Below are 72089 nucleotides of genomic sequence, written 5' to 3'. Positions count from 1 at the left end.
GGTTGATTTAGCCTAAATATTAAAACTAAAACTATAGTGCACAATAGTAGGTCAATGTAGTATAGTATGGTTAAAAATAATTTTGAAAAGTGTAGCATACTATAGTACATAGCCTATAGTGGGGATTTGTTAATGCTGCCACCGAGGTGGTTTTTAAAAAAGTAACTTACACCCTATTTGTGCGTGGTATTAGTATAATTAAATGTACTTATTAGATCTCTACCACAATGGTACATGGTCCAACATGTATTCATATCTGTACCTAGTGACAGCTTTTCATCTGAGACTGCAGTTTACTAAAATAACTAGTATTTTTTCACATGGTTTATTATATTATTATGATTATAGTGAGACAATGATACATTTGTGGTTAATATGGTTTAACTACAAAACCATAGTTAATTGTTATGAAAGCTAGATAATGTTGGTGAGTTTTTTTAAGCTTGCAATAGAAAAACTAATGACACAGAAGAGCTTTTCACTCTGGAAATAGTTAACACCGTGTTATTCTAAACACAGGGTTAACGGATTCCTGGGTTATCTTCACTTCACACTATTAATACTTAGCCAGGGGTTAAGAGATAACCCTGGGTATTCATAATCTGACATTTCACACTGTGCATTCCTAAACCCTACCCTTACGATCACTAACCATGGTTTTACTACAGTTAAAACCAAAAACCATGCTCCTGTAGTAAAACCATGGTTCTCTCTAAACCCCACTTTTAACCCTAGGTTAAGAGGCATTTCACACTTGTATTTTAGAAGCAGGGTTATCCCTGAAATTAACCCAGGGTTATGAAACACTGCTCGGAAGCACGATTAGCCCTGTTTTTGTGGGATTAACCCCACATTGCGGTGCCAAATGCATGCAGTGTGAAATTAGGCAGGGTTATAATGTTATGACCCTAATAATGGTTAACAATATATTTAAAGACCTATAGGCTATGTTGTTTTAGACATCTAGACATAAAACATATTGATATCATATGGTTGGGGCATACAGTACCATGTAAAAATCCATCTTATATGGTTGTAAAATACAAACCCATTTAAGAATTCATACATATACATATTTTAAATATATGCATTTAAATACATTTTAATATGAGTATTCCATAAAGGTTTAAAACATATATCTTCATATATCAAGAGTATCTATGTATGTGACATTCATATATGTATTTATATACATTTTAATATGAGTATTTCATATAGCAGGGGTACTCAATAGGCAGACTCCGGTCCGTGTGGGGACCCGAACACGGGTAAATCTGGACCGATGCCAAAACCAAATTGCTATTTAAATCATAATCCAAATTAGTTTTCCATGCAGTGCGCAATCGTGATTCCGCGCTATATATCTTTGAGGCTTCTATTCGGTTTGATTTATCTATGTCCAATAACAGAAGCTTTAACAGCATCGCTATAGCAACGTCGCTTGCTCGCTCAAGCAGATTTATCCACCGGTCACATGCTCTGGGCCAGGCAAGTCAACAGGCAGAGTCATCGTTTGTGAGCAGTGCAAATATCGGTAATTGACTTTTTTATTTTTTTTATTTTGCCGACTAAAAGTGAAAATGGCATGCTCAAAGCTGCCCGTTGATAAGAAAAGAAAAGTTGATCTTGAAAACCGCGAGTTTAAAAGTGAGTGGACAGAAAAATATGCATTCGTGCTCCCCAGTGGAAGCACAAAACCAATGTGTTTAATCTGCAACGACACGGTAGCAATCATCAAAAGTGGTAATGTAAAACGTCACTATGAAACCAAGCATGCATATTTTGAACAAAATTATCCTCAGAACTCAGAGTTAAGGACAACAAAAATAAACCAGCTGAAATCATCCTATGAAGCTACAAGCAGTGTAATAGTTAGATCAGCCACACAACAGGAACGGGCAACAGAAGCCTCACTAAGAGTAGCATGGGTCCTGGGAAAATACAAGAAACCCTTCTCTGATGCTGAAATAGTCAAGGAGTGTATGAGTGAAGTGGTGACTGCTCTCTTTGAAGGGACTCAATGGTGACTGCTCTCTTTGAAGGGACTCAAAAGGATGAAATAATCAAGAAAATAAGCGAAATACCCTGTTCTGATTCCACTGCTGCGAGACGAACTGAAATACTTGCTGATGATTTGCTTGAACAACTTAGCTCTGCTATAAAAAAGCCAAATTCATTTCATTGGCTGTGGATGAATCCACAGACAACACAGACAATGCACAACTCATGGTCTTTGTCAGATTTTTTGATGAAGAAAAGGGAGAATTTCATGAAGATGTTTTGGGTCTCACAAACCTCCATGGACACACAAGGGGGGATGATATTTATGAAGCAGTGACACAGATGCTTCGAGACAGAGAGATAGACCTGAAGAATGTTGTTTCCATTGCTACTGATGGAGCACCATGTATGATTGGGAGAGAGAGGGGATTAGTGTCACGCTTGAGAGCTCACCACCCTGAACTCATGGCATACCACTGCATAATTCACCTGATGGTTTTGTGTGCCAACCTTGGAGAAAGGTACTCCGAAGTCATGACAACAGTCATGAAACTTGTCAACTATCTGAGAGCATCCTCTGCTCTGCAACATCGTTTGTTGCGCTCATTTCTAATAGAGGTGAATGCAACATTTGATGATTTGCTTCTTCACAACAATGTCCGGTGGCTTAGTAAAGGCAGGGTGCTGGAGCGGTTTTGGGCCCTGCGAAAAGAGCTGGAGATATTTCTGTTGGATCAGAAGAGTGCAAAAGCCAAACCGTTTTGGATTTCATGCAGAATGAAGAGGAAATGGAAATTGTTGCTTTTCTAACTGACATTACTTCTCATCTCAATGACCTTAATATAAAGCTCCAAGGCAAAAACAGCACAGTGTGTGGCCTCATGTCAGCTGTCCGTGCTTTCCAGAGGAAGCTGGAGGTGTTCAAATGTGACTTACGACAGGACCTGCTTCACTTCCCAAGACTTTTGGATCAGACTGCAGGAAAAAATTACCATCACAGTTATGCTGAATTCCTGGACAAGCTGATTCAAAATTTCCAAACTCGCTTTGAAGATTTCCCTCTGGGAAAACAAGTCTTGCTGTGCATCGAAAATCCATTTCTTGTAAAAAATATTGCAGAATTCTCAATTGAAGCCACAAAAGTCTTCACATGGGCCAGTGCTGCTTCTCTCCAAACAGAGCTAATTGAGCTCCAAGAAAACCTAGCACTGCAGGAATCTCACTGTGACCCTGTCACCTTCTGGACGAAGATGGTTACTGCAGCAGGTGTTCCTCTCCTGCAGAAGATGGCCCTTCAAATTCTCACAATTTTTCCCTCAACATACTGCTGTGAATCTGCCTTTTCAACCATGAACATGGTGAAAAATGCATATCGCACCACACTAACCAATGAACACTTACATCAGTGCCTCCGCCTGGCCCTCACACCTTTTATGCCCAAGTTTAAACAACTGGTGGCACAAAGAAGGTGTCACCTTTCACACTAAAAGACATAACATGTTGTTTTTGTGTATAGTTCGAAAGTTTTGGGGATTGCCCTTTTTTGTAAGAGTTCTCTATTTGGAATTTGACCATCACTTTTCCGGACCTCGGACTGAATGGAAATTTGGTAAGTGGACCTTTCAAGTTCATATTTGAGTACCCCTGTCATATAGGTTTAAAACATATATCTCATATATCAAGAGTATCTATATATGTTATATTCATATATGTATTTATATACATTTTAATATGAGTATGACATATAGGTTTAAAACATATGTATTCATATATCAAGAGTATCTATATATGTGATATTAATATATGTATTTTTATAACAGTTCTTTCTGGTTCTCGAATCTGATTGGCTAAGAGGCGTGCAATATTCTACTGATAACGGCACAGTAACCGCTTCACCTTTCATATCATTCCGCCACCTAGTGAATGGAGGTCCTCTAAACAGGCTCATCTCTGAATGGAAAAACTGCACACACACACAACCGCGCTGTTTTGAATCACTCTCCGTGTGTCTCATTAGTTCACTAGCTCATAAATCAGTCTGTGAATCCCCAATCGGAAGTTATTATTCTGTCAAAGATCAGCGCTCTTGAATGTTACGTTAAAGTTAATGGGAGTAATGTCTTGTCACATCATGTGTACGATTAACACTTGGAAAGAGGAATGTAAACACTAATTTTTTTCTGGAGCTATATCTCTTATCAGAACGCGAAAACACTGTGGAACTGCAGGTAAGCACCGCGGCTTTTAAATGTGGACATTGATCATTTATTTTATTGTGACGTGACTATTAAAACATGTTATGAGATATCGCCACTGGTATATTTATAAGTAGCATGCAAAAACATCTCTCTGACACTTATAAAAAACAGTTTTATATAGTACTGACAAGAACGAAGTCTAATTATAACCGAGTGCTCGTATCGGGTTAAGATGAAATGGTAAACCAATAGTAACATTATAGAAGTATAGTTTTATTCACTTTTACCTCGCGCCAAAACAATAACAACACAAAAGACACTAAATATGAATAAGAAAACAAGTAATAGTTTCATCATGACACCAAATACTGGTGATTTGATCTAATTTTTGACCATCAGGCCAACATGAGAGCCAGGGAATCCCTGTCAGAGATGTAGCACAGAGAGGGTGGTGGTCAGCGGGGCGAGTGAACACTGACGTCCGCTCATGCTTTGGTTCTTATACGTACCGAATCTCACTAAGCAAACGTTCAAACAGGCGCTATCTTTACTAATCGACTGTAGATTTAAAGGGATACTTCACCGATTTAGCATTCAGCTTTGTATCTGTAGAAACCCGGCAGTATTACTGAATGACCATGTTTCCCTCCATCATTTCCCCCTGAGAGGAGAGATATCTGCATTTTGGTTCTGCAAAAAAGTCCTCCGATGATGCAAAAATCGTCATATTACATCATCGGAGGACTTTTTTGCAGAACCAAAATGCAGATATCTCTCCTCTCAGGGGGAAATGAGGGAGGGAAACATGGTCATTCAGTAATACTGCCGGGTTTCTACAGATACAAAGCTGAATGCTAAATCGGTGAAGTATCCCTTTAAATATAATACATATATATTCTCGACTGAACTAATCTTAAAACTACACTTTGTGACCAAGAAATTGTAATATTTAAAAACGGCAAATCCGTCTATTGAGTTAATATGAGATTCAAAGCAGACGAAAATGTTACCTGTCATTCTGGCCGCCCTCACACTGCAAAAAATGACTTTCTTACTTAGTATTTTTGTCTTGTTTTTAGTAGAAATATCTAAAAATTCTTAAATTAAGATGATTTTTCTTGATGAGCAAAATGACCTAAGTAAATAAGTCTAGGTTTTAAGACAAATAATATACAATTTAAGTGAAATTGTCCTTAAAACAAACAAAATTATCTGCCAATGGGGTGAGAAAAAAGATAAGATTATAAGATTTCGTTTTTCTTAAACACTTAATTCAAGTAAAATTTGCTCACCCCATTGGCAGATATTTTTGCTTGTTTAAAGCACAAATTCACTTAAATTGTATATTTTTTGTCTAAAAACTAGTATTATTTTCTTATGTCATTTTGCTCATCAAGAAAATACATCTTGATTTAAGAATTTTTTAGATATTTCTACTGAAAACAAGACAAAAATACTAAGTAAGAAAGTCCTTTTTTGCAGTGCAAATCCTTGGCGTTAGAAGTAGTTCTCAAACAAAGAGGCTTTTAAAATTACTCCGTTGTTGTTTTCTAGTTTTCGTTTTTCAAACGTGTGCCGTTGAACTGTTGTATAAAAGCAATATCGTTCACATGTAATGCAAGTGTCACACAGTGATGTGGTTTAATCAGCTTAGTTTCAGACAGACTAACTATTGCGGCATAATTATATTATCCACAGTTGAGGATTTTGCATATTGGGGGCCCACTGCGACGGTATATATGGTAACTAAGGGTCACCTTCCGATCTTTAAGAGAAAATGAAACCTGTCGACCCGTTTGACTAAGGCCTGTAACCCCACTGTCGTCGTTAATGCAGGTTCAGTGGCAAACGGGTCTATATTGCATACTATTTACAAGATCACGAGAAAATGCCAACATCGCAACCTGACCATACGTGTCAACCCGTTTGACTAAGGCTGGAGGCCACACTGTCGTCGTTAATGCAGATTCAGTGGCAAACGGGTCTGTATGGCATACTATTCACAAGACACATGAAAGCGCCAAAATCGCAACCCGACCATACGTGCCAACCAGTTTGACTAAGGCTGGAAGCCCCACTGTTGTTGTTAATGCAGGTACAGTGGCAAACGGGTCTGTATGGCATACTATTACAAGACAAACGAAAATGCCAAAATCACAACCCAACCATACATGCCAACCCGTTTGACTAAGGCTGGAGGCCCCACTGTCGTCGTTAATGCAGGTTCAGTGGCAAACGGATTTTATGGCATACTATTCACAAGACACACGAAAGTTCCAAAATCGCAATCCAACCATACGTTAAGATAAGGTTTTTATTTATTTATTTGGTTGGTCTGTGTTATAACCGCGAGTGCTTTGTTCCGTACAAATAACTATTTTGAGTTAAGTACCTTTACTAGACAAATTATGTGAATGCTTTGTTGAAGAGAAAAGTTTTAAGTCTAGATTTAAAATTATCGACTGTGTCTGATTCTCGGACATCGGTTGGTAAATCATTCCAGAGCTTAGGGGCTAAGTAAGAAAAGGATCTTCCACTTTTAGACACTTTTGATAGTCTAGGGATAATCAAGAGACCAGAATTTTGCGACCGTAGTGTGCGTGATGGATTGTATTCTGATAGTAATTCTCTAAGATATGAGGGTGCTAGGCCATTTAAAGCTTTGTAGGTGATTAGTGATATTTTAAATTGTATGCGATATTTAACTGGTAGCCAGTGTAAAGATGCCAGAATTGGGCTTATGTGGTCATACTTTTTAGATCGAGTAAGTACCCTTGCAGGAGCGTTTTGAACTAGTTGAAGCTTGTTTACTTGATTTGCATGGCATCCCCCGAGTAGCGAGTAACAATAGTCTATTCTAGAGGTCAGAAAAGCATGGATAAGCTTCTCTGCGTCAGATGTAGACAGTACATGACGTATTTTCGAGATATTTCTAAGATGGAAGAATGCTGTGCGGCATACGTTGGCCCTATGACTATCGAAGGATAAGTTGCTGTCGAACATCACACCTAAGTTCCTAACCGTGGAAGATGGCGCCACAGGGTAACTTGTAATCTGACATATTATGTTTGTAGCGATTCGGTTCAATAATAAGTATCTCAGTCTTATTGGAGTTGAGCTTAAGAAAGTTATGTGCCATCCAGTCACTAACATCGCTAAGGCAATCTGTTAGCTTAGAAAACGTGTGTGTTTCGCTGGGATGTGAGGAGATGTAAAGCTGGGTATCATCCGCATAGCAGTGAAAACTTATGTTATGTTTCCTGATAATGTCTCCTAGGGGTAACATGTATAACGAGAACAGGATAGGACCTAAAACCGATCCCTGCGGTACACCGTATTTAACCAGGGAGTGATATGACTCTTCCTCGTTAACATAAACAAAGTGATAGCGATTGGTTAGATACGACCTAAACCAGGCTAGCGCCTGACCACTGATACCAACATAGTTTTCTAGTCTATTGAGTAAGATTGTGTGATCTATTGTGTCAAAGGCTGCACTAAGGTCTAATAATATAAGAATTGAGATTTCACCACGATCGGATGTTAATAAGAGGTCATTTGTAACTCTAAGCAACGCTGTCTCTGTGCTATGGTGGGGCCTGAATCCTGATTGGAACTTTTCATATGTACTATTATTTGTCAAGAATGTGCGTAACTGGCTTGCAACTACCTTTTCTAATATTTTCGAAAGAAAAGGGAGATTTGAGATTGGTCTAAAGTTATTAAACTCTCCCTGATCAAGCTGTGGTTTTTTAATCAGCCGTTTAATAACTGCTAGTTTGAAAGCTGTTGGAACGTATCCTATTTCTAGCGATTAGTTAAAGATATTTAAAACCGGGGTTGACACTACAGGGAATACCTCTTTAAGTAGTTTTGTGGGAACGGGGTCTAATATACAGGACGATGATTTGGATGATGTAACTAGTCTAGAGAGCTCATCTATTATAGTAGGTTTAAATGAATCAAGATGTTCGTATGGTAGTCTAGTGTTAAGTGAACTAATGGGTAGAGTGGTGGCTGCCTGGGTAGCTACGATGTTTTCCCTTATAGCCATAATTTTGTTAGAAAAGAAGTTCATGAAGTCGTTACTATTGTGTTGAAGTTTACTATTGGTTTCTGTTGGTTTTGCAACTGTGCTAAAGAGGAAACGAGGGTTATTATGATTCTCATTTATAAGCTTGCTAAGATAGGTAGATCTGGCGGTTTTAATAGCCTGTCTGTAGTGTTTAACACTCTCTTTCCATGCTGCACGCCATACCTCTAACTTTGTGCTTCTATAATTTCTTTCCATTTTCCTAGTTGCCTTTTTGAGGGCTGCGGTGTGATGGTCATACCATGGAGCTGGCGGTTTTTCTTTGATTCTCTTTTTTCGAATGGGAGCAACGCCATCCAATCTGTTAGAACAGAAATTGTTTAGGTTTTCTATTACAATATCTAGATCGTCACAGTTATCTGCTACATGTTTAATTTGGGACAGGTCTGGAAGAGTGCTTATAAAGCTATCTTTAGTGGTGGAAATTATTGTTCTGGCTAATCTGTAGCATGTTGTGGATTGAGTGATCCTATTTAGAGGTACAGTGTATGACACAAGGTAATGGTCAGAAACTGCATCACTCTGAGGTGATATTTTGATGTCATTAATATTGAGTCTGAGTGACAGAATTAAGTCTAATGTGTGCTTACGAGTATGCGTTGGCCCTGTCACGTTTTGTCTAATATTGAGAGAATTTAGAACATCCATAAATGCACGTCCTAATGCAGAGAGAGATTCCTGTGTGCTCGTAAGAGGCGTTCTTCCTCTTCTTTAACTCTTGTGGAGCGTCAAATACACACGCGCGTGTATGCTGCCCCCATCAGTCCCGGAAGAGTATTGCAGCCTCGGTACCTCTGGTACCAGAGAAAGCAGGTACCGTCATGTAAAAAAAAAATGGTATCGACTTGTTACCGAAGTATCGGTTCTCGTGACATCCCTACTATATATATATATATATATATATATATATATATATATATATTAATTCGTCCCAAGGGTTTTTGTCCTTCTAGGAGTTTTTCACATTGGGTTTTCTCCTACTTTCCCTTTTCCCTTTTAAAGGCGGAGTCCACGATGTTTGAAAAACGTGTTGGAAAAGGAGACGGGCCGACTACCAAAACACACTTATAGCCAATCAAATCAAATCAAATGCTGGGTTGCGTATGTGTGGAGCGGGTCTATCAACAGAAGGTCCAGATTCTATTGGGGTAGGGGCGTGTTTGTTTAGGTGATTTCAAATATCAACATTGGCTTTCAAACATCATGGACTCCGCCTTTAATGTGTTTCGCTTCACAGAATATCCACCAGGTGGCGCATAAAAACATTGTCATTGCCGTTGTTTCCAGAAGTTAATAAGGGCATTGCTGAATATTTTACATTTCTATTAAAACAGCAAAGTGAAACTATTAAGATGACTGTATGTGCAATGCGCATTTATAGTAAGTGCAACAGAGAATTTTGTGTGAGCCTAATAAATGTGACTCTATTTAAAATGAATATCTTAATTATTTGTGTTTGAATTTTGACACGGTTTCATTGTTTGTTCATAATATTTATAATTGTCAGTTTTTCTAAAAGTATCAATATTTTAAAGAGATTAATGTGGTATAAAAAAGACATGTTTTAAAGTTAAAAATGTTGTAAAAATATAGTAGTATTCTTATATGTTAAGAATAACAATATGATACATTTATACACTTGCAATATGTACTTTGTGAAATGTGTGTGTAAAATAATCAATTTAATAACATGTGGCTGTAGAGACAAACACGCCGCGTCGCCTTCCAGATATCTTCGCATTCAACACTTTTCAAAACGTATTTATATTAAATCTAATTAATAATTATAAATTATGACATGAGAAAATTAGAAGTGTGCAAAAAAGCACAGTTCAGATATTGTTAATTAAAGCGGTTTTATACACCTTTCTGCCTTGTTTAAATTAACAAGCATTTTATTTGCCACTGTCAACACGTTTTGTGATTAATTTAATGATTTATTACAGAAACTTCTATGAAGCAAAGCTATTGTACTAAGCATCTTTATATATATAAATATATATATATGTTATAAATGTTGTAAAAAATATATTCTTATATATTAAGAATAACAATATGATACATTTATATTGCGCTAAAAGGCGTTACATATGGAAAGAGGAATTCTTAACCACCACCAATAAAGTTTAAACATTATTCTTTAGAAAAACGCCTCCGAAGTGTTTGTTGAATATTTACACTTACTAGGGGTGTCCATGATTAACCGATTAACCGTTAAAAATTGTTTAACCGAGTGAAACATTTTGCTCGGTTAAGTGGCATCAGGTGACAGAATTTTCCCACCTGTTAATGCATGCAGACATGCGCATTTTACTTTCACTTTTGAATTGCAAAACTGTTTAAATGCAGGGCTTGCATAAGCTGCGTTAAATAGCGTATGGATTTGCGTGCAATGCGAGTGCAACAGCTGGTTTAATTAAGTGCTTGAGTCAATGTGGGCAGGTAATTCTCGCAGAACTCGCCAGTTCCAAGCAGTGCAACCGGCTACTCCTCCATAAAGCGCTGCTTAAATGATGGGTTTATTATTTTTCTTGATAAAAAATACAACAAAATGATCTCGCTTATATTAAACATCATATATGTACATTATAACAAAAACGAGAAAGCACGCGGCTTCTGCTATCGTCTGGTCATTCAGCTCGCCTCGCAAACTCTGACAGAAATAAATGAAATCTGACACCTGCGGCTGCTCTGTGACGCGCGTTCAGCTCCGCTTCAGGCATCAGACACATTCAGTTGTAAGTGTTTGCTCTCTCTAACGAATCTAGATGATTTAATTACAAGAAAATATCAAAACGACGGTGAAAGACGTGTCGGGGTGGGCAAGTGATCTAACCGGTGAGAGGCTGAAGCACTTGTAATCACCGTTTCACGGACTATCGCGACAAACCCAGCCAACACCCGGGCGTCATAGAGAGGCGGCCGCGGAGCCTGCGAGTACCTTCGCCCACCCTACCATCCCCGCGAACGCAAAAGTCAGTGACATACTTAAACTGCTCTGTCCTTACCACTGCGTTTTATTACTACAAATTAATTTCGTTTTAAATGTGGTCCAACCAGTTATTAAAGGTGTTAAAAATTAACAACCCCTTTGTCGTGTGTCTGTATCTCTGGGTTGCGGAGCGCATAATATGGTTAACCGAGAATTAACCACTAAGGGTGTCGGTTAACGGTTAATGAAAAACTTGAAAACGTGCAGCCCTAACACTTACAATATATCCTTTGTGAAATGTGTGTTTAAAATAATAAATTTCATAACATGTGTATGTAAAGTAGACCTGTTTGAGTCGTGACTCACTCGGATCTTTCACCCGGATCTTTAAATTAACTCATGAGTCGCGAGTCTCTAGTATCATTAACCTGGATCAGTTGAGTCCTACTACAATTCAATGTAAAACCATATACAGTACAGCACCATCCCTCACACACAAACCTCTTTCAACATTATTAATGAGACTTCGCTCGCTCTACAGATCCACTCGTAACCGGCTGATCTGCGCGAGAACTGACCCAAGATTATCACTCAGAGCCGGGAAACATTGCAAACTCGAGAGACCTGCTGATCCGCGCGAGTCGCGAACTGACCTGAGATTCTCACTCGGAGCCGGAAACAACGCGGACTCGAGAGACATGTGGATCTGCTCTGACTCGAGAATCTCTCAACTCGTAACCGGCTGATCCGTAACCGCTGATCCGCGCGAACCGTCTCTCGAATCAGAGCCGGAAGCACTGCAGATTCGCAGATCTGCCGGAAACAATGCAGACTCGGACTCTCCGGCTCTCAGGACATTTTCTCTAGATTATTTTGCTGTTATTATTAGGCGTATTTTTTTAAATGGTCGACCATTTACACCAAATCTAAAACCTATAAGCATGTTTTTCAGAAGTGAAAGGTTTTTTTATGTGGATTTGCTTTTGAGGAGACTTCAGTCGCTCTGTAGATCCACTAACTGGCTGTTTCGCGCGGATCAGCAGTAGCCGGTTAGTGGATCTGTAGAGCGAGTGAAGTCTCATGAGTCCCATGGTCTGCGAGTCTGCAATGTTTCCGGCTCTGAGAATCTCGAGTCGCGTTTATCAGCCGGTTACAAGTGGGTCTGTACTGAGTTTCCTTGGCGATTTAGCAATACTGACTCAAATGACTCAAGTGACTCACACAACCCGGATCACTTTAGTGAGTGACTCACAGTAATCCGGATCCTTAAAAGGAGTCGAGTTTGCCAGGCCTAATATAAAGACAAACACGTTGCATTGAATAATTTTATAAATACAGAGGTCCATATAAGTATTTTCAAGGGCATGCACCCCAGGAAAAAAAGCTTCTTATTTCCCTGCTCTACATATATGATTTTTAATACATTAGAAAACCAAAGAATCAAATACCTATAGATTTCAAACCATGTCAGTATGCAGAAGACTTTTGTTGGTCATTAGGAATACATTGTAATAATATTTTACCATCCTGGGCACACTGCTGCACACTTTCTCTTCTTTTGTTATTTAATTAACTTTAAAGACTTTAAACTTTAAAGTCGAACAGCCTTCTCAACACGGACTACCGTGTTGGTGTTGATAAAACATTCAGTTTATGTGTTTATGAGTACACTTTCAGAATGCTCTCAGTTACATGAAGATCCATACTGTATGCATCTGTGAGTGTGGTGGTGCTTATGGGGTGTTGCGCTGGGACGAGTGAGCATAAGGGTAAGAGGGAAAACAAAAATCTAGACTATACCACTGCAGCTAAGTCACTACATTGACATTGCAGAAGGACAGAATGCCCTATTGTTCTGGGCACTCTTCCTTCACTCTTTCAAGTAGCCTTGGCAGTGCCTGCTTCTAGTGCTCCAGTGGAGTGAGTTTTCAGCCATGGTGGCATCATGGCCAATTTGATCTTTTGCAAATGCAATGCAGTATAGGGGCCTCCCCCCACCTGTCCACAGCACGCATTTTATTTCTGTGGTAAGAGGACTTGACGTGATTCGAAACTAAAATCGTAGGACTTTGGACTCGACTTGAGACTTGTTGGCTTTGACTTTTGACTCGACTTGGGACTTGCCTCATCTTTGACTCGACTTGACCCGGGACTCGAGGGCAAAGACTTACTTGTGACTTGCATAACAATGACTTTGTCCCACCTCTGCTAAGACGTCACATGCCGATCGGTCTGCGTGGTGCAGCAAGAAGCCACACGAGCGCTGAGCGTTGAGTCAAATTATAAGACGAGCGTAAGAAAATGACCGAGGTCTGGTCAGGGAATTAACCCAACACAAAAGTGAAAATGATAGCAATGACTGTATAGATAAGATCTATGCACATCAGTGTTTTATTTGTCTGGAGAAAAGAACAATTTGATATCCAAAATAGTGTCCAACACAATACTTACTCTATCATTATACTCAAATAAGTAGGGCCTACATGCACTGCTCTCAAACGTGATGTGTTTTTGGTGTTTGTTGTAATCTGGAACTTGGTGTATTTCAAATGTGTTTGTTAAGTGTCTCCACATGAAAATGGAATGCCCTCTCCCCGCACAGTCCTGCAATGAGAACCAGAAAAAAACGGTTTCTAACCATTTTATTTACATGTGAATAGTGAGAGCACCCCCCCAGGAGCTGTAGCAGGGTTTTTTATAAGCTTAAGTCAGGACTAAGCCTTAGTTTAAATAGGAAATATAACTAGTTTTAACAAACATGTCTTACTAAAAACATAATTTGTCTGCATTTTGAGGCAAAACAAAGGGCATGGCCGTCCGGACCTCTGTAATTTTCTGATGCTTGTTTTATTTGACTCAATGCTCAGCGCTCGTTTGACTTCTTGCAGCGCCACGCAGACCGATTGGACGGCATGTGACGTCTTAGCACCGCGAGACAGAAGGCCTACAGTATGCTTTTGAATAGATCTTGCGGTAGTGTGATGTCACAGGCCAACGGGTTTAGTACGCCCCATTAAGTAAGATAAAGTGAAAATTATTCCTAGATGACCAATAAAATCATACCAGGCAGACAGCAAAGGAGGACGGATACCTCAGTTAGTGGAAGTACAAGAAAGATAGGTTAAAGGGGGGGTTTAATGGTATTTCAAGCATTCTGACTTATTAACACAGTTATAGAGTTGTTTCCTCATGCTAAACGCAGGCAAAGTGTCAAAAATGCAGTTGGGCGTGTTTCAGAGTATTTCTGTGCCGAATGCACTTCGCCAGGGTTCGTACAAGTTTCGGCTAATTTTTTTCGATTACGGTTCTAACTGACGTTTCAGGGGTTTTCGATACGTATCACTTCTTTATATGGGCTTCTGCCGGAAAACTTCCCCCGGAAAACCCCGCCCAGCCGTCAGTCAGCGGGAGACGCTAGAGCTTGCTAACAGCTTATCACGCCACTCAGCTTTGTTTAATTTCAAAAGTCAACAATGGCACAACAAGAAGTGTGTTTTTGGATGTTAAGGAGAAGACATCCAGCCTTATGGAAACAATGGATATAGTTTATTATCCGGATTAGCAGCGGAGTTTTGCGTGTGTGTTTGATGCGGTGGATTTTCAGAACCGGGTCATGACGAGTTACACGTGGTAAGTAAGACTTCTGTCTTATGTTGGAAATAGGCGCGTGTATATTTTATAAATGACACGAACATGTAGTGAACCATACGTTATAAGTGTTGTATAGTGTTGCATGACTCGTACTCGCTCCTCCCGTGTTATAACTCCTCCTTCTTCATTTTTTCGTACGTTATCGGAAAGATTCGGTAAAGCTAATCTTTCTTTTATAAATCTGATTAAACTAAAGACTCTTCAGAGATATAAAGGATGTCATACTACTCTATAGGTACTCCAGATTGATATCAGAAATGCAGAAACAGCGTGTGTTACGTGAGCTTTAAATTGGGCCGGAGCACAGCTCCGCCTCCTCGGGTAAACAACACACCTTGCCAGGGCTCCGGTCTGTCTCCTTCAACAACAGGGTTTGGCTGAAGGTCTCGCTCTGCTCCACGCCAGTGTACGCGCTGCGCTGGTGCGTGTGAAATGACGCAAAGTGAATAATAACATTTTCATTCATAGGCTTCACATTCGTGCTTGCGGGGCACCCTCAACAAAAATCATTTTGAGAAATTTATTCCTCTCAGAGGTCCACTGTGTTTTTAATCCCGTCTGAATCGTTTTTCCTGAAGATGCGTAAATAGCACAAAGTTTAAAACTCGTGCAATACATACGCCAACTTTTTGCTATAAACTCAGCAAAAAAAGAAACGTCCCTTTTTCAACTTTGTGTATTTCAACAGTAATGTTGTAAAAATCCAAATAACTTTACAGATCTTCATTGTAAAGGGTTTAAACATTGTTTTCCATGCATGTTCAATTAACCATAATCATTTAAATAACATGCACCTGTGGAATGGTCGTTAAGACCTTAACAGCTTACAGAGAGTAGGCATTTAATGTCACAGTTCTAAAAACGCAGGACACCAAAGAGACTTGTCTACTGACTGTGAAAAACACCCAAAGAAAGATGCCCAGGGTCCCTGCTCATCTGCGTGAACGTGCATTAGGCATGCTGCAGGGAGGCATGAGGACTGCTGATGTGGCTAGGGCAATAAATTGCCATGTCCGTACTGTGAGACGCCTAAGACAGCGCTACAGGGAGACAGGAAGGACAGATGATCATCCTCGCAGTGGAAGACCACGTGTAACAACACCTGCACAGGATCGGTACATCCGAATATCACACCTGCGTGACAGGTTTAGGATGGCCACAACAACTGCCCGAGTCACACCAGGAACACACAATCCCTCCATCAGTGCTCAGACTGTCAGCAATAGGCTGAGAGAGGCTGGACTGAGGGCTTGTAGGCCTGTTGTAAGGCAGGTTCTTACCAGACATCACCAGCAACAACGCCCCCTATGGGCATAAACCCACCTTCGCTGGACCAGACAGGAGTGGCAAAAAGTGCTCTTCACTGATGAGTCACGGTTTTGTCTCACCAGGGGTGATGGACGGATTCGTGTTTATCGTCGAAGGAATGAGCGTTACACTGAGGCCTGTACCTTGGAGCGGGATCGATTTGGAGGTGGGGGGTACGTCATGGTCTGGGGCGGTATATCACATCACCACTGGACTGAGCTTGTTGTCATTGCAGGCAATCTCAATGCCTTTCGATACAGGGAAGACATCCTCCTACCTCATGTGGTACCCTTCATGCATGCTCATCCGGACATGATCCTCCAGCAGGACAATGCCACCAGCCATACTGCTCGTTCTGTGTGTGAGTTTCTGCATGACAGCAATATCAGTGTTCTGCCATGGCCAGCAAAAAGCCCGGATCTTAATCCCATTGAGCACGTCTGGGACCTGTTGGATCGCAGGGTGAGGGCTAGGGCCATTCCCCCCAGAAATGTCCAGGAACTTGCAAGGGCCTTGGTGGAAGAGTGGGGTAACATCTCACAGCAAGAACTGACAAATCTGGTCCAGTCCATGAGGAGGAGATGCACTGCAGTACTTCAAGCAGCTGGTGGCCACACCAGATACTGACTGGTACTTTTGATTTTGAGCCTCCCTTCATTCAGGGACACATTATTCTTTTTCTGTTAGTCACATGTCTGTGTAACATTTTTAGTTTATGTCTTATGGTGTTGACTCTTTTAGTGTTCATACAAATATTTATACACATTAAGTTTACTGAAAGTAAAAACAGTTGAAAGTCAGGGGGCGTTTCTTTTTTTGCTGAGTTTATAAAAATGACATCCTAACCCAAACCCCAACTCTAACCCTAACTCCAAGCGACCATGGCTTATATGGACAAAAACATGGAGAAACCTGTATATTAAATAACCTCATTAAGCAAATCTAAAATCAGAGGCGGCCTTAGCTATGTTTCAACTGTTTCAATTGAAACGGGCCCGCCCTAAAGGAGGCGCAAGAATGTTTGAACGGGGGACTATGATTTCTGCACGGGGGAGCTCACATTATCAGTGCCAGTGGATGTTAAGCAATCACATATCTTTCATTTTAAATCAATTAATTTCTGCTCTTTATTTTCTCTCGGACGTTCATACGTGCTTTAGCCTATAGAAATCAGATTATTAATATGAAATGAATGTATTTCATAAAAAATTGTAGAACTGCATTAATATTTATTATATGTCATTTAAATTATTTTTAAAAGTCAATTCTTTCATTTTTATAAATCAATGTAGAATCGTTTATAGCAGCATCACAGTGCTTCATAAAAACTCTCAGAAAACGTGCACATGTGGATAATTCTATAGGTTTAATTATTCTTTAGCATCGGGATCACTAGACGAAAGCTTAATAGCCTTCTTTTTGTGAAAACCGACATTTCTTAATTGTGCTGTCGTAGTTAGCCCGTGTGCATTCATTCCGACAAATTTTACGTCACAAGGAGAGAATATCAATTGGAAGTACTCATCGCTATATGCCCTATTTATTCCCTTCAAATATCAGAGCTGTGCAGAGAGTTGCGCAATTGTGTCTCATTGCGTGACTGTGACCGCTAAAATACACTTGGAGAATAGAGCAATAAAAACATTGTAATTTTAATTTGATCTGGAGTGAAAGTTTAATTCAATTCAATTCAATTTTATTTATATAGCGCTTTTCACAATTGGTGATTGTTTCAAAGCAGCTTTACATTAATAGAAGCAGTGGAAAGCACAGAAAAACGACAGATAGCACAACATAATACACGATAGCACAACCAGCTTAATTTGATGCGGCTATGAATCAACATTATAAGCGTGCGTATTGCTAATGTAACGTAAAGAAGAGGGTGCTAAGTTAAGCCCAAGAGGGCTGCCTCCCCGGGTTGAAAAACCCCCTAGGAGAAAAAAAACCCAGGCTCAGCCGGGGAAGTAAAAAAAAGTCATAGGAGGGAAAAACCCTTGGGAGATATATTATATACATTGAAACGATTAAGGATATATTTATTTATACATTGAAACGATTAAGGAGATTAAGGAGATTAGGCGGAGGTTAAGCGGGTTCTGCCGGTGGTTGTTGGTCATGCATCAGCTGGGCATCACGTTGAAGGTCTGCCGGTGGGTCAGAGGTGTGCCGACTTTCACATTTACCGGAACTGGGTCTGTTTGTCTCATTGTCCTCGGAGAGAAGGACGAGACATAAAGAAAGAAAAACAAAACCCAATTAGCGTAGGGGCCATTCATATGTATACACATGTACATATACACAAACATATATCCATATATATCTATATATATCCACACATATCTATACATACATATATACACATATATATACATACACACACATATACATATATATATATATATATATATATATATATATATATATATATATATATACATATACATATATATACATATACATATACATACATATACATACACATACATACACATACATACACACACATGTACACATACGTATTGAAGATACAACGTCATCCTAGTGAAAGACTCTGCACAGTTTGGTTTAGGGAGAACGAGAAAAATGCACGGGACGGCGAATGTTTTGGAAATGGGTGCAGTGACACCCTTTTAAGGACTGAAGTCCCGCCCCCGACTAGTGGGCTTAACACCACAAATCTATACCCATCGTGCTTTATTGAAATCCGGACGGGCAAGGGAGCAAAGGGGAGATGGGGACGTGACTGCGCCAGCCATCTCCCTGATGCCTGTCTGGGCTTCACAGTGCTCCCTTCCCGAAGTGCCCTTCAAGGGCGCAAAAACGCAGTTTTGAATTCGACCATGCTCTCTCATCAGGCTTGGCTGTGCAAGTGCGATTCTATGTTTTAAATAATAGTTTTTTAGGGGCTGATTTCAATGGTGTTTTTTTTTTTGAATAATATGATTGGATTTTATACTAACCTTAATGCAGTATTTAATTGTATTAAAAAAATATGTGTATAACATCTGTTTGCATTTACTGACTGCCTTTAATATATTTTGTGCATGACTGCATTTTCCTCTAATGCAACATCCACACAATGTTCCATTAAATGAACATACTGACCAAGAACTTTAGATAAATGAGGGGTGATTTTTTTAGTGTGGCTTGGAAATCTTTTTTTTTTTTGCTCCCGCATAACACTATGTAAACTGTTTTTATAATAGCCCATTGAACATAGATGCCGTCAGCTCTCCTTCAGATTTTTTTTGTCCAGCACAAAATCGCTGGACAAAGATGAACTTATCAGGGCATTCTCAGCTAGGGCTGCGCGATTAATCATTTTTAAACTGAAATCGCGATGTGAATGGATGCGATTTTCGAATCGCAAGAGCTGCGATTATTTCGATTCAAAACTATCAAATATAACAATCATCTAGTACGCAGTTTTTGACAGTTCGCTTCATGCGCATTTTACGTTTGATGCAGTTTAAACCAATAGAGGGCATTAATACTGAGGTGCTGACTACACGTCAGATAACACCATTTGGAAAACATGAGCGAGCAGCAGTTCAACTCCCCAACAAAGTGTACGGCCATATGATTTACGCGATGCGGAAAACACGGACAGAATCGCGAAATGCATACAAATGGAATTAACTGCACAACGCGTAATGTCATGAAGTTGGCAGATTTTGGATTCAGTTATTTTAAAAACCCAACTCATTAACCGGCAAATGAGAGGACAGAAATGCGCGAAAACATTTCCCTTTTGTGTAATGTTGGACTTAAAGAAAGGTGTATATACGTCCGTTTTTGTGTCATGCATCGCAAATGACACGCGCCTCATCAGACTATAAGCAGGTTTCATTAAGGAGTTAAAGCCCGGAACACAGCAGGCGAAAGAGGTAGGGGCCAGTCACCCCAAAAGCGTTTATGGCAGTTGCAGGCGCCTTTTTTGAACGATATTCTATGGGCAGGGCGCGTTTGCGCGCTGTTTATGCGCGCCGAGCGCCTTGCGTTTTTTTGCCGCCTGCCGCGCACACGTTTTTTTGAAGGAGCGCTGAGAGCGGAGAAGCGCCCGACGTCATTTGCGTCTTTGCATTGTCCAATCGAATGAGGGGAGAGGCGGGCCTTACGTTGTGGTGAGGGAAGTTTACAGCTGCTTCGAAGAACCGGACTCCACTCGCTCACTCTCTCCTGCGTGTTTGTGCACATCTCACCCTCAAACAAGGTCAGAGCAAGGTCCTCTTCTTAAACAGCACCAATTATGCTAATAAATTGGCATGTTAGCACGTTATTGCAATATCCCATAGTACATAAATGTTATTAAAACTTGAACTAATGCATTGTGAGTCTTGTAAATTGCTTACATACCTCACCGATTTCCCACTGTATGGAAAACGCTCGGTTTAGTTCCTGTCTCCGCCTCCCAAAATGTCTAGTGTAATCGGATTGGTCAGATGACTACTCAACTGTTATTGGTCAGCTGGGTTCGGCGTGTGTTTGAAAGGTTACGCCCCTGACTACGCGTGGGTTGACACCGGTTCTGACTGAGAGTCACAGCCTCAGAGGCAACGTAAACAAGCATTATATTTCTCTATAAACGATGGTGTCTGTACTGGCTTACCACTTCGAGCTCGATCCAGAGAGTTCAGAAGGCCGTTACGATATAAACAATCTCCGTCAATGAATGCGATTGGATTTAACTTTTTTAGGTGTCCTTAGCTCTGCCAGAATGCTAAACGAAGACGAAAATGTGTTGCAAAGACATCCAAAAGATAATTATAACGTACTACACAACTATATGGAAACACCAAATGTAGCACATAGAAAGTATTTGTTGAAATGATTATAAAACGATTTCACTTGGTAATTTCTACATTATTTTACTATAGTAAACTTTATTATAAGACTGCTTACATACTATTTTACTGTGCAAACTATATGGAAACACCAAATGTAGCACAAAAAAGTATTAATTGCAATGAATGTTAGTTCTACATTATTTTACTATGGTAAACTTTATTATGAAAGAGCTTACTTATAAGTGCTATGTTTTTACTTATTAGGTTTTAAGGAGAATGCAACAGGTTCCAGGGCCTCTTACCTACGTGATTCATCATCCAGGTTTTGCACAAATTGTCTAAATCCCTACACACAGAACATTTATTGTACAGACTATAAGCCTTTGAGGCGCAGGACTAGAGTAAGTTTTATTACATTTTTAAACCAATAACACTAAAGTATTATTATAGTAACAAAGTACCCAAAAGAACAAAAGATGTAACTTTAAAGAAAATATAGTAGTCAGTCAAAAGTTTATTTATTACAAATATATATTTAAATGTTAAACAATATACAAATAAACATACTTTAGTAACCATATTGTGCTCTTCTTTCAAAAATTGTTCAATTCACTTCTTACAGCTATCTATTCAGATAAATGGCATATCAAAGCTTTGTCAGCTGGTGCTATCTAAGACGACAGTTAAGGGTTATCATCCTGTCGTGTGTTGTTCTCCAGATATGCTTGGAGCTTCCTGATCGGAATGTTGGCTTCCGACGACCCCTGCACTGAAGATGGCATGCAATCACGTCCTCCTTTGAAGGTTTCTCAAACTGTGATGCCAGGTCCATTGGATTCGGGGTTTCCTTCAGCTTATCTTCAAATACCTCAGCAAACACAAGCCTGATCACATCATCCACATAACTGTACAAATATTGCAGTCAATAAATCTTTTGTTTTGATCATTTATTTCCCTGCTTCATACATTAAGTTTTTAATTATGAATGTATTTGAAATAAAACATTACTGCTTACAGTATGTCGCTTGTGTGTTTTGGGAACTTAGCCTTGTACTTTCCCTCTCCTGCTTTTGTTACGTCTTGGTGACATTGTAATGGATGGCTGCAACGTACAACCTGTAAAAATATAAACAAGCAATACATTTATTGTAAAAGTAAATACTACTTTATTTAACACAGTTACTAAAATACTTAAATACCTGCACAGCATTCCAATAAATGGGAAAGTCAAATTTTTTGCTGCAAATCTGAAATCTCAGGCTACGGACGGCAAAGGCATCCACTGATGATGGTGATTGAAACATTGTGAAACGATGCTACTGCCTGGGTTCCTATGATTATGCAGAGAAAAAAAACTTTGTCATCATCAGTTATACATTTAAGACTGGTAGTGGTTTCACTAGCTAAATACATCATATGTGTTACACACCTTTGCTCCTCATATGCCAGTCTGAATCCTTGTACTGTGTGTAATGATGTTGCATGTTTGCATACAGTGTAGAAGGATGTGTCCAGCTGCGAATCTAGGATATAGACAAATAAAACAAACATGTATTCAGTCAAAAAGACATATTATAACAATAGAGTACAACGATTATAAATCGTTAGACTATTCATTAAAACGTTAATGTATGCCCAACATTAACAACACACATTACGTGTTTACTTCGTTTCAAAATCTAAGAAAGCTTCAATTAAAAACAACAGTAAAATACATATAACGTTAAACAAATCATCTGTAACGTTACTTAGAGTTTCTTGAGTTTGATCATGAGAACAAACTTTACCGGTAACAGTTTAGCTGGAACAGCTTAGCAAGTTTATAAACACGTCTAAATAAACATCGATAAAAACCGATAGTCTGCATAATTCAACATACACTTGTGTAAATATGGTACGTTGTTTATGAAATACATTATTACAACACAAAACAATTAGCTTGCAAGCTTAGCTCTACACATAGATCTATATCTGAGCTCTACAAGCACATAATGTTAAGCTCCGGTTACCGGTAAAGTAACTTACAGTAAAGGCAAATAATAAACATGAATACTTACAGCCTGTGATCCAGAAGTGCACGGTAATCCAACTTTCAGTAGGAGACGTCGCGCAGCTTCGGTTCATGAGAAGCAGTTATTGTGAAAACTCTGTGAACAACTTCTGACTGGATTTTTCCGGAACCGTATCAAACATGATGTCCTCTGTGTAAGTCCATAAAGTGCTATTTTGCCCTTGCATCTAAAGAGACAGCGTGTACTCGAGAGATTTAATCGCTTAATAGATGAAACAAGAGTTTGCAAACAGGGTAAGGCAGGGACTCCCAACCTCCGCCATTTTAGCTCTCTTCTGACTCAGCGCTCTCCACCCCGTCTTTGAGGGCGTACCCAAGCAAAGCAGAGAGGGCTGAACTATGATAATGTTGGTCTTCTCTACGTCACCAATCCCAGGAAGTAAACTGTTGCCTACAATCTGAGTGGTTTTTGTAGTCCTTGAACGTTAGAGACGATAACTCGCGTCATCGTTTTCTTTGAGGTATGTACTTTTTGAATATCGTTAGCATGTACTAATACACACTTACACACAAAAGGATGTTTAAAAACGTGGGACGAAACCATCCTCCCTGAGGGGCGGGTGGTGGGTGCCCTGCGCTGGGGAATAGAACAACGGGTGAGACGGGCCGGCCGGGAGGGGGAAGTGCCAGAGGGGTGCCCAGCGGGTCGATTGTGGGTGCCGAATACGCTTCGCTCCGAGGTCATCCGGTGGGGTCACGAGTCCAAGTTTGTTTGCCATCCGGGGGTTCGGAGAACGTTGGCTACCGTACGTCAGCGTTTCTGGTGGCCCTCTATGGGTCCCGATGTCAGACAGTTTGTGTTAGCCTGTCAGGTTTGTGCCCGCAATAAGGCCTCTCATCAAGCCCCTATTGGTCTGCTTAAACCGTTACCCATCCCCTCTCGTCCTTGGTCACATATCGCCATTGATTTTGTAACCAATTTGCCTAGTTCTAAGGGAAACACTGTTGTTTTGACCATTGTGGACCGCTTCTCCAAGGCGGTTCATTTTGTCCCTTTGCCCAAATTACCCACTGCCAAGGAAACTGCCCAGGTAATGATCGAACACGTCTTTCGCTTACATGGTCTGCCCACAGACGTTGTTTCAGATAGGGGTCCTCAGTTTATTTCTCGTTTCTGGCAGGAATTTTGTAGACAAATAGGCTCCACAGCTAGCTTGTCTTCAGGGTATCACCCTTAGACCAACGGGCAATGTGAACGGGCTAACCAAGATTTAGGTAGAGCTCTCCGCTGTCTGACATCGCAATATCCGAGCTCCTGGTGCCAACAGTTACCCTGGGTTGAATACGCCCACAATTCTCTCCCTGTTTCGTCTCTCAACATGTCCCCTTTTGAGGCGTCCATGGGGTTTCAGCCCCCTTTATTCCCGTCACAAGAACCTGATGCGGTGGTTCCGTCTGCACTAGCTTTTGTCCGTCGTTGCAAACGCACCTGGAGAAAGGCTAGATTTACATTACGTCAGGTTTCCAGACGAACCAAAGCCGCGGCCGATCGTCACCGTAGAACCGCGCCCCGCTTTATCTGTGGGCAGAAAGTATGGCTTTCGTCCAAAGATTTACCTCTCCGTGAGCCTTCTCGCAAGCTGGCTCCACGATTCCTTGGGCCATACAGCATTGTTAAGGTTATTAATCCCGTGACGGTCAGGCTCAGATTGCCCCCAGCACTCGGTCGGGTTCACCCAGTTTTTCATGTGTCTAAACTGAAGCCTGTGTATTTTTCCCACCTTAATCCTGTTCCCTCTGCCCCCACCCCTCCCACCCCTCAGCTTATAGATGGTGCCCCTGTGTATTCAGTTAAGTCTTTACTGGATGTGCGTCGCCGGGGTAGGGGATTTCAATATCTCGTAGACTGGGAAGGATATGGTCCGGAGGAGAGGTGTTGGGTACCGGCCCGGGACATTCTGGACCCTGGGCTGATAGAGGATCTCCGCCGGCGACGGGTGAGCCTCCTCATGGACCGCCCTAAATCTGCACTATCCAAACATGGCACTGCCATTTAGTGTGAAAAGTGTGCCATTTAGAGTGAGAAAAAATAATTGACAGAACAACTGAGTTTCAATCTCAACAAACCACCATCATTGTGATCTGTGTTTGCATTTTAAAGGACACGTTTGAAGGACGCAGTTTTGCCCGGACCTACAAAGTGGCAATTTTAACATGCTATAACAAATTATCAGTGGTGGACGAATTACACAAATCGTGTACTTGAGTAAAAGTAAAGATACCCATGGTAAAATATTAGTCAAGTAAAAGTAGAAGTACTTGCTTAAAATTTTTACTTGAGTAAAAGTACAAAAGTATCTGCCTCAAAATGTACTTAAGTACAAAAGTACTGTGATTTATTATGGCCGTATCATTTTTGTCACAAAACTCAAATTATGTGAAATAACTCTCTTGGCTAACCAATCAATTAATAAAAGGACATTAATAAAAGGACACTGATGTCTATTAAAATTATCATAAGCCTAAAACCTTAAAAACAAAAAATTTCCTTTAGCATCAAATGAAATAACAGGATTTGAGAGCAGTAAGTCTCATTTCAAGATTTATTTGTTAAATAATTTATCAGTTTAAGTGTAATAAAAACTTGACTTAAGCACAGGTTCACAATAGTTTTCAAAACATTAAATACATAACGTTATCTAGAAATCAGTCTCCCTTTCTTTGACAAATAAAACAAGCCTTGGCTTACAGAATATAATTTCAGAAACGTTTCATGTGGTTTAGCATGTCATATGTATATTGTAATCAGTGGTGTAGTCTAGATTTTTGTAGTGAGTATACTCTGATTTTTCCCTCTCACCCTTATGCTAACTCGTCCCAGCGCAACGCACCACCACACTCACAGATGCATACAGTATGGATCTTCATGTAACAGAGCATTCTGAAAGTTTACTCATAAACACATAAACTGAATGTGTTATCAACATGTCAGTTTATTATAAGAAAAAAAAGAGTTTAACAGCCAATGGGTTTACAGCTGGGGAAACTGGACTGATTTTTAGACTGGTTTAGTGTTAATCAACATCTAACTTGGGGCCAAAACTTACTCAACTGTTAATTAAAATTAAATAAACTGTTTACAATCTTCAATCCGTGGCTAACACATGCATAACTATTGATGACCTTACCATGTGTAATTTAATGGTGTAAATGTTTTTTATTAATACACATTTAAGATGACAATGAATTAACTCTAATACAGCAAATTCTAATAATTAAATTTGCATAGTCATTGATATAAAAAGCTTATTTTTTGCATATAATACAAGCATTGTCTAAAAATGAAAATAGGCTTTTACTTAATTATTATTACAAGACCATCATGTAGCCTAGACACCAAAACCAAGTGAAGAAAATTATCTCTTTAATTTGCAAGTCTGAACTGAACATCAACGCAGACATGAATTTCCTCACAGAAGTTTAAGATCATATATCATAGAAGTTTAAGACATACAAGATCATATCTTGAACGTAGATATATAAATGAACACAGAGAAGAGAAGCACAAGCAAACATCCTGAAAGACGCTTAAACCCATCAGGACATAATCGGGCTTATTTTATTGCACTTGAAACCTTACCTCGAGATAAAGTATTAAACTGGATTGATGATTTAAATGTTGTTTACTCACATGTGCGTTGTTATCTCTCCGGATAACTCTCGTTCACTTCTCCACGGACTGTTTGTTTACAGTGTCGCGTGAGCAACTACACTGCAGGTTCGAGTTCATTTGGCCCTACGCAGACGTCTTGGTGATGTCAAAGTACCGCGAGAGCGATTCACAGCAGATTTCTCCATGTGGTAACTGAAATCGCTCTCGCGCTACTTTGCTGTCACTCGGCTGTGGGTTCTTGTGGCGCCACAGCAGTCTGCTCCCCAGTCACTCTAGCGCCGCTATAGTAGTAATTTGATTTCATACGCCGAACGGATCGCGCAGTTCGGCAGGAAGTCATCAAATATATAGCTTATGTATATCCATTAAACCCGCTAAAGTAGCAAGTGTAGCATGCTAATGGTTAGTGCTTCACATCTAAATTATGACTAAAAGTTTGAAATGTCACAAAACCATGCTGTTACGCATCCTGACGCTATTTTTAGTGGGTATACGGAAATCCTTGACAATTTCTAGTTTATACGGCGTAGTCCTGCGTATCACGTAGACTACACCACTGATTGTAATACATAATTAAATGTATTTTTATATTTTGGAAGCAAAACTTTTGAAAATATTAATAACAATCTCAGTTAATAAGGAGCACTCCAATCCACCTGCCTGTTTAAGCATCATACACTGCATGGCTAGTCAAAATGTCATTTATATTTTACAACAGTTTTGATAGTGATTAATTGTCATTTCAAAATAACAGAGCACTGAGCTTCAAATACAATGAACTTAAGTGAAACAACTATACGGCTAAAAATAGCTTCAGCCTGCATAGCTTAACCTCTTACACTCTGAGGCTATTTTGGGGATTTTCACCCGGATTTGGCCTAACCAATTTCAAAAGCTTCTCATACCCACAAGCAGAGGTGCACATACAAAAGTTTGGTATCATTTTACAGGAAACCCTTTGAAATTACATAAAACACTGTTAAAAGTGCTCAACATGGTTGTATGTGTTGTCAGTCCTCTAATAAACACAAAAATAAATAGGCGCTTTTTGATGTTTTTTTTCTAAAGTCTATATTTAAAAGTGTATAACTCTGGCCCTGAGTGGGAACGAAACATGCAGACAGTTTTGTATGATTCCAGCAATTGCCAGCTTACAGAGGAAAAAGAAATTTTTTCTCTATCATAATAAATGCAAAAGTTATTTTACTCCAACTGATGGGAGGAATAATACGCTTATGGAGTACAATTTCTGCCAAAAAACATCATAAAATATCATTTTGCAGAAAACCCTTTGAAGTTATATAAAAAGCTGCTGTTTGTGACAAATATTGTTATTTATGTGGTTTTTCATATGATAAAACACCAAATTTTCTTTTTTTATGTTGTAAATAATGCCTCTGATAGTGAATAACTCTGGTTCTGGGTGCTCTAGCAGACTGCAGACAGTTCTGGTTGTTACCAGCAGCAGACAGTAAACACCCAAAAAAAGAATGAACTCTTTAGCATGTCACATTCAAAAGTTATTCTCATTTTACTGAAGTGTGCGAAAATACATTTTTCATATAAATATTAATTTTTTGTTTTGCACATATAATAAATAGCAAGGGATTATTCATGCACACAACCAAAGAAAATGTTGTGAATGGACTCATTTTTTAGAGTAGGACCTAAGAGAAAAGATGGTGTATCATTTGTGGCTATCTGTGCTATCTGAGGCAGTCCACACTCAAGTTTCCCATATGTTTACAAAAGACAATTTTTTACATCATTATTCATTCGACGATTGTTGGATATGTGATAAAAATAGGACAAACACTGCAGCCTTATTCCTGAGAGTGAGAGCTTTCATTTGATATAAGACTTGCCCATGTTTGTCATACTTGAAAAATATGAAATATGTGAATATTAAATGATATTAAAAATTATGGGGGGGGGTGATAGTGTAAATTAAGTGTAACTAACTTTCTTACAGTGAAACATATCTCAAAGTGATGCATATCTGCAGAAAGTAGAGAGTCTAAGCTTTCAAACAGTATCTCATATGTGGTACTGGGTCCATTACAGACCATTAAAAATTAAAGGAATATTTTAAAATAAGTCAAAATAAGATAATTCTGGACCCGGTACAGGGTCCACAGAGTCAAACAAAGTTCATTCATAATAACGTCGTATATATTTTAGCAACACAATTAACAGTTTTCTGCAAGCTACTGTTAAGATTGCTCATTTAAAAATATAACCAGAATAAAAATGGCTTACCTCTACGCGTTTCCTTAGATTTGAAAGAGTATTCTTTTAAAACGAAATAGCACAGTTTCAAGGCAGTCATAAGACACGAAGGACTCGTTCTTTTATTCAAGGACTTAAAAAAAAACTTGCATAAATAAAGCCATTGTTGTTGTGACGGGTCAGTTATCTCCTGAGGATTCTCCTCCGTTGTTTTTGAATGCAGTTTCATTCTCTGCTGCACTCGTGCGACTCGCGTAGCTTACGTGAAACAGCGCGGCAACAAGTTCAAAACGAAGCGCATGCTGTACCCTGATTGGTGGTTTGACGCATCACGTGTGCATCTTAGGTTTTTTTGTGCAGCTTTAGTTTGCCCAGTTACGTTTTTTATCCACTGATAAATAATATCTCGTAAGTAAGATATTTGATTTTAAAATGTAGTAAAGTAAAAGTAAAAGTCTCCCAAAATAAAAGTACTTGAGTAAAGTACAGATACGCGAAAAAACTACTTAAGTACAGTAACGAATTACATTTACTTCGTTACTGTCCACCACTGCAAATTATCTATATGAAATTTTGAGCTAGAGTTTCATGTATGTACTTTGGAGACACCAAAGATTTATTTTACATCTTAAAAAACTCTTGTGAAATGGCGCCTTTAAAAGTAAATGAAAGTAAGCACAGTATTCAACTTAGCTGAATAAATACATATCTCTCTTTTCTCTTAAACTTAACTTGATATTTCGCAGAGTCTGCTCAATCTACTACGTTAGTACAGGCGTGTTGGTTATATTGACCGTAGTTTAAGCAAGAGGGGAAGTAGTCAGGAGTGATGATGTTACTGTGCCCAAGGTCGAAGTGCTACAAACTAAGTGCAATATAGTTATATTTTTTACCATACTTCCTCGTGTAACTACTCATGTAACAGTCTTTGAATAGGGAAAACATTAGGGGTGTGCAAAAAAATCGATTCACATTTGATTAATAGAATTCCAAAAATCGATTCATAATTTTTTTTGTAATGCTGTGTTACTAATGTCCTGAAATGAGTTTATCTCAGTTTTCCCATAGATGGCGCTGCGTCGTATTCACTCTGACGCCTGCACACTCTTGTCACAGTGTTTCCCACACATTGACTTTACTTATGGGCGCGCTGCCCAGTTATATTAACAAGTGCCCAAGTATATCTGGCATCAAATTTAGTCTTTTATGTTTTTCTGTGATGATGACACTCTTTAATAATGACATTTTGTGTGCGACATGAGGAGTTCGGTGTGCGTTCATGTGCTCTCTGTTTCTCAATGAATTGGGATGCGACGGGAACAAGCTTGTGTCACATTGTATCCTTCATGTTTCTGAACTTGAGCAGAGTTTTACCATTAGAGGACTTCACGGAGCACCCACGGCCCGTATGGTTCCGGGTTTGTATTTGAAATGGTCAGTCAGGTCCGGGTCAGTCATAGTTAAATTACTTCGGGTCCCAAGTATGATTAATATTGTGTGTAAAACCTAAGTCGATCGGAGAATGACCGTGAGCGCTACCCAGAGATGGGGACTCGAGTTTGAGACTCGGACTCGAGTGCGACTTAAGTCGCACACACAGTGACTTCAGACTCGACTTGGGACTCGACCCTCGAGGACTTCGGACTCGACTCGGACTCGAGCCGCGCGACTCGTGAACAATGTTTATTTTTGGGAGGCGTCTGATGAGCTCGCTGTCATACCCCTCCCTCCGTTACCTACAACCTGCCCACGACGTGACACGTGACGTATCTGCTCCGCGCGCGCGGCCGCGAATCGAATGCACCGGCTGCTGCTGTCCCACTCATCTGAAGCTTGGGGTAGTGCTGTGACGGATCCGCGGTTCGGCTCGCATGCGATTCGCGGATTAATATGCAATTTAAATTGGGTAAGTTTATCATTAACTTGTTTCTAAGGCTTGCAATTGTTTAAATGGTTAAACAATTTAACCGCAAAAAGGCGCTAAATTGAGCAGATTTCTGTACGTACATGCGGTTAAGTGTGTCCGGTCCAGCTCCAGTCAGGTTCAGAGTTGCGCTACTTTGTGTCATACTGTAGTCCATTAACATACATTTATTGAATAGAGCAATGAAAAACAATGTAACGTTTTTATGTGAAGCGACTGCTGCATCTTCTTCCTGAAGCGCTCTACCTGTGTTTGAACACGCGTTTCAGTGCCCTCAGTAGTGCACATACAGACAGAAGTGTTTCAAAAGTTAAGCCAACATAAAATCTTTCTTTTCTTGACAGGGCACACACACACAAAATGATCTCACAGTATTCTTTTTCTAATAAAAACATTTTTGTTTATGTCTTAAGAAACCAGTCAGAAACCAATCTGGGCTTATTTGTTCTTAATAAAAAGACAGTAACCTCAATTAACCTACTTAAGTCTGTGTCATTTATGTTAATCAAACAACCCAAGACAAACAGAAAATCACGTCTATTGCTCAAAAATATAATAATAATATGTAATTTGTACAATAAAGACAGTGTTATTATCTATTTAATTTAATTTCTGTACCTAATGCTAATTTTAGACCTTACTTAATGTGCAACTTTGTTCTTTTTTATAAATGTTTACAATTTCTTTATTTGTTATTAGAGTTTTATTTGTTACAACGAGACTTGAGACTTGACTTGGACTCGAGCCCAGAGACTTCAGACTTGATTTGGACTCGAGCTCAAAGACTTCAGACTTGACTTGGACTCGAGCTCAGAGACTTGTGAACATCTCTGGCGCTACCGCGCTAAAGCTTGCGTGCAGTTTCAGCATGCCGAAGGTTTCTATGGCGATAAAACTGGCTCTTTTCTATTATTATTAATAAACCATATCTTTTCCAAAATCTATTGCACTGAACGAGCAAAACTCAAGCTGACTCAAGATTTACAAAAAAAAGCTGTAATGTAAAGTCCACTGTCACTAACAGCAAGTAGACTTTTGAATCTGAAATAATGAGTGGATTTAGCTTTTTTTAATCGGCAAGAGAGAAATAGAAAGAAAGGCACTTTCCTGCTTCTGCTCTATCTAATAGAAATAATAACCATTATAACACCAGTCACATTTATAATCTATAGACCTGCACTTTCTATCATTAATATACTATATTATTGTATTTAATAGAGTTTGATAAAAGGGGTCATCTAATTGCTTCATAACAGTTTTTATTTTTGCATAAAGACATAAAGTAACATCAAACTACATTTAACTTCTTGTGTTTCTTTTCTTTAAAATTGTATATCTACTTCAATCAGTCGCATAGGAAAAAGTAAACTACATTTACATACTGTGAATCGTTTTTTAAAATCGAGAATCATTTTTGAATCGAAAATCGTTTTTGAATCGAATCTTGAGCCAAAAAATCCGAATCGAATCGTGAAATTTTGTGAATCGTGCACCCCTAGAAAACATGGAAGTGTTTGGTGGCTTTTAAATTCTTCCCTGTTTGGATCTTAATGAATGAATGGTGCTAGGCTAAATGCTAACATATTCACGCCACACTTCACAACAAATAAAGGCAGGGTGCATGAAAGCCAATGTTTACATTTGAAATCATCTAAACAAACACACCCTTACCCTAATAGAATCTGGACCTTCTTTTGATAGACCCGCCCCACAAATACGCAACCCAGGAAACGATGTCAGTTAGTAGACATGCTGCTGATTGGCTACAAGTGTGTCTTCGTAGTCGGCCCGACTCCCTTTTCCAAAACTTTTTTTTTTCAGAAATTGTGCACCCCACCTTTAAGTGCACGCATTGAGAAAGTAGAGGTATGTATTAATTCATCTAAGTTGAGGGAAGAACATGGTAAAATATTGAAAAAGGTTTTCCTTTAAGAAAAATAAAAGAACTATGACAGCAAATCAGCAACTGTAGTTATAACCTTTCTCAAACAGACATCCTTTTCTGCATTCTTGATGCTCTCTGTCCTCCTCTGTCCCTTGCCCCAGTGAACCATTTTGACAGTGCCTTCTCAGCTTCTTGCTGATTGACCTTGGACATCAGGGCGTTGTCCTTAAGAGCATCTGCAAAACCAAATACATTTTTAAGATAAAAATGACACATTTGTTCTTTTTACAATGACAGTCTTTGGCATACAGTAGGTATCAAAGGATGGATACTCAAACCGAGCCCGCGGGACCCGGCGGTACCCAACGGGCTGGGTTCCAATAGACATTTAGAAATTATGTTTGGGTTGGGCTCGGTGCAATAAGGCATTGAACATTTGAAATTTAAAACAGCTTATAATATGTAGGTAGCCAATTGGCCTGTTCATCTTAAAATGAAACACGCGCATTCAGACATCACCTTCTTGCTACCTACTGTTTCAGGTGCACATGAGGGCGTATAAACACTATACGGGGCCAGAGGTGGGTAGAGTACCCAAAATCTGTACTCAAGTAAAAGTACAAGTACTTATACAAAAATGTACTCAAGTAAAAGTAAAAGTAACAATCTAGTTATTTACTTGAGTAAGAGTAAAAAAGTATTAGATGAAAAAACTACTCAAGTAGTTAGTTACTCGTTACTTCCGATCTGATTGAAAAGAAGTGTAAAATCCCTGAATTTCAGACTACTTGGAGGGCTTTCACAAACCTCTCCTTAAAAGTCTCATTGTTCTGCTTATATACTACTATAAACCTAGGTTAAAGTAAAGCAGTCGTTCTCAGTCCTCCAACATCACATAACGTGTCATTAAAAAAAATCTTAAACACACACTGACTGTTTTCTGACAGTTAACTGTGTATTTATTTTCACGTTCACAACAAAATTTGGCTGCATCTGCCTTTAAACAAGCTTACAGTAAGAAAAAAATAATGTCTGTGTCTGTTTGTTATCATGTTTTTATATGAATAGGTTATTTTCATTGCCATTAATGTGCAATTAATGAACATTAGGAGCTTGATAAAATGCTTATTTTAGAATTTCAAATGGAACTTATCTGTTTTTGCAAATCAACTCTACATTTATTATAATATATAAAACATGTTTCTTTAAAAACATACTTTATTCTTTTATTTTTATAAGTATATAGATTCTTTAGGAAGGAATTAAATAAAATACAATCTAGTTTTTATTCGTATGTATTTTCTACATTTAAGTAAGGTGTCCGGTTATGTGTAGGGGAGAACAGGCGAAAAGTACCATTTTTCAGTTTTTTTTTTTTAGTTTTTTAAATTTTTAAAGATAATGTTTCAGACAGAGATATATTTTTGCTGTGGTCAGTAACTCACAAGTGTGGTCTATCAATACCAGGTGGAATTTTGAACAAATGTAAAATGACTAGTATAATTTCACTTTGAACATAAGTGGTGAATTGTTACTTTTTTAACACAACAAAACAATGTAGATTTTCGTGTTACACTTGTTTTTATTAACTATACATGACTATGACCTCTTTAGTATGTAACTGCAAACATATTTTGTAATTTATCTTTGTAAAAAATAATGAAATTATATTTTCATTTTAAATTTCAGTTTTATCAAATGTTTCAAAAGCAACCAACAGTACAAACTTAAATTCAACAGTTTGAACGATATGAAAATTAAATTAAATAAAATTAGAATAATATAAATGGTACAAAAGTAAGTGTTACTTTCGTCCCGACAGGATCTCCTCACATTTAAACCCGATTTACTTTTATTTTGAAAAACTCTTGAGAAGTCAAACTTCAGGATGTGTTAGAGCACTATAACCTGAAGATTGATGAAACGAGAAACACAACGCGTTATAAGAAAACAATGACCGCTTTTGGAATTTACTTATGGTTGAAAACACCTTTCTGGATCTACACCCGGAAAATGGTGAGTAAATAACGCGATATTTGTCAGCTCTGTCAAGGGTTGCAAAGATGCTGTCATAGTTTGGGATGTAAATGGTATCTCCTCTTAGAAAATCGCTTTGTTACTTTCGTCCAGCGTTACTTTTGCTCCGGTTCTCCCGTATTATTAATGCAAGACTTAACATGCTGTTCAATTTGTTTAGTTTTATGAGGAAATGATATGGAAATGTGCAGATGTGAACGTGTGTTGTTTGTAAGGTTAGAGTAATTTTCATTGCTTGCACAAGAGCGCATATGACAAAAACAGTGCGTGAAATAATATTATAATAAGGCACTGCAGAAAGTGACACTTACCGCCGTGTTGTTTCATGTTGGAGCTTGAATTCCTGTACGCTGAGATGTCAGTTCGTTTTGGTGCACAAAGCATACATTGCATTATGAAACTATTCTTTTTGACCTTTTGTAGTGTAAACATAGACCAAACTTGAGGCCACGCGTGATCTGCCTCCGATAGCTTGCATAGGTCATCCTCCGCTTCAGTCATCTCCTTTCATTTACGCGCGCTAAAGGGTGAAACGTAGCCACCCCTCGCAACGCACGCTGCCTCTCTAACGTCTCGCGAGAGTTTCGAACAAGCCATATAAACTTAAAAAATAAAATATATTCATTAATTATTACCATTTGAAAGTAGCGTAGTAACGCCACCGAATGTAGCGAAGTAGAAGTACAGTTTTTTCATTAGAAATGTACTTGAGTAAGAGTAAAAAGTACCCATCCTTAAATTTACTCTAAAAGTACTAGTTACCCAAAAAAATTACTCAAGTAAATGTAACGAAGTAAATGTAATTCGTTACTACCCACCTCTGTACGGGGCTCCCGTTTCTCTGGGGATAGTGTTGTATTAGAGGTAAAAAATGATATAAATACTGTTCGGTTTCTCGCACAAACCGATCGTTTCGTGTCTTAGGACATGGATGTGTCGTGTCGCAGGGTTTTATTTGGATTTGTCTGTGCATGTTTTTTTTTCTCTTTTGGATTTTGTTACCATCCACTTATACAACTGACAGACTGAAACTGTTGGAGTTAAAAATCTACATTAGTGTTCTACTGAAGAAATAAAGTCACCTATCTCTTGGATGGCTTGGGGGTAAGCTGATAAACATAAAAGTTTCATTTTAAGATGAACTGTCATCACCCATTTTCATGTGTGCGGAAATATGTTTATGTTGCTGTGACAATGCGATTTTTAACTGTGTTGGGCTCAGACATAAATATTGTAATGCCTGTCGGGTTACGGTCGGGTTTGGTTACTGCCCTGTCGAACGTGGCCGGGCTCGGACAGAAAAATGCGGCCCGATCCGCACGCTAGTAGGTATATGCTTATGTTAAACATTATTTTTTCCTCACATAGCTATACTAAAAAATATTAGGTGTGTTCATCTTGAAGTGGCATTGTATACACTGATTGATGTATGAAATCAAAGTACTGTAAGAAAAATTAGAGAGCCGATCAAACTAGGAATGCACCGATACCACTATTTCCGCTTCCGATACTAGAATTCTGTAACAACACTGCTTATTCAATGTACAATAAACAGTTAATAATAATAATAATGTTACTAAATTCTGAACAAAATGTAATTCAAAATAGTCTTGCATCGTGATGTGCATTGTACCGTGACCTTTTATCAGGATACGTATCGTATCAGGAAATTGTTGGCAATACACAGCCCTAATAAATACAATTTTTTATTTTTCACTTTTTATGGAGCAGCAAATCCCTAAATAAGTGCTGTTTGGCACACTTGACTGCAACTACATTTCTAGTGAGGTTAAAAAGCAGGCCATGATGCATTCTATTGCAGTAGGGAAACTTTATATTGAAGAAACGTTAGCAAAATATTAAATTCTAAATACTTACATGGTATTGAATAACAGCTACTCAGGATCTGAAAAAAATCCATAAAAATGACAAAATTATATGAGTTAACAGCTGGCAAATACTGTTAAAGTTCACTAACCAAGTCCATACTATACAGTATGTAGGCTAAAATCTTTTTTTCATGTAAAGTTAAGCATAGAAGTGCAACAACAGTCTTGTTATAACATTGCACCTAATTGCTTCCATATATCCAAAATGACATTTAAACTTGTAATAGATATCTGTGATCAAACTGAGCAAACAAAATAGTGCTCTTTACAACAAAACATGCAGCCAAACGAAAACGTGATTTCCATAGGAGGGGACAGCCGTCAATATTATACTTGAGTAAAAATACAGTAATTCGTGTTATCTAATATTATCAAACTAATGTGTCACAAAAAGCACTCACATTTGAACAAACATTACTTTTTAGAGCGAATCAGACGCCAATCGTCGATGTATTTTCTTCCTGCTGTAATCATGTCTGTGATTGTAGACTTGGAATTAAGCCTTTTCCCCTTTATTATTTGATTCACGGATCCGGACAACAATTGTCTTGCCAAGAAAAAATCTTTAATATATATATATATGTCAGGAGAGAAACCAGTAAAGATGTTCTATTTATGACAGCCTATACATTTCTTTAATTCTCCTTCCTTTCACCCCGTCATCCCTCAGTTTCTCTGGGGTGGTACAGTAAGGTTTGAGCTTTTATACATCACAGAAAGACTTCCTTGTAAGGTAGAAACACATGTTGCTTAAGCATCTCAAATATAGAACATATATGTCATGCTAACACATGGCACAGTCCACTCCTATATTAAGATACTATTCTTAGTGTATACTTCTATGGTGCTTTGCAAACTGTACACATCTGACATGTCATATCAATAGAGCGTATTACCCTCTTTCAATCCCCTGACATGTGATCCATACTATCTATAGTCTCGTGCATTCAAACACATGCATTTAACACTCCATAAGTATGAATATAAAGAATAATAATACAGATACATAATATATAATAATGAAATCATATCAAAATAATACATTTTAATAAAAGAATAAATTTAATAATAAAAGACTAAATTTTAAGTCTTCATCTCCCTCCACTGGAACTACGGCCGTCAGTTCCACACCATTACTCCCAGGTGGCCAACCTATTGAAGTTATAGTGAGGAGAAGAAATTGCAGACCAAGAGATAGTCAGAAAGGACAGAAGAATGGGAAAAGAAAGGAAAGAAAAAACAAAAAAACCCAACCCATGGTATGTCCCCGTATACTATGTGTCAATTAACGACTATGTGTAAGCATTTAAAATGAACCCCAATCATCTAAGAAAAAAAAAAACTAATAAATCTTCACCGGTGCCTTTGCTCATTAAATACTTAACTCTTTAATAAGTATCTAAATACCCCAAGTTCCCGGCCAAAACAACAAACAAAATAAATGATGTTAAAGGATCCTATCCCTTAGGGTTGAAAATCAGTAAGCAAGTGTGCATTGTTATGTAGTTGTGTAGTATGTATAAATCTCCTATTTCACTCTGTATGTCCCATTAACCATCTCTAATCAATGTCAATGGAATTGATTCCTGAAACGGAAACAGAGAAATAATTAAACATCAATTCCTTGTTCCCATTCTTTAAAGATAATGGACGAACATTGCTCAATCTCAGGCCATAAGACATTATCATCATTTTGTTCATTCACTAAGCAAGGTTTAACTTGTGACCAATGATACCATCTATCTGTCCCTACACCCTTCCCTTTGAGGCAAACACTTGTATCAGTTGTTAAGAGTATCTCATATGGCCCCTCCCATCTAGGCTCTAAACCTTTCCTAGCAATGCGTTTGACCATAACAAAACTGCCTAACTTGGGAATATGTGGAATATCAGTAGTGGTGTGTTTTGCGTCCCATTGCTGTTGAGCTTCTCGCACTTTCTTATTATTGTCTTTAATAGCTTTGTCCAGCATAGCGAGATAGCGTCGTAACTTTTCTTGGAACAAAGTAGAATCTCCTCCTGTTCCCGCAGGTGGTGGAGCATCAGGAGGTAGAACCATTGCTCTTCCAGTCATTAATTCAAAAGGTGTTAATCCTGTAACTCTGTTTGGAGTTGCTCTCAAATTCCACAAAATAGCAGGTAATAGTTTATGCCAACCTTGGCCAGTTTGCAGAATAGCCTTGGTTAGAGATGTTTTCAGTGATCGGTTCATTCGTTCTACCATTCCTGAACTTTGTGGATGATATGGAATGTGGAATTTCTGTTTAATCCCCATCAACTTCATTGCTTCCTTCATCAGTTTTCCAGTGAAGTGAGTTCCATTGTCAGAATCAAGTTCATATGGAAGACCCCAGCGGGGAAAGACTTCCTCCACTATTACTCGTGCTGCTGCTTCAGCTGTGCAAGTTTTCGTAGGGAATGCTTCTACCCACCTAGTAAACCTGTCCGAAATTACTAGAATATAGTGGTACCCTCCACTGGGTGATAAAGGTCCTGTGAAATCGATTTGCAGATGTGTCCATGGACCTGTAGGTCTAGGTGCATGTGACATTCGCACCTTTACAGATTTTCCCACATTTGCTTTTATGCAGATCAAGCATCTTCTACAGTAATCATCAATGTCTCTCATCATTCGTGGCCACCACCAAGTCTCACTGATTTGAGCTTTCATTGCTTTTGCTCCAGCGTGCACTTTTCCATGATACAGCTGCATTAGTTCTCTTCTTGTTCCGATAGGCATTACCACTTGTCCTGTTGGAATTCTCCAAATACCTTGATCATCTTCTTTTGCTCCTGCTTTTATCCAGTGTTCTTTCTCTTCATCTGTCTCCATTTGATATGACAGAAGGTGGAGCTCAAGATTATCTTTGCTGTTTCCCTTTACCAAGGTAACAGGAGTAGGAGGAAGTAGAGCTGCTTCTCTAGCTGCTGCATCTGCTGCCGTGTTACCCTGACTTTCTTTGGACTTGTCAGATTGATGTGATTTTACTTTGATCACGGCTGCTTCTCTAGGTAAGTGACAAGCTGCAATCAAGCGACGAATTATGGAAGCATGTTGTATTTCGCTTCCACTGCTAGTGATAAGTCCACGTCTTTTCCACAGGGCTAGATAGTCGTGGACCACGCCTAAGGCATAGCGGCTATCCGTATATATATTGACTCGATCTCCTTCTGATAGTTCAAATGCTTCCGTAAGTGCTACAAGCTCAGCTACTTGTGCTGAAAACTGTCCAGAAAGAGATCCTTTCTTTACAACAGTTCCATCAGCTTCCACTACAGCCCATCCAGTATGTCGTTTTCCATCGACATAGTAACTAGATCCATCGACCCATAACTCTTTGTCTGGGTTTTCAAGAGGGATTGGATTAACTGGACCAAGACTATCTTCTTCTACTTGTTTTTCACACTCATGTGGTATTCCCTCATGTGGTTCCAGCATCATTGTTGCAGGGTTAAGAGAAGAATCCCTGATGATTTCCACTCTCAAATCCTTGTTTAACAAAGTTGCTTCCCATTTTGCTCTTCTTGCGTCAGTTATGGTCTTGATGTTTGTGTTGTTCAACAGTGTCACTATGCTGTGTGGGGTGTGCAATATGATAGTTTGTGCTCCTATCAGATTTTCAACTGCATCCATTGCCCATGTGGCACCATCGAGGGCTTGTATACATCGTGGTTGACCAATCATAGTGACAGGTATTTTTGTGGAAAAGTATCCAACTGGTTTGTATCGATCACCTGGTTTTTGACACAGTACTGCTGAATACGTCTCATCTCCCACCCTGGTCCACAAATGAAATGGCAACCGTCCATCAGGAAGTCCCAAAGCTGGGGCTGAAGTCAGTTTTTCTTTCATAGAAGTAAACGCTTCCTCAGCTTCTGGTTTCCAGTTTATCTTTTCCACTCCAGGCTTTCCTCCCTTGTACAGGTCGATAAGGGGGCTAGTGATGCTGGCAAAATCAGGTATATACTGACGACAGTAGTTGAAAAGTCCCATCACCTTCCGCATTCCTGTAACTGTTAGAGGTTTTGGAAGTTGTCGTAATGCTTCTACACGCTCGGTTGTCATTCTCCTCCCCTTGACAGATATTTCTTGGCCCAAGTAGATCACCTTGGTTTTGGCCAGCTGTGCTTTGTCGGGGTTGACCTTGAATCCTCCTTTCCTAAGGGCTTGTAGGACAACATTCAGAGCAAATAGATGGCTGTTTTCATCTGGGCTTGCAATCAACAAATCGTCAACATACTGGAGGCAAACACTTCCTGAACTCTCAATTTCAGTTTTTTGCTCTGTTAAGAACTGGTCCAAAGCTCTATGAAATACAACAGGAGACAAATTAAGACCTTGTGGGAGTCTGTTCCAGACATACTGTTTTGTGCCCACTGTGAAGGCCAATTTCTCTTGAGATCTTTCATCAATAGGTATAGACCAGAAAGCTGACAGTACATCTAGTACCGTATAAATTCTTGCATTTCCTGGAATATCATTCAGAATGGTGGCAGGATTGGCTACAATAGGATGCGGTTTTGGTGTTACACTGTTAAGTCTCGTGTAATCGATGGTTAATCGCCATGAGTTGTCTGATTTCTTGACAGGCCATACAGGACTATTAGTGGTTGATGAAGCCTGTCTGATAATTCCTTCAGCTTCCAAGTCTGCCACTATTTCTTCCACGGCTTGTCTTGCTTCAGGTCGGATGGGGTACTGTTTATGAGGGGCATGTATTGGTCCTTTAATAACAATGGGGTCAATGTTGGCTTTGCCACAATCCAATTTATGTTTAGCCCAAACATCTGTATATAAACTGCACAGAAGACCCCACACACCGTCTTTTCCCCAGTCTCTAATAATTGGCTTTGCAGTACCAACAGACCATAGATTACAAGTGCGATCTTCATGTGGTATTATCCCAGCTGCTGTAGTGATTTGACGGCTGTCAGTGAATATGATCATGTTTAACAATGGAAGGATGTCCATGCCAATAAGGCTTCCTTGTGAATTCGGTCCCACCCAGAAAGATGTCCATAAGACTTCATCTTCATGTATTTGCAGATGAACTTGTATACTTTTGCAAAATTTTGTGATACCACCTCCAACTCCTTCAACTTCCATAGTTTCATTTGTTGTAGGTAGGTTCAGATCTGTTATTGAAATTGCTGCTCCTGTGTCAACTAAAATGTCACATGGGTGGCCCCCTATTAATGCATTGATGAAAAGGCGATTATCTCTTTTCTTATCAATACAGGGGGCCGCTGATTCCTATTGCGGACGCATAATTCCCTCAATGAGCTGACGAACTTGTGCTTCAGTCCATGTCTTCCCTTGAGAGTTTTCATCATAATTTTTCGCACTGACCTGTTTAAATGATGGACCTTGACCATCTGATCCACCTCCTTTAGCCCAGTAATCTTTTCTAATGTGGCCAGGCTTTCCACAATTGAGACAAACAATCAGCTTCTTCTTTGTGTCCATGTTGTATTGAGCTGTCGCCACTCCTCTTCGATATGACTTGTTTCCTTCTTCCTTGTTTGATCTCATAGCCATCTCTAGGCGGCCAGCCCATTGCATATTTTGGTCAAATGTCTCGCCTGGGTTGACTCCAAGTGACAAGGCTTGTTGGTATTTTGCGCTCAGTCCATCCACAAGTGTGTCGGTAAACTGTACATCATCTCTGTCAGGTTGTTTCTTAGCACAGAGTGCCCATCTCTCATAAGCATTCCACTTACGCAGAGCATATTCATCTGGAGATTCATCATCCTTTTGCTTAATCAATGTCACTGACGTGAAAGGAATTTTACCGCTGCCTAAGATTTCTTGGATTTCTTTTCGGAACCCATCTAATGCTTGCCAAAGACCCAGGGGTCGCCCCTGGCCATCAACCCACAAATCTATCCGTTGGGCTGTTGTTATCGAAGCTGGCAAGCGTTCCCATCTGTCTCTTGGAATTTTAGCTTTAACAATAGTGTGTATATCTCTTAATGTCATTTGATGTGCTTCAACCAGAGAGTCTAATTCTCTCCAAAACTCTGTGTTTGGATCTTGTCTCTTTAAAGGAGACAGGGCTGTGAGAATGGGTTGACGTTCTCCTGGTGTGAATGGTCTCTCTTCTGTCATCATTTCAGATTCTTCTCTTTTAATTGCAGGTGAAGAACTTACAGGACCGATTTGATCAATTGTGATCATGTCATCATCTCTTGTCTCATCACCCCAGTCAGATCCATCATTACGAGCTGGTGTACATCGTAGCATGTCTCTATTTGGCTGGGCTGATTTAGATCTCATTATTATTGGAGCTGCTTGTGCAGATGCAATATACTTTTTGTCAACTAAACCTTCATTTGATCTTGAAGCCTGAGGCTGCATCAGAGGTTTAGAAGAACTTCTATATTGTTCAGGCAATGTTGGATAAGTTGGGTTGTAAGGAGGAGGTGTTACAGTTATTGTGGATTTTTCTGGTGTTTGTGAATATTTCCTTTCAGCTTCAGTTATTATATTTGTCCAATCTGGATCAAATGAATCATCATCTTCTTTAACTGAACATTTAATAGATATGATTTTATTCAACTTGTTATATGCTTCAACTTGAGGCTTCATTGCTTCAACAACAAGTGAAACTGGACACCCATTAATGCCACAACAAATTCCTCCTTGCTCACAATCCAACTATCAGCCAGTATTGGGAATACTTTTGTCTTGATAGAGTCTTTTTGGGACTCGAACCAGCTTAGCTGCACATCCATAGATGCGTTGATATCCAGTCCTTTTTTAAAAAACTTAGTTTGCTTCTTCTTCTTTTTATCCAAATACCAAACAGATATCATTTTGCTGTTACAGACACTTGCCATCTTGCAAATTATTTGTCCCTCAGTCTCTTGTATGTTCAAAACAGCAGGACTATTTGTGTGTGTGTGTGTGTGTGTGTGTGTGTGTGTGTGTGTGTGTGTGTGTGTGTGTGTGTGTGTGTGTGAATTCCAAGGGAGGCCCCAACAGCAGCAAGGCTATTTATATGTGTGTGTGCGTGTGTGTATTCCAGGGGAGCCTCTCAGCTTCTCTCTGCTTCTCTTCTCTCTAACCTGCTCTAGTTTACTCGAGGAACAAAGAAGGGGGGAAATAAAAAAAACAAAATAAAATTAACTAATTATTTATAAGTAACTTAATCAATTTTATATTTCCTTTTTCTTCTATTTTTTCCTTATTTTATTTTATTAAAATTTTTCCAAGTTGCTCTCAGATCAGTCTCCTCCATAAAACACTAAACAGCTTCATTGTCAAGATTGAAATGCACGCGATTCTAGCTCCTTTTAATTGATTCCCTTCTTCTAAGGGTTCAATTCCCAGCGTATTTAAACGTTTTAGGGTTTCTTCGTATCTTCTATACTGCACTGCACTAACTCGGAGCACAGACCCGCTACTTTAAATCGCAATAAATCACCACTGTCACACTATCCTCATTTCCTTCTGAAACGATTCTTCGGTGTGTTGGAAATATTTTAGAGATTACTCTGCCATCGTTTTTACAGTCTCGCCATATTCCAACCACCTCCCAGTCATGACAGCTGATTGCTAAATCGCCTTACAGCTATCCCAATATATTGACTAAATGGTCTTCTTTCTAAAAAAGATCCACTTTTTTATAAGTCTTTTCAAACATAGAAAAGACTACCCCAGCTTCATTCAATATTTTTTAGAGGTTTACTGATCAGAGCAACTCAAATAAGCCACATCAAATTTATATTATTTAAATTATTTTCCTATTTCTGACACATATATTCATTGGCAACACAACTGATGTTTAAATGACACAGTTCTTTTAAGCAGTTTCAGTCAAAATCCAATCATCAGGCAGACTTATAATTATTTTGAAATAAAATAAAGTCTTACCTGAAATGATTGAGACAAATGCCTGAAGATGCAATCCTTGTTCGTGACGCCAAATTGTAGACTTGGAATTAAGCCTTTTCCCCTTTATTATTTGATTCACGGATCCGGACACCAATTGTCTTGCTAAGAAACAATCGTTTAATATATATATATGTCAGGAGAGAAACCAGTAAAGATGTTCTATTTATGACAGCCTATACATTTCTTTAATTCTCCTTCCTTTCACCCCGTCATCCCTCAGTTTCTCTGGGGTGGTACAGTAAGGTTTGAGCTTTTATACATCGCAGAAAGACTTCCTTGTAAGGTAGAAAAACATGTTGCTTAAGCATCTCAAATATAGAACATATATGTCATGCTAACACATGGCACAGTCCACTCCTATATTAAGATACTATTCTTAGTGTATACTTCTATGGTGCTTTGCAAACTGTACACATCTGACATGTCATTTTCAATAGAGTAGGGATGCTCATATCAGTTAATTTTCCCGACCGACAACCGTAGCTTCTAAACCGAACATTAACCGTTAACTGATAAGATTTTAATATGAAATTGTCTTTGAGTAAAAATACAGTTTACGGTTGTCTGTGAACTAGTAAAAAAAAACATTTAATTTGAACGTGCAAACAGCAGCGACAGATCTACAACAGAACCAGGATTCATACATTATCAGATATTCACGCAACATTACCTTATTAAAAAGCATGCGAACAGTCCAGAGGATTAATATCCAAAAAGGGCAGATTGTCTCCGTTTCATCTACCACAGTGGTCATTTCTAAAGCAGGGCGCTTTTCAGAAAGTTTTGGTTTTGCGTCGTCTTTCTCCGTTTGTCCAAAAAGAGCTAGATGTTTATGGTTAGGGTCAGAGGCCATCAGCGAACGTATGTCCGGATGTGCGCAAGACGGACCGCATCATCTTGCACGCGCGTCTCCGTTCATCTTCCAAACACGCATACAAATGATTTCTCATACAAATGATTACTTTATCAGACCGTCAGGGCAGCAATCATTTGTGTCATTTACAGGACATTCACAAATTAAACATTCGGACGGGATTAGTTTTACGGGGTAGATGGCGTAATGTAATTTTACCACAGGACGTCTGTTATATTAATGGTCAATTCGGACGGGATTAGAAATCTCAGTAAAACATTCAGAAGTGGGAGGGATAACTCGATTGCGCACCTCACGTCTTCACGTGCACATACCTTGCTTTCTGATATCAGATGTGCAAACAACATGACACAGACGAGGGAAAACGCGAAACACTGTGTTTAATTTCAGTTTTATAAACAGTTCCGTGCCTCTGAAAAGTAAATTTGACTTCTTTTTTTTTTTTAAGTTTGTGTCGTGTTATTCAGGAACTGACTTGTAACTGACTTGTTTTTCCGCTTAGAACGCAAGTAAATGCTTCTTTAAGCGCTTTTATATTTAAAAGAAACCCGCAAATTAAAAGGAAATGACGCGATTTACGTGGATATTTACAGCTGGTCTATTCGCACTGGATTAGTATTACCTGAGGTAATTTCTCCGGACCTTTTTACAGAAGGTAAAAGTTGCCGTAATCTTTACTGACATTGTCCGTAATGATTACTGACATGGAGCATTCGGACTGGACTAAAATCACTGTGAAGCTCTGATAAAAATTGCTTTACCCCACCTTCCTATGTAAAACTAATCCCGTCCGAATAGTACTTAGAAAAATGTCGAAATGTCTGTCGGCTCATGAGGACACGCACCATGTATTAACAAATATTTTTTTATTTTAACTGATAATGTTAATCTGTCATAAATTCTTACCTTCGGTTAACGGTTAAACGGTCAATGTGAGCATCCCTACAATAGAGCGTATTACCCTCTTTCAATCCCCTGACATGTGATCCATACTATCTATAGTCTCGTGCATTCAAACACATGCATTTAACACTCCATAAGTATGAATATAAAGAATAATAATACAGATACATAATATATAATAATGAAATCATATCAAAATAATACATTTTAATAAAAGAATAAATTTAATAATAAAAGACTAAATTTTAAGTCTTCAGTGATTAAAGTGAACATTTTTGAAAGCGCGTTAACTTACTTTGTCAGCTCGCGTGCGTTTATCCGGGTCTGACGCACAGGCAGTGTTGTAATGTAACGAAGTAAAAATACTTCGTTACTGTAATTAAGTAGAAATTTCACGTATCTGTACTTTACTTCGCTATTTAAATTTATGTCTACTTTCACTTTTACTCCACTACATTTTCTAGATAAAATGTATACTTTTACTCCGATATATTTTCACTAAGCATATTCGTTACTCGTTACTACAAAAAATCAGAAGAAATGTGTGCGACCTCAATAAAGGAGGTTTTAGCGAATCAGTGCTTCTAGATTGATTTACGCATGCTCCGCACACTCAATAAGGGAGGTTTTGGCGAATCAGTGCTTCTAGCTTGATTTACGCACGCTCCGCACACTATATTTCACGTACACTCTTTTTTAGCGTAGTGTTGCCAAAGGATGAGGATGGAAGCACAACTGTAAGTGCAACGACTGGAGGACCTCCCGTTATCGACCACCCCGACGATGAACAGGATGAGAAAGCTAACGTTATACATCCGTGGCCGTATTTGTAAGAAATGTTTTTGTACATTGGAATTAAAGATTCCCGATTACTGAATAAAGTGCCTCTTATGCCTAGCGAAAATCACTTACATTTTGTCATTTAAAAACTCCCCGTCCAACCTGAAGAATCACATCAAGGTACGTTAAAATAATAGTTATTAAGTAAAGCCACAATGTCAATGTGATTAAACATTAGTTATCATAAGCCGTATTAGATAATTATCTGTCTAATGTGATGGCCAGGCGCACATGTTTAATAAACGTTAACATTACACCGCTGATTTTCCATGGATTTATTTAATTCACAGAGAACTCTCAACTGAAACACGCTTAACTGTTTATGGTAACATTATAGCATAACTGCCGGCCAAATATTCCCTCCGGTAGGCTAATGTTAGATTGAGAAAGATTTGTTAAAAACATGTTAATCAGTGGCAGGTTAGAAAGAAAGTGTTTAGGACTAAATTCACGTCTTTAAAAGCATCATACGTTTTGTCAAACTTGAGATTTCCTTTTATGTTAATTAACTTAAAACTCAGTGGTTATAGGATAATGTTGTGCTAATGTTATACATTGTGAATGTACGCTTGCATTGTATCAAAGTCACAGTGCTTTCATTGCCACACAACGAGTTGGCATTTTTTTCTTAGTAGAGCAGCTAACTTAAAGGGATACTCCACTTTTTTCAAAAATATGCTCATGTTTTGAAAGAAATAAGTTATAATGTATTTTTCATTTTTACCTGTAGTTCATACAAAAGTGAAATTTCTGCTTTTTTATTTGATGTCAGCTCTAAAAATATGCTGTTTGCTCTTTGAACTTAAGAGAATTGTGCCTGAAAGTGCTGGAAAAGACAGATTTTTTTTTTTATGATTGAGATTAAGAAGATAATGGGAACCCTGAATATGCTTTACCATAAGAAAGCCACAATAAAGTTCACAATCAAAGTTCTAACCGCTTGCTTTAAAAAAAAACTTTTTAATTTTACTTTAAATACTTAAGTACATTAAATATCAGAAAATTACTTTTGATACTTAAGTACAGTATATATCAGATACTTTAAGACTTTTACTTAAGTAATATTTTTAAAGACAACTTTCACTTCTACCAAAGTCTTTTTTTTAGTACAATACTTGTACTTTTACTCAAGTACTGCTTTCTAGTACTTTATACAACACTGCGCACAGGTCGCGGGAGCATTTTCTTCTTCGAATACATTTACCGCTTCTGTTTCAGAAGATTGATAGTTCACTTGCATCCACTTCATCTAACTCCTATCGGCGTGTTTTAAGTTCCACGTTATGAGAGAGAAGTGCTGCAGATGTACAGATGATTCAGATCTTGCAGCAAACGGAACAAATCATTCAAATTGATTCAAACCGTTCAATCAATACCTAACTTAGTTTAGAGTCGACCCGGTATAAAACAGTAGCCGTTTCTCAATATGCGTTCTTATCTGTACTTGCGTTCTTGTGGACTTGTGAAACGTCATCAGTCGCGGCCCAAGTACTGTTCCAATTCAAAGTTTGCATCAAGCCCAAGTTCACATAAAATCCCCGGATGTGTTCTTGATCCGCACATTTTATCGAGGATGCATCAGAGGAGACTTGTGTGGACTTATGAGAGCGAAGTTTCCCAGAATGCATTTCGCGTCAGGAGTTCGTTCTTCCGAGTCTGAACTTGCAAGTTCGAACTACGAAGGACACTAGTCCGAGTTTTGAATACTTGGTATTGAGAAACGGCTAGTAATTCATTTGCAATATTTTGTGAAGAATCGACTCGTTCAAAAAAATCATTCATTCACAAATCAAATGCTTCGGCAAATTATGAAAAAACAATAATAATCTGAAGTTCGCATTTCGTACTGCATTAAAATAAAGTGCGTCGTGCAAAACTGAGTGGATGTCATTTTCATTAGAAATATCATCGAGTTACGAGTAAAAGTAAAAATACCCACTATAACTGTTAAATATATCCTAAAGTGCTTCTTAAGTACATGTAACGTTAACAGAGTAAATGTAGTGTGTTAATACTCTGACAATTTAAAAACCAGGTTGATTTTCGCAACCGCAACGCATTCACCTAACGTTACCCCGGCGAGCTTCGCCACTGAATAACATCCAAGAAATTTTTAATGTTTGACTACTTGAATATACTTTTTATCAACAGTTTAATGTCATATAATGTAATAAAACAGACCTACTCACCACACTTCGAGCTTGCAGCACTCCAGTGAAGACAGCAATGTACCAGATCCAACTGGCTCAGCAGAGCAATGCGCATGCACATGTCCTTTTTTCTTGGCGCTGTTTTTTTTAAATGAATACAACATATGTTTCTGCATAAATATACCCCAAAACACAATGTGCATATAGCCCTTACGAAAATTAAACATGGTTTTATTGTGGTAAAAGTGTAGTAACATGTTTTTTTTTGTGTATTGGTTACTATCAGCAAAACCATAATTTTACTACACTTACCATGGTTTTACTATGGTTTTTTGGTTTTAACTATAGTAAAACCATGGTTAATTTTCTATATGAAAGTATAATAGCCCATTGAAAAAAGAGACAATAGCCAACGAAAATTAAGCATGTTTTTTGTGATACAGTAAAATCCCTGCTGAAAAAAACAGCATCAAACCAGCATGGACCAGCATGGGAATTATGCTGGTCTATGCTGGTTTGATGCTGGTTTAGCTGGTGGTCACCAGCATACCAGCACCAAAACACAACATAGGCTGGTCTTATGACCCGCATGGGATGCTGGTGCTAATGCTGGTTTGGTGCTGGTTTAGCTGGTGCTAATGCTGGTTTGGTGCTTGTTTAGTTGGTGCTAATGCAGGTTTAGCTGGTGTTCACTAGCAAACCAGCACCAAAACACAACATATGGTCTTGCTGGTATGCTGTTTTTTTCAGCAGGGATGTTTTTTGGTATTGATAAGGCCTACTATTGGCAAAACCATGGTTTTACTACAGTAACCATGTTTTGTTGTTGTTGTTGTTGAAACTGTAGTAAACCATGTATTTAATTTTCGTAAGGGTATATTTTGGAGAAACTGTAGCCCATAGATCCCAAATAAATAAAACACAGTACCCCTGTTCACATGACCTTAGCAAACTGAAGGTAGGAGCATCTGTTTGGAGAGCAGTGGCATCCTGCTTGCAATTCTGCCATTCACGCCGTGACGGCCGCGTGGTGACTTCTTTTTCGAGGGCGCACAATGCAAATCTCATCACAACATGTATGTAGCCTAGTTCCTAGTGGCATGAGTTCAGTGTTAAGTTAGTGTCTTACAAGTATTTTGTGAGCGCCTCTTTTATTACAAATCCTTTCGATGTGTGTCCAGCAGGCAAGATGCATGATGCACATGGTTCACATGACGCAACAAACACATATTTTGACATGATGAGCAACACACATGACACCTCAAACACAAATTTTTGAATCCCTCACAAGAAAAGTCACCAGCCACCCCTGCACACCACACTATAGTTGGCCAATGCTCTTCTCATGGACTTAAACTCATGGACGCAGCATGATAGTAGTCTCAACTTCAACTATCACGCCCACAGAATGTTGGCTAAACATTGTAAACAACTTCAGTATTAAAGGTCTGGCCAGCCTAGCACGATAGAGGCCTTTGGTGTATGGTGATAATTCACTTAGTATCTATCAAAACATAAAATGAGTTCTACATATGTACAAATCCTCTCAGTATAGCAAACATTGGAGACAATGTAAATAAAAGATTTTGTGCAGTTTTGACTGTTTAATTTATTAAAATTACACTCAGACATCCCACCCTACAAAAACTGATTGGGAAGGAAGCTCACCAACAAGCCCCCACAAAAAACATACATTTAAAATAATTTAATCATCAATATAATTTATATATTATTTTGTGTTATGTTGTTTATTACTTTAATATGGTTGCTCTTTTAACAGCTTTAAAATATATGTACAATTATGAAGCACACCTTAAACTTCTTTGACCCTATATTTATAAAAAAGACACATATTTAAAAAAAGGAACAAATAAAGATAGGTTAAATGTTTTTGTTTTGTTTAAAAGCAGAGGGTTTACACAGAGATACACTTTGATATACTTAAAAAAAAGTAATTATTGTATTATTTTCCTGTTTTTTTTTTACTACTGTACATTGTAAATAAACTACTGTACAGTGGTTTACTGAGCTGAAGAGAGAGGTTGATTGTAAGCCTGCCCACCATGAAAACTGATTGGTCTAGATATCAGAATACAGTGAATACAGTCTGTCACTTTCTCACTTTTGCTAATTATGTCAGATCGCTTTAGACTTGCAGGAAATTTTTAACCTGAGCCTGAACCTAACTAATTTTTGTAATGTTTTATCATCATATTAAAAATAACATTTTAAATGCACTAACACCCATGCAAGCTTTGGGTAAAAAATGCAAGTCTTCTGTTACATTGATGCAGCCGCCTTTACTTAGAAGTTACCCTGCAGTCCTTTGGGACTTTATAAACTATTAGGCTACATGTCTTGCTTTTAGCGTCACCATGGTTTGCGAAGTAAGACAGTCTGAAAACAGGCATAAACCTTTCAGGATCCCTGTTTAAAACAGGGCATGAAATGACAAATACATATGGGGGTCCATGTGTGGAGTCTGTATGGGACTGATTTTGGTCCAATATGATTTGACAGAAAGGGTCCCATAAGTGTTTCCTTATTTAGAATCCATATACTCATGACCTATGTGGGTCCCACTTTGGGCCCATATAAGGAGCCTATATGGGAATGATTCTGTTTGCCCATGTTGTACCCATATGGTTTGGCTGAAAGGGTCCCAAATGTATATCCTCATTCAAAACCCATATACTCATGACCTATGTGGGTCCCACTTTGGACCCATATGAGGAGCCTATATGGGGGATAATTGTGTTCGCCCATGTTGTACCCATATGGTTTGGCCGAAAGGGTCCCAAATGTGTATCCTCATTCAAAACCCATATACTCATGACCTATGTGGGTCCTACTTTAGACCCATTTAAGAAGCCTATATGGGGATAATTGTGTTTGCCCATGTTGTACCCATATGGTTTGGCCCAAAGGGTCCCATATCTGTTTCCTTATTCAAAACACATATACAGGTGACCTATGTGGGACCCACTTCTGACCCATATAAGGAGCCTATATGGGAATATTTGTGTTTGCCCATGTTGTACCCATATGGATGGCCAATAGGGTCCCATATGTGTTTCCTTATTCAAAACACATATACAGGTGACCTATGTGGGTCCCACTTCGGATCGATATAAGGAGCCTATATGGGGATAATTGTGTTTGCCCATGTTGTACCCATTTGGTTTGGCCCAAAGGGTTCCATATCTGTTTCCTTATTCAAAACACATATACAGGTGACCTATGTGGGACCCGCTTCTGACCCATATAAGGAACCTATATGGGAATAATTGTGTTTGACTATGTTGAAAACATATGGTTTGGCCAAAAGGGTCCCATATGTGTTTCCTTATTCAAAACACATACAGGTGACCTATGTGGGTCCCACTTTGGACCCATATAAGGAGCCGATATGGGAATATTTGTGTTTGCCCATGTTGTACCCATATGGTTTGGCCGAAAGGGTCCCATATTTGTTTCCTTATTCAAAACACATACAGAGGAACATATATGGGTCCCACTTCGGGATAATTGTGTTTGCCCATGTTATACCCATATGGTTTGGCCAATATGGTCCCATATGTGTTTCCTTATTCAAAACACATATACAGGTGACCTATGTGGGACCCACTTCTGACCCATATAAGGAGCCTATATGGGGATAATTGGGTTTGCCCATGTTGTACCCATATGGTTTGGCCAATAGGGTCCCATATGTGTTTTCTTATTCAAAACACATATACAGGTGACCTATGTGGCACCCACTTCTGACCCATATAAGGAGCCTATATGGGGATAATTGTGTTTGCCCATGTTGGACCCATATGGTTTGGTCAAAAGGGCCCCATATGTGTTTCCTTATTCAAAACACATATACAGGTGACCTATGTGGGTCCCAATTCTGACACATATAAGGAGCTTATATGGGAATAATTGTGTTTGCCCATGTTGTACCCATATGGTTTAGCCAAAAGGGTCCCATATGTGTTTCCTTATTCAAAACACATATACAGGTGACCTATGTGGGTCCCACTTTTGGCCAATATAAGGATCTTACATGGGAATATTTGTGTTTGCCCATGTTGTACTCATATGGTTTGGCCAATAGGGTCCCATATGTGTTTCCTTATTTAAAACACATATACAGGTGACCTATGTGGCTCCCACTTCTGACCCATATAAGGAGCCTATATGGGGATAATTGTGTTTGCCCATGTTGTACCCATATGGTTTGGCCAAAAGGACCCCATATCTGTTTCCTTATTCAAAACACATATACAGGTGACCTTTGTGGGTCCCACTTCGGGCCCATATAAGGAGCCTATATGGGAATCAGTGTTGTAATGTAATGTACTTAAGTAGAAATTTCACGTATCTGTACTTTACTTCGCTATTTAAATTTATGTCAACTTTCACTTTTACTCCACTACATTTTCTAGATAAAATGTATACTTTTACTCCGATATATTTCCACTAAGCATATTCGTTACTCGTTACAACAAAATAAAATCAAGAAATGTGTGCGACGTCAAAAAAGGAGGTTTTGGCGAATCAGTGCTTCTAGATTGATTTACGCACGCTCCGCACACTCAATAAGGGAGGTTTTGGCGAATCAGTGCTTCTAGATTGATTTACGCACGCTCCGCACACTCTATTTCACGCACACTCTATTTAGCGTAGTGTTGCCAAAGGATGAGGAAGCACAACTGTAACTGCAATGAAAGCACCTACTGGAGGACCTCCCGTTATCGTAATCGACCACCCCGACGATGAACAGGGTGAGAAAGCTAACGTTTTACATCTGTGGCCGTATTTGTAAGAAATGTTTTTGTACATTGGAATTAAAGATTCCCGATTACCGAATAAAGTGCCTCTTATGCCTACCGAAAATCACTTACATTTTGTCATTTAAAAACTCCCCGTCCAACCTGAAGAATCACATCAAGGTACTTTAAAATAATAGTTATTAAGTAAAGCCACAATGTCAATGTGATTAAACATTAGTTATCATAAGCCGTATTGGATAATTATCTGTCTAATGTGATGGCCAGGCGCACGTTTAATAAACGTCAACGTTACACCGCTGATTTTCCCATGATTTATTTAATTCACAGAGAACTCTCAACTGAAACACGCTTAACTGTTTATGGTAACATTATAGCATAACTGCCGGCCGAATATTCCCTCCAGTAGGCTAATGTTAGATTGAGAAATATATTTTTTTAAAACTGCTAGTTAATTAGTGGCAGGTTAGAAAGTTTCCTTTAATGTTAATTAACTCAAAACTCAGTGGTTATAGGATAATGTTGTGCTAATGTTATACATTGTGAATGTATGCTTGCATTGTTGATCAAAGTCACAGTGCTTTCATTGCCACACAACGTGTTGGCATTTTTTTTCTTAGTAGAGCAGCTAACTTAAAGGGATACTCCACTTTTTTCAAAAATATGCTCATGTTTTAAAATAAATAAGTTATTATTTGTTTTTCATTTTTACCTGTAGTTCATACAAAATTGAAATATCTGCTTTTTAATTTGATGTCAGCTCTAAAAATATGCTGTTTGCTCTTTGAATTTAAGAGAATTGTGCCTGAAAAGTTCTGGAAAAGACAGATTTTTATTTGATGATTGAGATTAAGAAGATAATGGGAACCCTGAATATGCTTTACTATAAGAAAGCCACAATAAAGTTCAAAATCAAATTTCTAACCGCTTGCTTTAAAAAAAAAAACTTTTTACTTTTACTTCAAATACTTAAGTACATTAAATATCAGAAAATTACTTTTGATACTTAAGTACAGTATATATCAGATACTTTAAGACTTTTACTTGAGTAATATTTTAAAAGACAACTTTCACTTCTACCAAAGTCTTTTTCTAGTACAATACTTGTACTTTTACTCAAGTATTGCTTTCTAGTACTTTATACAACACTGATGGGAATAATTGTGTTTGCCCATGTTGGACCCATATGGTTTGGCTGAAAGGGTCCCATATGTGTTTCCTTATTCAAAACACATACAGAGGGACATATATGGGTCCCAATTCGGACCCATATAAGGAACTTATATGGGAATAATTGTGTTTGCCCATGTTGGACCCATATGGTTTGGCCAAAAGGGTCCCATATGTGTTTTCTTATACAAAACACATATACTTATGACTTATGTGGGTCCGACCTTGGACCTATATAAGAAACCTATATGGGAATAATTGTGTTTGCCCAGGTTGGACCCATATGGTTTGACCAAAAGGGTCCCATTTGTGTTTCCTTATTCAAATCACATATACTTATAACCTATGTGGGTCCCACTTTGGACCCATATAAGGAGCCTATATGGGAATGATTGTCTTAGCCCATTTAAGACCCATATTGGTTGGCCAAGAGGGCCCCATATGTGTTTCCTATTATGAGCCCATACCCTCATTTCCCATTAACATCCCAACTGGGACCCATATAGGGAGCCTATGTTTTTTAACCCATGTGGGGCCTACTACACTCACCCAAGTGTGTCCCATATAAGATGCCCATAATAGAACCATGCCCACTTGGTACCCATGTAGCCCAAGTAAAACCCATGTGGGGCCCACATATACATGTTGGCTGGGACCAACAGATAGCCTATGGATTTTTTTTCCATTCGGCGGAATAAAATAAACCAAGACGAACTGAATATCATACACTGCTAAGACTGGACAAAACGACGGTAGTTCATTTTGTAGGTGTTCAGCTTGGGAGTTATACTCGGTTTAACAAAAAATGGGAATAATAATACAACAGAATATTTGGAATTGGGGCAAGCAGAACATGGATTCACAAATCAGAATCAATAGACTTTGATGGTTTTTACATGCAAAAAGCAGCGCGCCGCAGATTCACAGCCTAAAAGAAGTCTGAAATGGAACCGTCATACTTACACCTCATTGCTACTTGTTCTGGATTTACCAATAAATAAATACTTAATTTGTGTTAAAACAGCCATGTTTGTTATTTAAAAAGCAAACATATATGGTGGATAATAAAAGCAATATATTTGATTTACTTATTAGCCACCTAGTTAAAAGTATAACATACAAATTCCCAGTGAAACACCAGTGCGAAGTGAAACATGATAATATAAAAAGCACAGCATGAAGAAAGGCACATTACAACCATGTGAAATCAAATTAATATTATTTTTTTTATAATATTATTATTATAAATATTATTTACTTAAAAAAATTTACATTTTACGCCTAACTTGAACTATGATTTACGTACTATTTTTACATTGATATTATTTGAGTAAATGTAGGCAAAATAATAATAATAATAATAAGTAGAACAAATGTTAATTTAAAAAAATCTCATATAGCCAACAGGTTTTAATCAGCAACAGAGAAACTGCGCCTTTTGCTGATGACAAACACCTCAGAAACTCCTCGAATTTATGAATATTTACACTCACAATATGATTTTATTTACTTACTACAAAAGTATAACACATTATATAAATTTATTCAACACCATTGCAAACTTTATTACCATTATAACATGATAATATAAAAAGTACAGTAATGCAGAAAATCGCATTACAACCATGTTCAAGCTATTAAAAACATTCAGATGCAAAAATGCTAAACTAAATGTACAATTAGATAAACTTGTTAATGATATTGCGCAAATGCTCTCGGTCTCTTCAAGGTCTACGCGAATTAGAGGTTTGTTATAAGACTCATTTATACATCATGTCTCTTCTAATTGCACAGAAAAAATGAATCAAATGATGCGCATTCGAGTCAGATTTTTATGGAGAATAGGCTATGTGACCGTTTAACCCCACGTGGACCGAACAAGAAAACGTATGCTTTCATGGAGTCCGTGTATGACATCTCCTTTATTTAGTTTTACATATTTTTATTTATATGCATTTAATAATACCATCATAATGTATACACTGTAAAAAATGATTTAGTGGCTTTGTAAATGTAGGCTATCTAAAATAAATGATTAAAGTAACTTAATAAAATCTTTTAATGTCAGTTATGTAATTTTTTTAGTTAGACAAACCAAAATAAATGACTAGAAATTGATATTTTGTTTAAAATGTACATATTTTATTTGATGTATACTCCTTAATAATATAAGTATTTAATTTACAGATTATTTTAATCAATATATTTGATAAGGTCAGAGTTATATATTTGGGTTTTTAAAACTGTAATAATTGCTTTCTTCAAATTAATATAATTTGTATTTAACATCAACTTAAAAAAATGTACGTTTTACGCCTAACTTGAACTATGATTTACTTACTATTTTTATATTGATATTATTTGAGTAAATGTGGGCAAAAAATAAAATAATAAGTAGAACAAATGTTAATTTTAAAAAATCCCATATCCAACGGGTTTTAATCAGCAACAGATAAACTGCGCATTTTGCAGATGACAAACACCTCAGAAACTTCTAGAATTGAATATTTACACTCACAATATGCTTTTATTTCCTTACTACAACAGTATAACACATTATACAAATGTATTCAACACCATTGCACACTTTATATCGAGTTTCATACCATGTAAAGGAAAACATTATAATATAAAAAGTACAGTAATTCAGAAAAGCGCATTACAACCATCTTCAAGCTATTAAAAACGTTCAGATGCAAAATGAACTAAATGTACAATTATATAAACTAGTTAATGATATTGGTCTCTTCAAAGGTCTTCACAAATTATTTTGTGTAACCCCTACCTCCTATATTATCTAACATTAGAATTAAACTAGTATAACAAGGGAGGGGTTCCTGGGTACTCTTTAGGTTCCCTCAACAGTTACGCCGGTGACACACTGGATGCGTGGCGTGAGTGGGGCGTTTCTGTTCCGCGCTGTTGCTGCTGTAGGTGACACAGAGGGATACCGCAGAAAGACCAGGCTCTTGTCTTCACTACAACAATTCAAACTTTTCACAAACCTACAAGGCGTATCCAAAATCCAAAAATGGTTGAGTGTCTGTCTGTTTATTTCAATAACATTTACAAATTTGTGTAGATTTAAAGAGCTATTGAGCCTGCCTGATGTTGGACCGTCACTCAGAATACACACTACGTTGTTATTGTCGTGTGTCCATTTTTTTCATGTAATCACATTGTTAAGAAAAAAATGGAAAAAATAAATATATAAAGAAAAAATATATATTATTAATATGTTATGCTATGATCTCTGTATTGGACACCGGGACTCGATTGTTTAAAAAAAAAAAGACACGAAATTATATGTATAGGCAAAAATAATGAGAATTTTTTTAAGTCAATAAATTCTGAGGTTTCAGGTGTTCTCTAAACAAAATTTGAATTGAGATGATTCTCAGATATGTTATGAAAGATATAATTGATACACCATTTTACTTTATGAAGTATGTGGTTAAAATGGACATAAATTACTATTCCCATTCAATGCAATGTATCGTTTTACTGGATCTAATTTGCATATTAATGTGTTCTGTGTATTAATAGGTAAGATTTAATGAATAATAATGTAATTGGAGTAATAATTTGCAACATTTTAATAATAATATCTCATACTCAATAGGAATATTAATGTATAATTTATTTCAATATTTACTTGTGGTTTCTCCAAAATGCCTGATAAACATGGTTTAAGTCCTGATGTCCTCTACAGTGGACATGTATGAAATCCATTCCCTGTTTTGTAAAAGATGAAACCCCATACGTTGGTTTAAAGAAATTCAATTTGAAAAGTAGTTTAAATCAATTACGATTACAATATATTATAATTTTTCCATAAATATGAAAATATGATACATTGATACAAAAGTGCCCTGAATATACTATTTACAGGACACCAGATTGTGACATGTATGGTGTCAGAGAAATTAAATAAAATATATTTCACACTATAGTGGACAGAAGTCTATTTCTGGGTCCCTTTTACTACTGAAAATTATAATGGTATTTTGTCTTTTCCAGTTCGAGTTGTTGACAGAAGAAAAGCCATTGCAGCCCTTCTTCTGTTAAGAATTCGCCTGAGGAAAAACAGACGATGGTGGGTTCACCCCATGAATCAAAGAAGAAAAACTTTTGGAGCTTATTACCACCTCGTTGCAGAGTTGCAACTTGATTCCGAAAAACATCTAAATTACTTCCGGATGTCAGCAGAACAAATGGAGGAGATTCTGTCTATTGTCGGACCCGACCTGGCGAGGCAGACAACTAATTTTCGTGATCCTATCGAGCCCAAGCAGAGGCTTGCCATTACACTCAGGTAAGCTTTTTATTCTCTGTATAATAAAAAAACAAAAAGACCGCTCAACAAGAAGACTTTTTTCAATAAACAATTGAACATTATAAACTTTTAAATAACAAAACACTATTATTTTCACTAAAACAGATACATTATTCCACATAATGTTAATTTTCAAAACTGAACTATTTACATGTAATGCCATTATTTACAAATTGTAGTAGCTGTGGGATAAAGGGTCAGACCGATTCTCCATAAATGTCCTGGGAGGGTCATCTTGGGGAGGAACAGGATGATATTGGGACCGGGCTTGGAGTGTGGGGCTGTAAGGGTGAAATAAAGTGGAGGTGGAAGGTGGTTTCCTCTTACAGGGCCTGGGGTGTTCATCTGTGCCAGCTGTCTGCTCTCCAGTTCAGTGAGAAATGTCAAAAAATGAGTTTGGGCGTGGGCCTGTGCCTCACGTGATAGCCTGTTTAGCCTAGGCACCAAACTCAAAGCAAAATAGTACATCTCCTCTTGTGCAGTAGGGACATGAGGGGGGACATTTGATGTTGGAACGGAGATTATGTCCAGTAGCTGTTGCTCAACTTCAGTAACTACTTGTCTTCTCCTGTCACGTGCAGGTCTTGCTTGAGATTGGGTGCTTTGTCTAGTCTCTGAGAGAATAGCTTGAATGCGGGGGTGGGCTGGAGTGGGACTCGCTCGGGAGTGGGATGTTGATGCGATTGGCTCAGATGGGGAGTTTGGGGTGTTACACCTCTGTGATGTTGGAGTTGCTGTGCGCGCCACATCCTCCTCTATTGCGCTCAGATCAATGGGGTCCTGTGGGTCTTCCAGTGGTTGTATTGGATCCAGTGAACATCTTAAGCTAAAAATAGAGTAACAGTGGTCCTTTTGATAAATAATTCAGGGCTGCATAACAATTAATCACAACTAATTGTTTACTGAATAAAAGTTTTTGTTTACATCATATATGTGTGTGTATTGAGTATAAAAATTATGTGTAAATAAATACACACACATGCATGTATAGTTGTAAGAGCCAAAAATATGTGTATATATAAAGTATTCATATTTATATATAACATAAATTATATTTAAATATAAAAATGTATATACACATGTACATATTTTTTAAATATATACATGCCTGTGTGTGTGTGTTTACATAAACATAATTATTATACCAATACACACAAATATGATGTAAGCAAAAACTTATTTTGTAAACGATTAGTTGTTATGCAGCCCTAAATTAAGTAACACTTAACTTTGTGCTATTAATAAACAAACTTTTTGTATAGTGTAAACAATTTAATGTTTTGTCTTAAGAAGTTATTCTCTATAACCAAAACAAGGAAATTAAAGTACATACTAACCTTCTTGGGTTTAAATGAGGCAGTAGAAATGACATTTCAGCCTCGTATTTCCACTCTTTGACTGTCCCACCTGCAGAGCCACTGGGAGGATGCTTTTGTTTATGTTTTACAAAAGCATCTCTCAGCACCTTCCACCTTTTTTTTGCAATTTTCACCTATGAGGAGAAAATATAATCTCATCAATACACTTTGCTGTAATATTATTACTATACTATATTATAATTACTCGTATTGACAAGACACATTTTCTTTCTGACACAGATACCTTGCAGCAGGAGAAAGCTTTGCTAGCCTGGCCTATCAGTACCGTTTGGGGGCAATTACTGTGTTCTCATCTGTGCACATGACGTGCAGTGCTATTGAAAATAGAATGATGTCAATCCACATTCCTCCACCAACTGAGGACCGGTGGAAAGCCATTGCTTCCAAATTTTGGGAGAAGTGGAAATTTCCCAACTGCTTGGGTGCAATAGATGGGAAGCACATCACCATCAAAGCACCTCCCAATTCTGATAGTCTGTATTTTAATTATAAGAAGACATTTTCCATTGTTCTTCTGGCACTCGTGGATGCAGACTACAGGTTCACCTACATCCAGGTGGGAGACTTTGGCCGTGCCAGTGACGGGGGGTGTACGGCTCTTCAGGGCTTGGCAGGGGCATGGAGGCCAAAACACTGAATGTGCCTGAAGACAGCCCTTTACCAGGTTCAGGTGTGCAGGGTCCCATGCCCTATGTCATTGTTGGAGATGCGGCATTTCCGTTGAAAACTTACCTCATGAGGCCTTTCACAGGTCATCGTCTCCCAAGGTGGCGAGAAAATTTCAATTACAGACTGTCTTCAGCCAGAATGGTTGTGGAGTGTGCCTTCGGGATCCTCACTGCGAGATGGAGAGTGCTGCTTTCCAGGCTGCAGATGGCACCACACTTTGTGGACACTGTTGTTATGGCTTCATGCATCCTGCACAACTTCCTCACCAACCCAGCACAAAACCGGAGATGGCAGGATGAAGCTGAACATACAGGAGACATGTTGCCTATTATAAGGATGCCTATAAAGTGCGTGAGAAATTCAGCACTTTCTTCAATTCTCTGGAAGGAGGCATCTGATCACATCACAACATTAATTTATTGTAAATAATTTAACAACTTTATTTTCTATTCCTGTATATAGTTTGTTTGTAATTTAAAATGTTCTGCATGGCACCTCGATTAATGACCCTAATCCTTCAACTAACTAATATCCTTTTTATGTTCAAAATTATAATAATTATCTTAAATAAAGACTAACATGTTGATCGCTACAAAATTACTTATTTTATTTATATTATCACAGTCAATAGGTCTGCATTAAAAAAACTGATTTGTTGTCTGTTTGGTGACTTTTTTATGTGGTATATGGCAGATGAACATATCACTTACAAAAGTTGTTTGAAATGCTAGAACAATATAATAGTGACAAAAATAACACAAAATGAACAATTGGACGTTAAAATATCTATAAAAAAAGATATGTAGGTCAATTAGGTATTTAATTATGTATTGAAGGGATTTATATATTTATAAAAGGCAAGTGCAAGCAGGAGACAGCAAAGTGTGCGCTGATTAGTAGGTTATCAACATTTTTTATACACCCTGCACCCTCAAACTTCGCTTGGACCACATGTAGGCTATCGGTAAGTTGCACATGTAGACAATATAGTAAACCTACCATTACAACCAATAGCTGTATCAACTGAGTCCCATGTCTTCTCCTTTTTCCGTGGATCTTTATAGCAAGGATCCTGTGGATCATACAGTTGTCGGTGTTTCTCCACTTCTTCAATTAACCTGCCGTCGTCCATCGCTGCAAACTCGCGGCAAAGTGTAGCCTATTTGATAGTGTCAAGTCACGTGATCGCCCTTGTTCACATTATGGGATAGAGTTGTTTAAGGCTATACTTCATGTTAAGCATAAATATAAATCCTACTGATTAAAGACACCTTGATGGCAAAAAAAGGACTATTTGACAGGTGCATATTTGAAAATCGATCATTATTTATTTATGTATATTTTAAATTACATTTATATCTGAATGTATGTCAACCTATAGACTTTCAAACATCAAAATGTCATTCATTTAAATGTATTTGTGTACAAAATGACATATAAACATATTTTGCTATTCTATTTTGCCTGGAAATGCTTCCAACACGCTTGCGTCTCGCGTGAAAAATAGGCGTCGGTTCTATTTCTGGCAAGCACGCGTTTTCAAAATGGGTCAAAGCTAAGCATTAACAAACTTGAGTGCACCTAACGCTTGCAAAACAAAGCACATTTCAACCAAACATTATTTCTCTTAACCCTTTACCTTCTGTAACATTTTAAATCATAAAATTGACTTTTGCACAAATTAACTAAATTTAGTCTGGGCTACACCCTCCCCCTTCTAAAAGTCATGATGTCCCCATCTGACTACTGTTTCATGCTAGAAATTCTAAATGTATTACTAGAAGGGATGTGAACTTTCAAAACAAAATAAAACAAAAATATCTTAAAGGTTTAACTTAACATTGAGGTGTTGCCAGAATAATCACTGAATTGAATCATTATTCCTCTATGAATGATAGTGAATGGTCTATTTGAAGGTTTGCCAGGTTCATCATAACTCAGACGAATGACTGGTCTCACTTGTCTTTTGGATGAACGTGAACTTAAAGCTTCATCATCTCCCAGAGATATATCAGAAGTAGGGACATCTCCCCCTTCTAAATCTGTGTCCACCACAGTATCAGGGATTTGATCTGGAACTTCAACCTCAGGATCCTCCATGGGACTTGTTTTTTCCATCTCATCATTGGTCTGAGTATTAAGATGTTCCTCTCCTTCAATGATCACTTCATCATCACTTACAATGTTTTCAGAGGGAATTGACATGTCTTTTATTTGTTTTACGAGTTCCTCTCTACTGAACTGACGTGGAGGGGCAATATATTCATCCTCAGACTCCGAACTTCCTGTGTGCATTTGACTTTGCTGGAATTCAGACTTATCAGTTCTCTTTTGTCTCAGATTTTCTGCAGCTTGAGTTCTTGTGACTGGTCGCTTATATAATCTTTCATTCTCAAGGGAGTCAGACATTCTAACCAAATACCCAATTGGCAACAGGAGATTTCGATGTATTGTTTTTACTATACCGACACCTCTCTCAGGCTTTACACAATATACGGGTAAGTTGGGCAGTTTTTCAAGAATTTTGTAAGGTACAGGTTTCCATCGATCTTGCAGTTTGTGTCGTCCAGTAAGTCCAACATTCCGTAGAAGTACTGTGTCACCTTCTTCCAAAGGTTAGTTGCAGACCCTATGATCATACCGGGCTTTGTTTTTAAGATGACTCTTGTTTGCTGCATCTGAAGCCAGTTGGTAGGCTTTTCTCAATTGTTCTCTCATTTCAGAGATGTATTGCTGGTAATGGACCCCTTTTTTACCATCAGAGGATGTACTGAAGCAAACATCTACTGGCAACCAAGCCTCTCTACCAAACATTAAATAGTAAGGTGAGTGTCCAGTAGCATCATTTTTCGTGCAGTTATATGCGTGCACTAAATGACTAATGTATTGACTCCATTTCTGTTTCTTTGCAGAGTCAAAAGTTCCAAGCATTGATAAGAGAGTACGATTAAGGAGTTCAGGTTGGGGATCTCCCTGGGGATGATAGGGAGTTGTTCTTGACTTTCTTATCCCCAACATGGACAGAAGCTCTTTGATCAATTTACTCTCGAAATCAGTTCCCTGGTCCGAGTGTATTCTGGCTGGTAAGCCATAATGTACAAAGTATCTTTCACACAATACCTTGGCTACAGTAAGGGCTTTTTGGTCTTTCGTTGGGAAAACCTGGGCGTACCCCGTGAAATGATAAGTTATGACAAGTATGTTAGAGATCCCTCGAGAATCTGATTCTAAGGATAGGAAGTCTATGCATACAAGGTCTAAGGGGCCATAACTTGTGATTTGGTGAAGTGGAGCTGCCTTTGGAGGTAATGACTTCCTAGAAATACATCGTTCACAATTTTTGATGTAGGTTTCAATTTCAGAATTCATTTTGGGCCAAAAGAACCTGTCCTTAATTAGTTCAGTAGTTCTCTCCACGCCAAGATGCCCTGATTCAGCATGAAGAGACCTTAACACCAGACGTCTATATTTCTCAGGTAACACTAATTGCTTGATCTCCTTACCAGAAGGTCTCTGGGTTACTCTGTGAAGTAATCCATTTAGTATCACCAATTTTGCACTTTTACGTTGAAGGAGTGATATTGCAGGACTATCTCCTTTATTTGAAGTCATCACTCTGCCAGTCTCAATTCCCTTTTTCACATCATAGGTCAAAGGATTATTATCCGTTCTGACTGTTAATCTGGCTCCATACAAATAGTCGTGGAACTTATCCACTATGGCCCATTTTAAAGCCAAGAATTCCAACTGATGGACCGGATAACGCTGTTCAGATGCACTGAGTTTACGACTCTCAAAAGCCACAGGTCTCAGACCCTCTGGGTACTCCTGATTTAACACGGCCCCAAACGATTCATGCTTGCATCTACATGGAGTATATATGGTTTTGTGGGGTCTGCAAAAGCAAGAACTGGGGCATTTGTAAGACAGTGTAGAATTTTGTTAAAGGCCTCTGTGCAGCTCTGATCCCACCTTTCTTCAAAAGGTTCCTTCTCTTTAAAGTAGCCCTCAGACCCTTTGTTGGCCTGTTTCCTTTTACTTTGAGTAGTAAGGGTGTCACGATTTCGATTTTAAATCGAAATCGATCGAAATTAAGTCACAGCTTCGAACTTCGAATTAAAAAATGGGATCGTCGATGCTGCCACGCCCCCATTTCACGTCTGGTCGGCTTGCCAAGCGAGGAAAAAAACTCTCAGAGATGCCTTTAAAAATATCTGTCCAGCAGAAAGCGATCATATTTTAAACACGAGGGATGTATTGCTACAACTCCTTGAAATGCATATCATAAACAGGATTAACAGTGATCTGACTTTGGACAGAGCGCAGCTCTCTGCACATGCGCGATAGTGAGTGAGGCGCAAAGATGCAGCGGGTTATATTTTAAACAAAAGGATAGTTTGCCTCAGCTCGCATGAAACTCATAAAACTGAACAAATACATAAGGATTACTACTTTAGTTTATGTTCAAACTTCGGACAGATGCGAGAGCGCGTGCAAGTGAGACAGAGAAGCGCAGCTGCTTATGATGCTGGATTTATTTCAGATGCTATGAGTCCAAGACACACGCATTAAGTCCATGTGCATTAACTCCATGTTAGAGATACGCGGATGGACTATTATTTCATCCGCAACCGCATAACAAGACTCATCATCCGTCCACCATCCATCCGCAACGTTTCTGACCAGTTTTCAAATCCGCACCCGCCCGCCATCCGCTGACTGGGCGATGCAAGACGCTGCTGATGACAGCCGCGAGACTAGAAAGCTCTAGAATATAAACAGTGAACTCCGTCTCCGATCGGCGCACAGGGACAAAAATAAATAAATAAATAGACTAAATTAAACGCACAAATTACATAGCCTGCACTGGTGTCATCCTGATTTACCACTTTGTAAAACTTATTCCAGGCAACCCTTTTCTGACATTCTATTTCCTTTGTTTTTAATTCTCATTTTTTGAGTTTGCCACGTACCTCCTTCGCCAGCGTTGATAAGAGCTGTGTCAAAATGCATCATTTCTCCGCGCTGTTAATGATAGAACGAATGGATCCTTAACAGCCGAGGATAACCCAAACAATTAAAAGCTTTATTAAATAAACGTGTGTATTTATTAGAAAACTTTTTCTTGTCACTGTTTTAGTATTATAAGTTACGTTTTGTGTTAATATTATTCTGTTTATGTTGCGTATACTTCTAGGTTGATTATTTGATATGCTGTTGAATAGATTAATCTACATCAATGTGTCATATGTTCTAAAATAAATTAATATTTTTCTGATTACATACCGGTATTTATTTTAATAAGTCAGAAATGTCTCCGCTGTTTTCTGCTGACAGGCGCGGTGGGCGCTACTGGGGGCGTGTGCAGCAGGTGACACAAATTATGGGTCCTCAGAAGGCTAGACCGTCTCATTTCAGTTATCTTCTTGAACTTCTGTGGCTGCCACTATGAAAGGCAGAGAGGTTGCATGCTTAGAAGGACACCGCTAATAACAAGCAGTCGACCGAATTTAATTAAAATATTATTTTTCGTCACGTCATCCGCCCGATCCATGTAACTGCCAACCGCGCATAGTCCATGTGTGTGCAAGAAGGAATCCTCTCTCTACAAGCTCTCACGTTAAGTGAAGCCCACAAACCCTTATGCGAGTTGTGCAATGTGCATGTTAATGTTAAAGTATTATAATAATAATAATAATAAATAATGGCATATCATTTTTGTCTAAATTATATGCCATATAAAAAATATGTAAAAATCGAGAATCGGATCGAATCGTGACCTTAGAATCGAAAATGTAATCGAATCGAGGATTTGGAGAATCGTGACACCCCTATGAGTAGGGAGATAACCTTTAGTAAGCTCAGTTAAAGGTCGTACTATTGAGGAATAATTGGCAATCAATCTGCGATAATATCCACAAAATCCAAGAAAGGATCTTAATGCTTTAAGATCAGTGGGCTGTTTCCACTGTTTCACTACTTCCACTTTCTTAGGATCTGTGGCTATGCCCGCTTCTGACACAATGTGCCCAACGTACTTGACTTTGGATTGGCAGAACTGACATTTATCGATGGATATCTTCAACCCAACCTCCTCTAGCCTATCCAGCACCTTTAAAAGGCGTTCTTCATGTTCTTCCAAGGTTTTCCCGAATACAATGATGTCATCTAGATAGACCACGACTTGAAGAAGATTCATATCCCCCACAGCTTTCTCCATAAGGCATTGAAATGTCGCAGGGGCCCCAGTAATTCCCTGTGGCATGTTGTTACATGTTGTTAAATATGGAAATAACTGATTGTAACCACAAACAGCTCTCTTTTGCCTTAGCTACAATCTATGGACCTCTGGGCCACCATGCAGATTCCCTTAAAGAAATAGCAGATTTCCTGTCTGAGCTTGTAGTCACTGTAGATAAAGCTCTTATCGTTGGTGATTTTAATATTCATGTGGGTAACCCAAAAGATGCATTAGGACGTGCGTTTATGGATGTTCTAAATTCTCTCAATATTAGACAAAACGTGACAGGGCCAACGCATACTCGTAAGCACACATTAGACTTAATTCTGTCACTCGGACTCAATATTAATGACATCAAAATATCACCTCAGAGTGATGCAGTTTCTGACCATTACCTTGTGTCATACACTGCACCTCTAGATAGGATCACTCAATCCACAACATGCTACAGATTAGCCAGAACAATAATTTCCACCACTAAAGATAGCTTTATTAGCACTCTTCCAGACCTGTCCCAAATTAAACATGTAGCAGATAACTGTGACGATCTAGATATTGTAATAGAAAACCTAAACAATGTCTGTTCTAACACATTGGATGCCGTTGCTCCCATTCGAAAAAAGAGAATCAAAGAAAAACCGCCAGCTCCATGGTATGACCATCACACCGCAGCACTCAAAAAGGCAACTAGGAAAATGGAAAGAAATTATAGAAGCACAAAGTTAGAGGTATGGCGTGCAGCATGGAAAGAGAGTGTTAAACACTACAGACAGGCTATTAAAACCGCCAGATCTACCTATCTTAGCAAGCACTTAACACTAGACTACCATACGAACATCTTGATTCATTTAAACCTACTACAATAGATGAGCTCTCTAGACTAGTTACATCATCCAAATCATCGTCCTGTATATTAGACCCCGTTCCCACAAAACTACTTAAAGAGGTATTCCCTGTAGTGTCAACCCCGGTTCTAAATATCATTAACTCATCGCTAGAAATAGGATACGTTCCAACAGCTTTCAAACTAGCAGTTATTAAACCGCTGATTAAAAAAACACAGCTTGATCAGGGAGAGCTTAATAACTTTAGACCAATCTCAAATCTCCCTTTTCTTTCGAAAATATTAGAAAAGGTAGTGGCAAGCCAGTTACGCACATTCTTGACAAATAATAGTACATATGAAAAGTTCCAATCAGGATTCAGGCCCCACCATAGCACAGAGACAGCGTTGCTTAGAGTTACAAATGACCTCCTATTAACATCCGATCGTGGTGAAATCTCAATTCTTATATTATTAGACCTTAGTGCAGCCTTTGACACAATAGATCACACAATCTTACTCAATAGACTAGAAAACTATGTTGGTATCAGTGGTCAGGGCTAGCCTGGTTTAGGTTGTATCTAACCAATCGCTATCACTTTGTTTATGTGAACGAGGAAGAGTCATATCACTCCCTGGTAAATACGGTGTACCGCAGGGATCGGTTTTAGGTCCTATCCTGTTCTCGTTATACATGTTACCCCTAGGAGACGTTATCAGGAAACATAACATAAGTTTTCACTGCTATGCGGATGATACCCAGCTTTACATCTCCTCACATCCCAGCGAAACACACGTTTTCTAAGCTAACAGACTGCCTTAGCGATGTTAGTGACTGGATGGCACATAACTTATTATTGAACCGAATCGCTACAAACATAATATGTCAGAATACAAGTTGCACATAGATGGCTGCACTGTGGTGCCATCTTCCACGGTTAGGAACTTAGGTGTAATGTTCGACAGCAACTTATCCTTCGATAGTCATATCGCCAACGTCTGCCGCACAGCATTCTTCCATCTTAGAAATATCTCGAAAATACGCCATATACTGTCTAAATCTGATGCAGAGAAGCTTATCCATGCTTTTATGACCTTTAGAATTGACTATTGTAACTCGCTACTCGGGGGATGCCATGCAAATCAAGTAAACAAGCTTCAGTTAGTTCAAAACGCTTCCGCAAGGGTACTTACTCGATCTAAAAAGTACGACCACATAAGCCCAATTCTGGCATCTTTACACTGGCTACCAGTTAAATATCGCATACAATTTAAAATATCACTAAATCACCTACAAAGCCTTAAATGGCTTAGCACCCTCATATCTTAGAGAATTACTATCAGAATACAATCCATCACGCACACTACGGTCGCAAAATTCTGGTCTCTTGATTATCCCTAGACTATCAAAAGTGTCTAAAAGTGGAAGATCCTTTTCCTACTTAGCCCCTAAGCTCTGGAATGATTTACCAACCGATGTCCGAGAATCGGACACAGTCGATAATTTTAAATCTAGACTTAAAACTTTTCTCTTCAACAAAGCATTCGCATAATTTGTCTAGTAAAGGTTCTTAACTCGAAATAGTTATTTGTACGGAACAAAGCACTCGCGGTCATAACACAGACCAACCAAATAAATAAATAAAAACCTTATCTTAACGTATGGTCGGATTGTGATTTTGGAACTTTCGTGTGTCTTGTGAATAGGATGCCATACAAACCCATTTGCCACTGAACCTGCATTAACGACGACAGTGGGGCCTCCAGCCTTAGTCAAACGGGTTGGCACGTATGGTTGGGATGTGATTTTGGCATTTTCGTGTGTCCTGTGAATAGTATGCCATACAAACCCGTTTGCCACTGAACCTGCATTAACGACGACAGTGGGGCCTCCAGCCTAAGTCAAACGGGTTGGCACGTATGGTTGGGTTGTGATTTTGGCGCTTTCTTTGTATTGCGAATAGTATGCCATACAGACCCGTTTGCCACTGAACCTGCATTAACGACGACAGTGGGGCTTCCGGCCTTAGTCAAACGGGTTAGCACGTATGGTTGGGTTGCGATTTTGGCGCTTTCATGTGTCTTGTGAATAGTTTGCCATACAGACCCGTTTGCCACTGAACCTGCATTAACGACGACAGTGGGGTCTCCAGCCTTAGTCAGACGGGGCGACACGTATGGTCAGGTTGCGATGTTGGCGTTTTCTCGTGATCTTGTAAATAGTATGCAATATAGACCCGTTTGCCACTGAACCTGCATTAACGACGACAGTGGGGTTACAGGCCTTAGTCAAACGGGTCGACAGGTTTCATTTTCTCTTAAAGATCGGAAGGTGACCCTTAGTTACCACATATACCGTGGCAGTGGGCCCCCAATTTGCAAAATCCTCAACTGTGGATAATATAATTATGCCGCAATAGTTAGTCTGTCTGAAACTAAGCTGATTAAACCACATCACTGTGTGACACTTGCATTACATGTGAACGGCCCCTACGCTAATATGATTTTGTTTTTCTCTCCCTGTCTTGTCCTCGACCCTGAGGACAATGGGACAAACAGACCCAGTTCCGGTAGATGTGAAAGTCGACACACATCTGATCTACTGGTCGTCCCTCAATGTGATGCCCAGCTGATGCCTGACCAACGATCACCGGCAGAACCCGCTTACTCTCCGCTTACTCTCCGCTTAATCTCCGCTTAATCTCCGCTTAATCTCCGCTTAATCTCCTTATCCGCTTATATGTGTGTATATACATGTATATCTCCCAAGGGTTTTTCCCTTCTAGGACTTTTTATTTTTTATTTCCTCGGCTAAACAACTCAGGGTTTTTGTTTTTTCTCCTAGGGGGTTATTTAACCCGGGGAGGTAGCCTGCTTGGGCTTAACTTAGCTTTTTCTTCTATTCAATTCAATTCAATTCAATTCAATTTTATTTATATAGCGCTTTTCACAATACTCAATTGTTTCAAAGCAGCTTTACATTAATAAAAGCAGTAAAAGCACAGAAAAACGACAGATAGCATAACATAATACACAATAGCATAAGCAGTCAAATTTGCTGCGGCTATGACGCGACATTATGAGCGAGCATATTACTAATGTAACGTCTAGAAGAAGAAGCCAAGTTAAGCCCAAGCAGGCTACCTCCCCGGGGTAAAAAACCCCCTAGGAGAAAAAAAACAAAAACCCCGGGTTGTTAAGTCGAGGAAATAAAAATAAAAGTCCTAGGAGGGAAAAACCCTTGGGAGATATACATGTATATACACACATATTAACGGATAAGGAGCTTAAGCAGAGATTAAGCAGAGATTAAGCGGATATTAAGCGGATATTAAGCGGGTCCTGCCGGTGGTCGTTGGTCAGGCATCAGCTGGGCATCACATTGAAGGACGACCAGTAGATCAG

The 72089-nt window shown here is 38.6% G+C and overlaps 2 long non-coding RNA genes and 1 pseudogene across 4 annotated transcripts; 1 reads left to right on the top strand and 2 right to left on the bottom strand.

Annotated features, from left to right (window-relative positions):
* The first annotated feature begins 15514 nt into the window (after positions 1-15514).
* Positions 15515-16931, top strand: LOC141350308 (uncharacterized; annotated as a pseudogene).
* A 4538-nt stretch (positions 16932-21469) lies between these two features.
* On the bottom strand, positions 21470-22782 carry LOC129436689 (uncharacterized). Of its 3 annotated transcripts, XR_012358486.1 has the most exons (3): positions 22173-22782; positions 21989-22089; positions 21470-21878 (listed from the first exon to the last, which is right to left on the bottom strand). It is a non-coding gene; the product is annotated as an uncharacterized lncRNA (long non-coding RNA). The 3 variants fall into 3 exon arrangements; XR_012358484.1 differs by having other exon boundaries at positions 21470-22089; XR_012358485.1 differs by having other exon boundaries at positions 21470-22075.
* A 5188-nt stretch (positions 22783-27970) lies between these two features.
* LOC141350384 (uncharacterized) lies at positions 27971-49462 on the bottom strand. The gene is made up of 3 exons (XR_012358483.1): positions 49325-49462; positions 36611-36638; positions 27971-32931 (listed from the first exon to the last, which is right to left on the bottom strand). It is a non-coding gene; the product is annotated as an uncharacterized lncRNA (long non-coding RNA).
* Positions 49463-72089: the final 22627 nt, after the last annotated feature.

Source organism: Misgurnus anguillicaudatus, chromosome 18, assembly GCF_027580225.2.
Source record: "Misgurnus anguillicaudatus chromosome 18, ASM2758022v2, whole genome shotgun sequence".
Taxonomy (NCBI): Eukaryota; Metazoa; Chordata; class Actinopteri; order Cypriniformes; family Cobitidae; genus Misgurnus; species Misgurnus anguillicaudatus.
This window is presented reverse-complemented; position numbering and strand designations above follow the sequence as displayed.